Source organism: Ostrea edulis, chromosome 8, assembly GCF_947568905.1.
Source record: "Ostrea edulis chromosome 8, xbOstEdul1.1, whole genome shotgun sequence".
Classification (NCBI taxonomy): domain Eukaryota; kingdom Metazoa; phylum Mollusca; class Bivalvia; order Ostreida; family Ostreidae; genus Ostrea; species Ostrea edulis.
In genome coordinates, this window is record NC_079171.1 from 44,892,851 (window position 1) to 44,964,939 (window position 72,089).

At 35.6% G+C, this 72,089-nt stretch overlaps 2 protein-coding genes across 2 annotated transcripts; both read right to left on the reverse strand.

The window, feature by feature from the left end:
- Positions 1 to 28,150: 28,150 nt before the first annotated feature.
- Positions 28,151 to 37,601, reverse strand: LOC125661334 (toll-like receptor 4). Its single transcript, XM_048893307.2, has 2 exons — positions 37,475 to 37,601; positions 28,151 to 30,482 (listed from the first exon to the last, which is right to left on the reverse strand). The coding sequence occupies exon 2, from the start codon at positions 30,478 to 30,480 to the stop codon at positions 28,195 to 28,197; it is 2,286 nt and encodes a 761-aa protein (XP_048749264.2). The 5' UTR covers positions 30,481 to 30,482; positions 37,475 to 37,601; the 3' UTR covers positions 28,151 to 28,194.
- Positions 37,602 to 44,213: 6,612 nt separating this feature from the next.
- Positions 44,214 to 56,694, reverse strand: LOC125661335 (toll-like receptor 4). The gene is made up of 2 exons (XM_056146231.1): positions 56,624 to 56,694; positions 44,214 to 46,640 (listed from the first exon to the last, which is right to left on the reverse strand). The coding sequence occupies exon 2, from the start codon at positions 46,636 to 46,638 to the stop codon at positions 44,362 to 44,364; it is 2,277 nt and encodes a 758-aa protein (XP_056002206.1). The 5' UTR covers positions 46,639 to 46,640; positions 56,624 to 56,694; the 3' UTR covers positions 44,214 to 44,361.
- Between the last annotated feature and the right edge of the window lie 15,395 nt (positions 56,695 to 72,089).

A 72,089-nucleotide genomic window follows, 5' to 3' on the forward strand; every position in this document is an offset into this window, starting at 1 on the left:
TATTATGCCTTGTTCACACTTGTCCTTTATATCTACTGAATGTAAACAATATTCACACGCAACTAGTATTCACCACTGAAAATACACAGAATTTGGTTGAATGCGTGTTTTCTGTGTGGTTGGTGTTTGTTTCAGTAGAGGCAGGCCGGTTTTTCATGAATTGAATGTAACTATTCATAAAGGAACATAATGAAGTTTTAGGTCAAACAAGGATTATTATGCCTTGTTCACTGATGTCCTTCACATACACTGACTGTACACGCACTGAAAAATAAAGACCTTCAACACCGAGGGCATACAAGGATTGTTATGCCCTTTTCACTCATGCCCTTTCTATGAATTGAATACAACTAGCATTCTCACACTTGAAAATGTATCTAACTAGTATTAACACATGGAAATCAAACAAATAAAGAGGCCCAACACCAAGGACATACACAAGGATTATTATGCCTTGTTCACACTTGTCCTTTATATCTACTGAATGTAAACAATATTCACACGCAACTAGTATTCACCACTGAAAATACACAGAATTTGGTTGAATGCGTGTTTTCTGTGTGCTCGTTGTTTGTTTCAGTAGAGGCAGGCTGTTGGCCGCTTTATCGTGAATTGAATGTAACTATTCACACAGGAAAATGATGAACTCTTAGGACAAACAAGGATTATTCTGCCTTGTTCACGATGTCCTTCACATACACTGACTGTACACGCACTGAAAAATAAAGACCTTCAACACCGAGGGCATACAAGGATTGTTATGCCCTTTTCACTCATGCCCTTTCTATGAATTGAATACAACTAGCATTCTCACACTTGAAAATGTATCTAACTAGTATTAACACATGGAAATCAAACAAATAAAGAGGCCCAACACCAAGGACATACACAAGGATTATTATGCCTTGTTCACACTTGTCCTTTATATCTACTGAATGTAAACAATATTCACACGCAACTAGTATTCACCACTGAAAATACACAGAATTTGGTTGAATGCGTGTTTTCTGTGTGCTCGTTGTTTGTTTCAGTAGAGGCAGGCTGTTGGCCGCTTTATCGTGAATTGAATGTAACTATTCACACAGGAAAATGATGAACTCTTAGGACAAACAAGGATTATTCTGCCTTGTTCACGATGTCCTTCACATACACTGACTGTACACGCACTGAAAAATAAAGACCTTCAACACCGAGGGCATACAAGGATTGTTATGCCTTTTTCACTCATGCCCTTTCTATGAATTGAATACAACTAGCATTCTCACACTTGAAAATGTATCTAACTAGTATTAACACATGGAAATCAAACAAATAAAGAGGCCCAACACCAAGGACATACACAAGGATTATTATGCCTTGTTCACACTTGTCCTTTATATCTACTGAATGTAAACAATATTCACACGCAACTAGTATTCACCACTGAAAATACACAGAATTTGGTTGAATGCGTGTTTTCTGTGTGGTTGGTGTTTGTTTCAGTAGAGGCAGGCCGGTTTTTCATGAATTGAATGTAACTATTCATAAAGGAACATAATGAAGTTTTAGGTCAAACAAGGATTATTATGCCTTGTTCACTGATGTCCTTCACATACACTGACTGTACACGCACTGAAAAATAAAGACCTTCAACACCGAGGGCATACAAGGATTGTTATGCCCTTTTCACTCATGCCCTTTCTATGAATTGAATACAACTAGCATTCTCACACTTGAAAATGTATCTAACTAGTATTAACACATGGAAATCAAACAAATAAAGAGGCCCAACACCAAGGACATACACAAGGATTATTATGCCTTGTTCACACTTGTCCTTTATATCTACTGAATGTAAACAATATTCACACGCAACTAGTATTCACCACTGAAAATACACAGAATTTGGTTGAATGCGTGTTTTCTGTGTGCTCGTTGTTTGTTTCAGTAGAGGCAGGCTGTTGGCCGCTTTTTCATGAATTGAATGCAATTATTCACACAGGAAGATGATGAAGTCTAATGACAAACAAGGATTATTATGCCTTGTTCACTGATGTCCTTCACATACACTGACTGTACACGCACTGAAAAATAAAGACCTTCAACACCGAGGGCATACAAGGATTGTTATGCCCTTTTCACTCATGCCCTTTCTATGAATTGAATACAACTAGCATTCTCACACTTGAAAATGTATCTAACTAGTATTAACACATGGAAATCAAACAAATAAAGAGGCCCAACACCAAGGACATACACAAGGATTATTATGCCTTGTTCACACTTGTCCTTTATATCTACTGAATGTAAACAATATTCACACGCAACTAGTATTCACCACTGAAAATACACATAATTTGGTTGAATGCGTGTTTTCTGTGTGCTCGTTGTTTGTTTCAGTAGAGGCAGGCTGTTGGCCGCTTTATCGTGAATTGAATGTAACTATTCACACAGGAAAATGATGAACTCTTAGGACAAACAAGGATTATTCTGCCTTGTTCACGATGTCCTTCACATACACTGACTGTACACGCACTGAAAAATAAAGACCTTCAACACCGAGGGCATACAAGGATTGTTATGCCCTTTTCACTCATGCCCTTTCTATGAATTGAATACAACTAGCATTCTCACACTTGAAAATGTATCTAACTAGTATTAACACATGGAAATCAAACAAATAAAGAGGCCCAACACCAAGGACATACACAAGGATTATTATGCCTTGTTCACACTTGTCCTTTATATCTACTGAATGTAAACAATATTCACACGCAACTAGTATTCACCACTGAAAATACACAGAATTTGGTTGAATGCGTGTTTTCTGTGTGGTTGGTGTTTGTTTCAGTAGAGGCAGGCCGGTTTTTCATGAATTGAATGTAACTATTCATAAAGGAACATAATGAAGTTTTAGGTCAAACAAGGATTATTATGCCTTGTTCACTGATGTCCTTCACATACACTGACTGTACACGCACTGAAAAATAAAGACCTTCAACACCGAGGGCATACAAGGATTGTTATGCCCTTTTCACTCATGCCCTTTCTATGAATTGAATACAACTAGCATTCTCACACTTGAAAATGTATCTAACTAGTATTAACACATGGAAATCAAACAAATAAAGAGGCCCAACACCAAGGACATACACAAGGATTATTATGCCTTGTTCACACTTGTCCTTTATATCTACTGAATGTAAACAATATTCACACGCAACTAGTATTCACCACTGAAAATACACAGAATTTGGTTGAATGCGTGTTTTCTGTGTGCTCGTTGTTTGTTTCAGTAGAGGCAGGCTGTTGGCCGCTTTATCGTGAATTGAATGTAACTATTCACACAGGAAAATGATGAACTCTTAGGACAAACAAGGATTATTCTGCCTTGTTCACGATGTCCTTCACATACACTGACTGTACACGCACTGAAAAATAAAGACCTTCAACACCGAGGGCATACAAGGATTGTTATGCCCTTTTCACTCATGCCCTTTCTATGAATTGAATACAACTAGCATTCTCACACTTGAAAATGTATCTAACTAGTATTAACACATGGAAATCAAACAAATAAAGAGGCCCAACACCAAGGACATACACAAGGATTATTATGCCTTGTTCACACTTGTCCTTTATATCTACTGAATGTAAACAATATTCACACGCAACTAGTATTCACCACTGAAAATACACAGAATTTGGTTGAATGCGTGTTTTCTGTGTGCTCGTTGTTTGTTTCAGTAGAGGCAGGCTGTTGGCCGCTTTTTCATGAATTGAATGCAATTATTCACACAGGAAGATGATGAAGTCTAATGACAAACAAGGATTATTATGCCTTGTTCACTGATGTCCTTCACATACACTGACTGTACACGCACTGAAAAATAAAGACCTTCAACACCGAGGGCATACAAGGATTGTTATGCCCTTTTCACTCATGCCCTTTCTATGAATTGAATACAACTAGCATTCTCACACTTGAAAATGTATCTAACTAGTATTAACACATGGAAATCAAACAAATAAAGAGGCCCAACACCAAGGACATACACAAGGATTATTATGCCTTGTTCACACTTGTCCTTTATATCTACTGAATGTAAACAATATTCACACGCAACTAGTATTCACCACTGAAAATACACAGAATTTGGTTGAATGCGTGTTTTCTGTGTGCTCGTTGTTTGTTTCAGTAGAGGCAGGCTGTTGGCCGCTTTATCGTGAATTGAATGTAACTATTCACACAGGAAAATGATGAACTCTTAGGACAAACAAGGATTATTCTGCCTTGTTCACGATGTCCTTCACATACACTGACTGTACACGCACTGAAAAATAAAGACCTTCAACACCGAGGGCATACAAGGATTGTTATGCCTTTTTCACTCATGCCCTTTCTATGAATTGAATACAACTAGCATTCTCACACTTGAAAATGTATCTAACTAGTATTAACACATGGAAATCAAACAAATAAAGAGGCCCAACACCAAGGACATACACAAGGATTATTATGCCTTGTTCACACTTGTCCTTTATATCTACTGAATGTAAACAATATTCACACGCAACTAGTATTCACCACTGAAAATACACAGAATTTGGTTGAATGCGTGTTTTCTGTGTGGTTGGTGTTTGTTTCAGTAGAGGCAGGCCGGTTTTTCATGAATTGAATGTAACTATTCATAAAGGAACATAATGAAGTTTTAGGTCAAACAAGGATTATTATGCCTTGTTCACTGATGTCCTTCACATACACTGACTGTACACGCACTGAAAAATAAAGACCTTCAACACCGAGGGCATACAAGGATTGTTATGCCCTTTTCACTCATGCCCTTTCTATGAATTGAATACAACTAGCATTCTCACACTTGAAAATGTATCTAACTAGTATTAACACATGGAAATCAAACAAATAAAGAGGCCCAACACCAAGGACATACACAAGGATTATTATGCCTTGTTCACACTTGTCCTTTATATCTACTGAATGTAAACAATATTCACACGCAACTAGTATTCACCACTGAAAATACACATAATTTGGTTGAATGCGTGTTTTCTGTGTGCTCGTTGTTTGTTTCAGTAGAGGCAGGCTGTTGGCCGCTTTATCGTGAATTGAATGTAACTATTCACACAGGAAAATGATGAACTCTTAGGACAAACAAGGATTATTCTGCCTTGTTCACGATGTCCTTCACATACACTGACTGTACACGCACTGAAAAATAAAGACCTTCAACACCGAGGGCATACAAGGATTGTTATGCCCTTTTCACTCATGCCCTTTCTATGAATTGAATACAACTAGCATTCTCACACTTGAAAATGTATCTAACTAGTATTAACACATGGAAATCAAACAAATAAAGAGGCCCAACACCAAGGACATACACAAGGATTATTATGCCTTGTTCACACTTGTCCTTTATATCTACTGAATGTAAACAATATTCACACGCAACTAGTATTCACCACTGAAAATACACAGAATTTGGTTGAATGCGTGTTTTCTGTGTGCTCGTTGTTTGTTTCAGTAGAGGCAGGCTGTTGGCCGCTTTTTCATGAATTGAATGCAATTATTCACACAGGAAGATGATGAAGTCTAATGACAAACAAGGATTATTATGCCTTGTTCACTGATGTCCTTCACATACACTGACTGTACACGCACTGAAAAATAAAGACCTTCAACACCGAGGGCATACAAGGATTGTTATGCCCTTTTCACTCATGCCCTTTCTATGAATTGAATACAACTAGCATTCTCACACTTGAAAATGTATCTAACTAGTATTAACACATGGAAATCAAACAAATAAAGAGGCCCAACACCAAGGACATACACAAGGATTATTATGCCTTGTTCACACTTGTCCTTTATATCTACTGAATGTAAACAATATTCACACGCAACTAGTATTCACCACTGAAAATACACAGAATTTGGTTGAATGCGTGTTTTCTGTGTGCTCGTTGTTTGTTTCAGTAGAGGCAGGCTGTTGGCCGCTTTATCGTGAATTGAATGTAACCATTCACACAGGAAAATGATGAACTCTTAGGACAAACAAGGATTATTCTGCCTTGTTCACGATGTCCTTCACATACACTGACTGTACACGCACTGAAAAATAAAGACCTTCAACACCGAGGGCATACAAGGATTGTTATGCCCTTTTCACTCATGCCCTTTCTATGAATTGAATACAACTAGCATTCTCACACTTGAAAATGTATCTAACTAGTATTAACACATGGAAATCAAACAAATAAAGAGGCCCAACACCAAGGACATACACAAGGATTATTATGCCTTGTTCACACTTGTCCTTTATATCTACTGAATGTAAACAATATTCACACGCAACTAGTATTCACCACTGAAAATACACAGAATTTGGTTGAATGCGTGTTTTCTGTGTGGTTGGTGTTTGTTTCAGTAGAGGCAGGCTGTTGGCCGCTTTATCGTGAATTGAATGTAACTATTCACACAGGAAAATGATGAACTCTTAGGACAAACAAGGATTATTCTGCATTGTTCACGATGTCCTTCACATACACTGACTGTACACGCACTGAAAAATAAAGACCTTCAACACCGAGGTCATACAAGGATTATTATGCCTTGTTGACACTTGACCTTTTTATCAACTGAATGTAAACAATATTCACACGCAACTAGTATTCACCACTGAAAATCCATAGAATTTGGTTGACTGCGTGTTTTCTGTGTGGTCGGTGTTTGTTTCAGTAGAGGCAGGCTGTTGGCCGCTTTATCGTGAATTGAATGTAACTATTCACAAAGGAAGATAATGAAGTCTTAGGACAAACAAGGATTATTATGCATTGTTCACGATGTCCTTCACATACACTGACTGTACACGCACTGAAAAATAAAGACCTTCAACTCGGAGGGCATACAAGGATTATTATGCCTTGTTCACACTTGCCCTTTATATTAACTGAATGTAAACAATATTCACACGCAACTAGTATTGACCCATCAAAATACACAGCTTTTGGTGGGATGCGTGTTTTCTGTGTGGTCGGTGTTTGAATATAGGTAGGCTTATTACCTGTGTAGTGATGTTGTTGGGGTTTTGTGGTTAACGCTCTCGGGAGTCTGTGGTCGTTGTGATGTGAGGATTCAAGCTGTCATGCGCTTCGGTGTCGTTTGGTCTGTTTATTGCCTGTTGTTTGTGTGGTCATCTTAACTACAGATTGCTCCGCTTGCTTGGTATGGATATGGGATTCGGGGCAAGCAACAACGGTGGCCGCTTTTTCATGAATTGAATGCAATTATTCACACAGGAAGATGATGAAGTCTAATGACAAACAAGGATTATTATGCCTTGTTCACGATATCCTTCACATACACTGACTGTACACGCACTGAAAAATAAAAACCTTCAACACCGAGGGCATACAAGGATTATTATGCCTTGTTCACACTTGCCCTTTATATCAACTGAATGTAAACAATATTCACACGCAACTAGTATTCACCCCTGAAAATACACAGCTTTTGGTTGGATGTGTGCTTTCTGTGTGGTCGGTGTTTGTTTCAGTAGACGCAGGCTGTTGGCCGCTTTATCGTGAATTGAATGTAACTATTCACAAAGGAAGATAATGAAGTCTTAGGACAAACAAGGACTATTATGCCTTTTTCACGATGTCCTTCACATACACTGACTGTACACGCACTGAAAAATAAAGATCTTCAACTCGGAGGGCATACAAGGATTATTATGCCTTGTTCACACATGCCCTTTATATCAACTGAATGTAAACAATATTTACACGCAACTAGTATTCACCCCTGAAAATACACAGAATTTGGCTGAATGCGTGTTTTCTGTGTGGTTGGTGTTTGTTTCAGTAGAGGCAGGCCGGTTTTTCATGAATTGAATGTAACTATTCATAAAGGAACATAATGAAGTTTTAGGTCAAACAAGGATTATTATGCCTTGTTCACTGATGTCCTTCACATACACTGACTGTACACGCACTGAAAAATAAAGACCTTCAACACCGAGGGCATACAAGGATTGTTATGCCTTTTTCACTCATGCCCTTTCTATGAATTGAATACAACTAGCATTCTCACACTTGAAAATGTATTTAACTAGTATTAACACATGGAAATCAAACAAATAAAGAGGCCCAACACCAAGGACATACACAAGGATTATTATGCCTTGTTCACACTTGTCCTTTATATCTACTGAATGTAAACAATATTCACACGCAACTAGTATTCACCACTGAAAATACACAGAATTTGGTTGAATGCGTGTTTTCTTTGTGGTCGGTGTTTGTTTCAGTAGAGGCAGACTGTTGGCCGCTTTATCGTGAATTGAATGTAACTATTCACACAGGAAAATGATGAAGTCTTAGGACAAACAAGGATTATTATGCCTTGTTCACGATGTCCTTCACATACACTGACTGTACACGCACTGAAAAATAAAGACCTTCAACACCGAGGGCATACAAGGATTATTATGCCCTTTTCACTCATGCCCTTTCCATGAAACTGAATACAACTAGTATTCTCACACTTGAAAATGTTTTTAACTAGTATTAACACATGGAAATAAAAAAAAATAAAGAGACCCATCACCAAGGACATACAAGGATTATTATGCCTTGTTCACAATTGCCCTTTATATCAACTGAATGTAAACAATATTTACACGCAACTAGTATTCAACCATGAAAATACACAGATTTTGGTTGGATGCAGTTTTTTGTGTGGTCGGTGTTTGAATAGAGGTAGGCTTTTACCTGTGTAGTGATGTTGTTGGGGTTTTGTGGTCAGTGCTCTCGGGAGTTCGTGGTCTTTGTGATGTGAGGATTCAGGCTGTCATTCGCTTCGTTGTTGTTTGGTCTGTTTATTGCCTGTTGTTTGTGTGGTCATCTTAACTACAGATTGCTCCGCTTGCTTGGTAAGGATATTGGATTCGAGACAAGCAGGGAAGGTGGCTGCTTTTTCATGAATTGAATGTAATTATTCACAAAGGAAGATAATGAAGTCTTAGGACAAACAAGGATTATTATGCCTTCTTCACTGGTGTCCTTCACATACACTGACTGTACACGCACTGAAAAATAAAGACCTTTAACACCGAGGGCATACAAGGATTATTATGCCTTTTTCACTCATGCCTTTTCTATGAACTGAATAGAACTAGTATTCTCACACTTGAAAATGTATTTAACTAGTATTAACACATGGAAAAATAAAAATAAAGACGCCCATCACCAAGGACATACAAGGATTATTATGCCTTGTTCACAATTGCCCTTTATATCAACTGAATGTAAACAATATTCACACGCAACTAGTATTCACCCATGAAAATACACAGAATTTGGTTGGATGCGTGCTTTCTGAAAACTAAAAACCTTCAACACCGAGGGCATTCAAGGATTATTATGCCTTCTTCACTCATGCCCTTTCTATGAACTGAATACAACTAGCATTCTCACACTTGAAAATGTATCTAACTAGTATTAACACATGGAAATAAACAGGTTTGGCGTTTTGGGGATCAGTGTTGTCGCATGGGGTCAGGGTTTCAGTCCTTTATATTAACTGAATGTAACTACATGTAGTATGAACACAGAGTAATAAAAGAGACATATACAATATACATATACACCATAATTGAGGATTGTGTTAAAGCTGTATGGTCCGAATTACAATATTTTCCTCTATCTCGTAAAAACACTATTAAATCATCGCACGTATGTAGTTATGAGGCTGTGCGACATATCATAAATTATTTCATCTGTTTTAACCCAAATTATTTGCTTTTAAATCGATGTTTACAAATAACCGCGTCACTCTGCCATTTCAAGTGACAGTCACATGACCAGTTCAAACTTTCAGATCATCGATGGTCGTATCTGTGTAAAGCTGTGTATTTTGTTATAACAGTACCGTACCATAAGTTTAATAGAAAGAAAAATATCAAATACCTCTTAGTAATTCGTTGTTTTACGCTCTTGCAGTCTTAAAACTAGACAATTTATGTATGAGTTAATACATCATGTTGGGATTTTCCTGACGCGCGTGGGTCTATTTATGAGATGGTTTATATATGTACCACACTTATTTACTTTCTAAATAATATTCGCACTGTTTTCTTTTATATGCAGATGTTTTCAAGCATGTAATTAAGGGAAAGTTAATAACTTTATAAAGTAATTAATCTGCTTTATCATGTACAAAAATAATACATGAGCATCGGGTCATACAGCTTTAAATGTACTTTGGAAAATTCGAAATTATTAGAAGCCGGTTTCGATATTTACTATTGTTTGGAAATAGAGTAAACAACAACAACAAAATTCTCTAATTACTTCGAACCTAGTACATTCACTCTCTCTGTTTACAAAGATGACAGGCAAGGTATTCTTTCTTAATCGTATCCTGCTTCAATGTTTTAAACTATTGAAACGTGTAGTAAAACGAGTCAATTGACATTTTGTTGGACAATACGATGTTTTATCTATACAATAGTCACGAAGCCCGGAATATCAATAACTTTATGTTAGATAAATAAAACATACAACGTTCTATATATATATATATATATATATATATATATATATATTAAATAAAATTTAATATATTAAATATATATATATATATATATATATATATATATTAAATAATCAGTTTAAGAAATAGTACTGAAAATTTACGCATTCTAATGTATATAAAACATAATGATCATTAATATTTGATTGTATTCGAGTTTGCATTATGAAGTAAAATTAATTAATGTAAAATGGGAACAAGCTACCGTGTCTCACATTATCTGTTAACTTTAGGTTGTATTTTGAAATTTAAGTCTCGGTGTTAAATTCATAAATTGATAGCTATTCTAACACATTCAATTATTTCTTATATAATGAATGAAGAATTATTCAAATCCAATTGAGGGTTTCGGTCAGATACAATGTACTTACAAGACTGCAGGGAAGTTCTCCTGGTGGACAGTAACCGTCAACTGAGGAAACTTCAAAGCCGTAACAGTTGTATGTAGTCACGGCCAATTAGAAAACGCTCACCCAAGGACTCAAACCCGATAATTATCACGACTCATAATGCCGATGTCTTACCTGTAGTACTCGTTAATTACTTGACGGGCGTCCCACCTTGAGTAGTACTGGATATATACCGGACAGGTGGCAGATTGAGTGATCCTTGTAATCAAATGTCAGCAATTAGGTGGATTAAAAAACATCTTGAGAATCACTGCCACTAACTGAAATAATTAATAAACCCTAATGCCTACACCGTATGCCCTCCGGGAAAACATATCTATATGAGTGGTGTATTTGTTGTATATTTAAAATGAAATTAATTCGTATTCGTCTAAAATTATATTTTAAAACCTCAACATATATCCCCCCTAAAAGAGCTAAAAGAAAATATGAAGAAGAAAAATAAGCTTAAACACCAAAGACGTTGATTTAAAAAAAAATCTTTATTGAACAATATTTATTTGCAACGGTAAAATTGTTTATTTATACCGTCTATACTCGCCTATAACTCGGTTGTATTTCTTAAGGTTATTTTGTAGGAATTTGCCATTGACCGGCTTATAAGTCGGTACAAATTTTTGTCAGAATCGGTTGACAATTTCAAGTCAATCCTCAAGTGTTTTACCTATGTTTCAAAAAATATTTTGAGAAATTAATAATTATGAGGCGCTCAATATCCAAGCCATGTCTGTTTGGGGTTTAAACGCACCCCTTGACCTATTATGAAAATCGATCCCTTGTTTACCTAAGCAATTATGGTCTCCTAATCACCGGTACCTGACACCGTGTTTACTTAATGGCACGCGCCTCGTGAAAACTGTTATTGTGAGATTCTGGTATAATTCACTGTATCAACGATATAGTTTTTAAGAGTCAAGCATGCTGATCTACATTATCTGTTAACAATATTCAATCTTTTATGAAATATATTGAATAGTTCAATATTAAATCGGGTTCGTAATTCAATTTTACCGATAAACGATAGATTAGTTGAATGGAAGGTATAGTTACCGGTATGTAAATCATTTTGAACTAGATAAAAATATGTAAATACTTGTACTTTATACATATAAATTTTAAAATACAAAAACAATACAATATGTCTAGTATTTGTGAACAATAATCATTTGTGTGGTAGTCCATGCTAATCGTCGGAGTTGTTTAAAAAACACTTCATTACGCTGCCCAGAAAAATACCAATCTTCTTAGGACGCGCCTATAAGTCGGACATAGAGTTTTGGACTAAAAATTGACTCCCAAAAATCCGACTTATAGGCGAGTATATACGGTACTGAGTATCACAATTTTCCACTGGGTTGCTGTGTTTTTCGAGTATTGTCCCCTTTTAATGTTGTTTATATAATATTTACCGGTTGCACGAGAGCGTGATCTGTTTTGATATTGATTTTCAAAGCAAGTGCGTTTCTGCGGAATCAATTTGTTAATTTCTGTGGTAATCCCGGTGTGATGTAAATATATTTGTTTGAAAATTATTTCCAAGATTAATGTAAAACATACTTAATTTGGGATTGAAGATAACCTTCGAGGTTTATAATGTAAAACTTATGCGGTACCAATTTTGATGCACCAGATGCGCATTTCGACAAATAATGTCTCTTCAGTAATGATCAACCGAAATGTTTGAAATCCGAAATAACAATAAACTTGCTAGAGCTATTATAGGGGAAAACAAAGTGGCAAAAAGTTGAGTCAAATTCGTCTAAGGATAAGAGCTATGCATGAGGGAGATAATCCTTAATATCTCTAAAAACAAATCAAGCGTGTTAACATTTAACAATAATTCCTCTTTTGCTACTCATGCTAGCCCTGTTTTGACACCTGTAAACACACGACGGCATTCCGTGTCTCCCGTCTCCATGGACACAGTATACCTGAGTAGCTTCCCCCTTTTAGATCGAAGTTGCCGACTCCATACCCCATCTCCCCTCAAGAATCATCTATAAACTCGTCAATGTAATAAATGGTTCGATGGATATCATTTTTCAAATGTAACCAAAGCGGGTGTTGATATATATATATATATATATATATATATATATATGGTCATTTTATATATACAAATGTATAAACGGTTCTCCGATAAATGTATATAAATGTATAAATATATATATATATGGTTAATTTTAATTTTACATGAAAATATCACTGAAGTACACATACTTGTAACATGATTTAGTGGGGAAAGAACAAGGATTAAATTGTTCACATTCATGTAAAATCTGCTTCTTTAAAAAAAAAAACACCTGCATTACAGTAATCATGAATCAAGTTGTTCTGGTTAAAACACTAAGACTTAGTTACAAAGTAGATAGAAAAAGTATAAAGGTACAAAGTAGAAAAAGTATAAAGGTACAATGTACTTGTGGACTTATCAATCCACCGTTTCCCATGACTTCAAAGACAGAACATTGTGCTTTTACCAAAATATTTAAAGTGTGTTTACAACGTAGGTGCATTTGTTTGTGTTTTGTTAGGTTTTTTTTTTATGTTAAAACGCCTCTGTACAAATTTTTTATATTCATAATTATGTATAATTATCCACCGCCAAATGTAGGGAGATATTCTTGTTATTCTATTTCCATCCATTATTTTCTCAAGTTGTCTAGTGAAAGTACGTCAGTAAGCGGTGGAAAACTACTGAAGTGATTTTTTTATATTCTGAATACACGGTGGACGGGGCTTTCTTGTCAATCATAACATCCCGTGATTCATTCACACTTGGCTGAACAAAGCAGTCCCGGGGACTGCTAGGACCGCTTTCTAGAGCAGTCTTAGGGCAGTCCCACTTTTTGAGAGAGCAGTCCCCGGGACTACTTGGGTGTCTGGTTGGCACTGTACAGTGAAACGTTTCGAAATCGGCCACTCACAAAATCGGTTCTCCCTGAATATCCGCCGATTTTCAAAGTCCCGGCAGAAATCTTAACAGTTCCTTACGAAGCAATTCTAACGAAACCAGCTATCCCTGAAAATCGGACACCGGCGATTTGTTAACAGTCATGTGTAAATTACCCCTTTTTCAAGACGAGAAAATGTTGGCCCGACGAGTGATCAAAATCGGCCAGGTGTGAAAAATGACGGTCAGAGCGGCCAAGTGGTACATTATCGACCAGAGGTGTGAAAAACACAAGCTGCCTCTTAGCTGTGCTATCAAGGGCATTAAATGACATTTGGCTAATCTAAGTGACCCTTCCCAATTCCAATTCTGTAGAAAATGTAAAAAACAAACAAACAAACAAACAAAACCACACATATATGACCATATTGAATGAGTACAGTATCTAACGCCATACTGTTACACTGTACTATCGTATAGATATAAGCGGTAATTAATATAGAACAAACCCATAACTCTTAATAATAATTAACAAAAGATAAAGTATTTTTTGGGTTTCCATAGACCTAGAATTCTGAAGAAATATTCAAATTACAACATTTCATATTGTAATATTATAATATTATCAAAGAGATGGGCGGTCCTTCTCTCACTCGTGCGCTCCGCTCACTCGTGACAGAAGGACCGCCCATCTATTTGATAATGTAAATATTACTCGGATGCTAGAAGATAACTATTAATTGTATTGCTTTTAGGTTGCAAATACATGTAACATATATTACAATAATAACATAAGTGAAGAAGACATCAATAAGTTACAATAAACAAGAGGCCCATGGGCCACATCAGAAGATTTTCCATATCTATTTGCATGTAAAACCGTAGTCCCTATTATGGCCCCAAATCTACCCCTGGAGGCCATGTTTTTGCAAACTTGAATCTACACTATGTCATAAAGCTTTCATGTAAATGTGAACCTCTTTGGCCCAATGGTTCTTGAGAAGAAGATTTTCCCTATATATTTGTATGTAAAACTTTGATCCCCTATTGTGGCCCCATCCTACCCCAGGGGGGGGGGGCATGATTTTAACAAACCTGAATCTGCACTATATCAGAAAGCTTTCATATAAATCTCAGCTTTTCTGCCTTAGTGGTTCTGGGAAGAAGATTTTTCCTATATATTTGTATGTAAAACTTTGACCCCCCTATTGTGGCCCCATCCGACCCCCGGGGGCCATGATCTTAACAATTTATAATCTGCACTATATCAGGAAGCTTTCATATAAACCTCAGCTTTTCTGGCTCAGTGGTTCTTGAGAAGAAGATTTTAAAAGATTTTTCCTATAAATTTGCATGTAAAACTTTGATGCCCCCCTTGAGGCCCCATCCAATCCCCGGGGTCCATGATTTTAACAAACTTGAATCTGCACTATATATAAAAAAAAAAAAAAAACAAACAACAAAATAAAAAAACTTTGACCCCTATTGTGGCCCCATCCGACCCCCGGGGGCCAGGATTTTAACAATTTAGAATTTGCACTATATCAGGAAGCTTTCATATAAATCTCAGCTTTTCTGGCTCAGTGGTTCTTGAGAAGAAGATTTTTAACGATTTTCCCTATATATTTTTTTGTAAAACTTTGATCCCCTATTGTGGCCCCATCCTACCCCAGGGGGCCATGATTTTAACAATTTAGAATCTGCACTACCTAATAAAGCTTATCTATAAATTTCATCTTTTCTGGCCCAGTGGTTCTTGAGAAGAAGATTTTTTAATGACCCTACCCTATTTTTACCTTTTCTTGATTATCTCCTCTTGGAAGGTGGCCTGGCCCTTTATTTTAACAATTTAGAATTCCCCTTACCTAAGGATGCTTTGTGCCAACTTTGGTTGAAATTGGCCCAGTGGTTGTTAAGAAGAAGTTGAAAATGTGAAAAGTTTACAGACGGACGGACAGACGGACGGACGGACGCCGGAATACGGGTGATCAGAAAAGCTCACTTGAGCTTTCAGCTCAGGTGAGCTAAAAAGTTAAGCGCAAAATAGAGTATATGTCTCAAATATAAAGGACATGTTTATTGATATGTTGAGAATAAACCTCTTTATGTTGTAACCCCCATGTAACACTTAAGTTCGTGGCCGCAAGAGTAGCGTTCACTTCCGCACTCTCTAAAGACTGTTCGCTACATGTACTGCTATTGTCCTTTTTAGATCCAAATTTCCCATTTATTTTCCTTGTGCAAGCCACTAAAAGTTATACTTTGGCTATAACCCGATAAAATCTTTATAAAATTTCAACAGCAATGATGATGTCTCCATATGAGTGAGAAATTCTCGATATACAACCAACTAGAAAAAGTCCAATTATGTGCAGCGCGAATTATAACTGGCCTTCTAGAGATTCTTTGTATTTAGAAACTGGTTTAGAACCCCTGTCTTTTAGAAGAGCAACCGCTAAACTAGTCACTATGTACAAAATTCATAATAATGAGGTTCCGCAGTATCTAAAAGAAACAATACCTAATAAAACAAACAAAAAGTCCACGTACAATCTCCGTAATGGAGACAACTATACAGTACCAAAATGTAGACTTGAACTTTATAAAAAACCATTCGTTCCAGATGCTATCAATGTGGAATTCTCTTAGTATTGAATCAAAATAGGCTTCTTCAATTAAACAATTCCGTAAAAGTATTAGCTCTAATAATATCAATAATTCTAAACCACCTATATACTTTTCATATGGTTCTCGTTTCCTGAATATAATTCATACCAAACTAAGACATGCATGTGTTCTGAATTATGATCTGTATAGACGCAATATTGTTGATTCCCCGTTGTGTCCATGTGTCATGCGTGAAGATGCATACCACTTTTTCTTTACTTGGAATAAGTATTCAAATGATAGATATAAATTAATGGATAGATTGCTAACGTTAAATGATTTGGTAATAATTGATACACATGTACTACTTTGGGGTGATAATGTTTTATCTATTGAATTAAATAAATTTATTTCTTTCAAATGTTCAGACGTACATTCAAGAAACCAAAATATTCAATTAATGCTATATTGTACTACTACTTATAGAATATACCTATATGTACCATTATTGTATTAGCTATTTAGTGTATATTAATGACAAATGTGTGCTATTCTTTTTTTTATAAGGAGAAGAACTCGAACTCGTATGTTGCAAGAACTTGTTTCTAATCCTTTTGTATATAGTATATACAATAAAATATGTTCAAAACAAACAAAACAACCAACCAACCACTGGAAAATAAAAAAGGTGCATCACCAAAGGAAAACAAGATAATTAAGCCTTGTTCACTTGTATTCCTTTTATAAACTGAATGTAACTAGCATTCATATATGTTAATAATATTGACACGTGAAAAAACCCACAGGCTTTGCGTGGGAGGTGGGGGTGTTGTGCACGTTGCCGGTTTTTTAAAAAATACAGATAGGCAGGCGTAAGGTTGATTGAACTGTCGCTACCTGTTTGTCGCAGCCGGGATTCGAACCCCAACCTTCCGCAGGCGGGACGAACGCTCTAAACTCTAAATCACCGCGGCGGTCAAACAATATTGGGAGATAAATGAATACAAACTAAATAAAAATTTAACCCCCCCCCCAAAAAAAAAGCAAACGATGGTAGTATCTGTATAGATTTATACACTCGTCAAGTATATATTGATGATATATTGAGTAGATTTATAACTCTTGATTCTAGCGCTAATTTCCAGTAATAAATGTAAATACAGATGCTATTGTTATTACTTTTTTTTTATACACATAGTTGCCTAAACGTTGCTAAAACAATATTGCATTAACCCGAGACTTAAACATTTTATACATTCATTTCTTTAAAAAAAAATATCCATTAATTTATTGAATTTATCACAGATATTAATTTTTATTATTTGAAACATTGACTTGTTTATTTATGCAACATATTTTAAAAAATGGTCTAGAACATGCAGACATCAAATGTTGATCCGTACTGCACGTTGTCAATGTAAACAATGTTCATTAATCCCGTGAGGACCCGGGTTAGAATAGGTCCTCAATATCCCCTTGCTTATCGTAAGAAGCGACTAAATGGGGTAGTCTTTCGGATGAGACCGCAAAAACCGAGGTCCCGTGTCACAGCAGTTGTGGCACGATAGAGATCCCTCCCTGCTCAATGGCCATAAGCGCCGAGCATAAGCCTAAATTTTGCATCCCTTCACCGACAGTGGTGTCGTCTCCAAGTGAGTGAAATATTCTCGAGAGGGACGTTAAACAATATACAATCAATCAATCATTTGATGTGAATGAAAATGCTGGGTTAAGTTGTATATACCTTTAAATTGACCTTAATTCTCTCGATTATGTTCATCGTTTATTTTTTGTTAAAAGCTTTTATATGATTAAAACCCATTCAATGATAATATTTTAAAAATAATGTGACATTTACTAATCAGCATGCTATGTAACTATGTTTAAATCGTCTAAAATTTGAAAAGATTAAATCATAATTCAAGTCCTTTTCAGCATGTTTATTTTAAATATGTTTTTCTTTATTTGTGACACAACATACTGTCACAACCGGGGGGTGGGGGTGGGGTGTGACAAAGCCGGGGGAAACGATAGTACTCACAGTAAGTATCTGATCTACTTTTACCAGATATATTATCATTAAACTTTAAAAAAACAATATATAAGTAAATAAAATGTTTATTGCACTTACTTGTGTGTAGATGTTAACAGAATGAACAAATGGCGGTGATTTCGTACAATGTGTCAAATGAACAGTGTTGTAAAAACATAATTTAAAGAAATCCTACAGCTCAAATCCTGCTATAAGCATGGCATAGACATTTTACTACAAATTTCCCAAATTTTTGTTGCATTGTTGAAGATATGAAAAGAGGTGAACATTGTAGCATGGCGTTAGCCTGTAAGACTTACACACTTACTTACAGATTTACACTAGTTCTGGGAAGGGGTAAAAACAGAGCGAGATAAAGCTTAAACGTAATTTACCTGGGAGATCAGCACGTCCATTAGATAAACAAGAGCTAGGCGACACGTGCGGGACTTGCGAAGAAACTGGTTGATAAGCTAGCCCTACCAAGTGCCAAGTCTCAGCACGTGTAAATTTCTTTATGAGATAGCACTGTTTAGTTACATGAATGGCACAAGAGGGTTACCGTTCAAGTGATGATTGATCAATTACCGGAAACGGGGGATAATATCATAATTGGAATGGTGGATATTCAAACGGAACACTTTTTTGAAAATAAAAATCAATATATGCACGCAGGGGTGCATGAGCCGAGTTGCATGGGATACATTGTAAAGTCAGGAATGATGTCGCATATTTATAATTGTGAAGAACTAATTTCAGTTTTAAACTTTTCGAGTTGCAATGTACTGTCCAGAAACCATATTTGTCTGAAGTGTTCAATCTATTTTCGGTCACTGTGACCGTGACCTTTGACCTATTTTCTCCAAAATCAATAGGGATCTTTCTTATCTGGTATATAACAATATCGTTATGTATCATTTGATTCGGATTTAAACTTTCTGAGTTATCCGGAAACCAAATATTTCTGAAATTTTCATTCTATATTCGGTCGCTGTGACCTTGACCTTTGTTCTCCAAAATCAATAGGGGTGTTCCTTGCCTGGTACCCAACAACATAGCAAAGTTTCATTTGATTCGGATTTAAACTTTCTAAGTTATCATCCGGAAATCAAATTTTTCTGAAATTTTCATTCTATTTTCAATCACTGTGACCTTGACCTTTGACCACTTTACTGCAAAATCAATAGGGGTCTTCCTTACCTGGTACCCAACAATATACCAAAGTTTCATTTGATTAGATTGTAAACTTTTCGAGTTTTCATCCGGAAACCAATAGTTGACGCCCAACCGCCCGCCCGCCCGCATCACCAAACCAATAGCCGAGTTCAACTTCGTTGCAACTCGGCTAAAAACCCTATTATCTTTTGTCATTCAAAATCACGCTATGTAAATATACATTTAAACTCCGAGTCCGCATGAAGAAACCTTTGAATTCCGGATGATCTTCAGTGTGCAGCTGAGGTGTATTTAAATAATGTATTAACCTCCATGAAATTTTGTATAACAATCTAGTTTCTATGCCAGTGATTTTTTAAAAGGTTCGTTATACATCCACCTTTTGCAAGTTGCAGTCACTATGGTCCCTATTTTCTGGGTACCTGTAAAGTGAAAAACGAAACAAAACACGAATCATTATTTATTGTGAAAAAAAATATATTAAGCAAGCACCGGTGAGTGCCACTCTCTTTTCCGGGGAGGGGGGGGGGGGGGGGGGAGGGGGATAGAGCATCGCGCTCAACATCACCCGGCCTCTCACCTCTGGACGGCGCGGGTTCAAATCCTGCTCGCGCCGGTAAGTGAGAATTAAAGGTTCCCAGTTTACTTTCAGAAGGCCGGTGGTCTCTTCCCAGATACATTGTTCTCTTTTCCACCAACAAAAACTGGGTTCCACCAGATAAATGAAAAATTGTTGAGTGTGTCGGAAAACTTCAAAACAAACAATCTTTTCCCGGATTTCTCATTTTCCGGCCCACTCACCCATTGTGACATAATTTTGTTTAAAATAAAAATAAAAATGATGAAATCGAATCATAAATATACTTGATTGAATATTTTTTAACGTCTTTCTCGACAATATTTCACTGGTACCAAGCTATTTGTCCTTGTGACTTTGGCCATCTTTGGAATTGACCATTATCGGGGGCATTTGTGTTTCACAAACACATCTGGTTCATTTCAGTGTTGATTCCGGGAAGGTCGTTTCTTCTCTCGTTCTTTGGCTAGGTTCATGAAATCGTTTTTTTTGTGGTGGCAGCCAGTAATAAAGTGCACCGCCACGGCACATGATACGCCCGTCACATATTGTTAACAGTATAGATTGTACCCATTACAACATTTTTTTAATATCACCTTAATTAAATGTCACAGTGACCTTAAAGTAGGATGCGACAAACCTTCTACCTAAGATGCATTAGTTGACCAATTTTGGTGATTCTAGGTCTAATAGTTTTCAAGTTATGAGACGGACAAGTTTTTGCCATATATGGCCATATCTTCTTAATGAAAAGTCACAGTGACCTGGTTTTAATGTGCGACACACCTTCTACCCAAGATGTATCTACAGACAAAGTTTGATGATTCTAGGCCTTGTAGTATTTAAGTTACGGGTCGGACACGAAAAAGCTAACAGACGGACGGACAGACGGATATCTTCTTAATGAAAAGTCACAGTGACCTGGTTTTAATGTGCGACACACCTTCTACCCAAGATGTATCTACAGACGTTTGATGATTCTAGGCCTTGTAGTATTTAAGTTACGGGCCGGACACGAAAAAGCTAATAGACGGACGGACAGACGGATATCTTCTTAATGAAAAGTCACAGTGACCTGGTTTTAATGTGCGACACACCTTCTACCCAAGATGTATCTACAGACAAAGTTTGATGATTCTAGGCCTTGTAGTATTTAAGTTACGGGTCGGACACGAAAAAGCTAACAGACGGACGGACATGAACGCCATACCATAATACGCCCCGTCTTAAGACGGGCGTATAAAAAGTGCTACAATTTGAATTATAATTCAAGTCTGTTACATTTTATTCATTTTTTAAAACATGCTGTCACAATCGGTAGGAGAAGGAAGGGAGGATAGAAAATGGCAAAAGCCTGGAAAGGGGGAGGATACCTACAGGTGTTAGCTTAATATTTCTCATCATAAATTATGATGATTTTAAGATGCATATACATTGGTATGCAGTATATGAAACGGTGGATTGTGTGTATGACTTCCCGTTATCTTTGCAGTTTCCGCCTCCCTTGCTTCTGATTTTTACATAATGATGATCAATATCATTACACAAGACATGTCCGTGTTCCGTTCCGTTGTCTGCTCCCCGTTATAGCAACACCCCAAATTCATAGATTTGTCTCTAGACTTACTGCATATCAACATTAATTTCTAAATTCAAGTAATATCTTACCGAATTGTATTCATATAATATGTCGAATTTAACGGGGGTGCACCGGCGCACCCTAAAATTTAACCAGATGTGTTTGTGAAACACAAATGCCCCCGATAATGGCAAATTCCAAAGATGACCAAGGTCACAAGGGCAAATATCTATCTACCAGTAGAAAGATCTTGTCAAAAGAAATGCTCATGTATAATATGAAAGCTCTAATATTTACCATTTAGAAGTTATGACCAATGTAAAAAAAAATAAAAGTAAGGTAAATGTCAAGGTCAAAAGGTTTAATACCAACGGAAAGATTTTGTCACAAGGAACACTCATGTGAAATACCAAAGCTCTATCACTTATTGTTCAAAAGTTATTAGCAAGGTTAAAGTTTTCAAAAAGTATACCAGACTCCAAGGCCAAGGTCACAGGGTAAAAAATGTTGGTACCCATGGAAAGGTCTTGTCACAAGGAATACTCATGTGAAATATCAAAGTTGTATCACTTATTGTTCGAAGTTATTAGCAAGGTGAAAGTTTTCAAAAAGTAGGTCAAACTCCAAGATCAAGAGGTCAAAAATGTTGGTACCCACGGAAAGGTCTTGTCACAAGGAATACTCATGTGAAATATCAAAGCTCTATCACTTACTGTTCAAAAGTTATTAGCAAGGTTAAAGTTTTCAAAAAGTAGGTTATACTCCAAGGTCAAGGTCACATGGTCAAAAACATAGGTACCCATGGAAAGGTCTTGTCACATGGAACACTCATGTGAAATATCAAAGCTCTATCACTTACTGTTCAAAAGTTATTAGCAAGGTTAAAGTTTCAGACAGAATGACAGACAGGACAAAAACAATATGTCCCCCCCCCCCCCCCCCCCCCCCCCCCCGATCTTCGATTTCGGGGGCATAAAAATAAATGTTGGAGAAATAAATGACAAGATATTTTACTCTATTGGGAGAACTTCTACTTAAAAGAAAATCATCAAAATTTATGTCATGTTATTAATTTCAACGTATTAAAATTGACAGAAAGTAGTAAAAATGACTACATAACAGAGATATTTTATGCCATATACAATCTGTAAAATCCATGAGCTTCCGGATTCCCTGCCTTATGAAGTTGCCCCTCCCCCTCTAACCTCAGTGCCTTGCTTCACCACACATAATATGGCACTATATAATTTTTCCATAATTGAAAGTACTTACACCAAATCAGTTAAAGATAAAAATAAAATGTTACACGTCTCCCAGCTTTTCAACTTTCTCAGACACCAGCTTCTTCAAACAGTGTTTGATGCTAACTGATGGACCGCTTAAAGATGTATCAGTTAATTCAAAAGACTACACGTGTGTGATAACTTTCACATTGGCCCCGGGATGCTCGTCCATATTACAATATTTATTACAGTTAATGAGTTCGGTTATACAGTTTCGTTTTATCGAGTACCGCCGCGGTGACCAAGAGGTTAGAGCGTTCGCCCCGCATGCGGAAGGCCGGGGTTCTAATCCCGGCCGCGACAGACCTAAGTCGTTAAAACGGGTAGTGACAGTTCCATCGCCAAAAGCTCGGCATCAGGTGGGAATGTTACGGGTCCTCGGAGATGACCTTAAAAACGGATGCCCCGTGTCACAGTAGGTGTGGCACGCTAAAGAACCCTCACTGCTCAATGACCGTAAGTGCCGAACATAGGCTTAAATTGGAACCCCTTCACCGGTCTTGGTGACGTCTCGATATGAGTGAAAAATTCTCGAACGAGACGTTAAGCAAGATACAATCAATAGATAAATTTTGTTTCAAATCGTTTCGCACTTCACAGATGCCCATGTTTTCGTCTATGTTTACAATCCCTGTTCAATGTAAGAATTGAAAAAAATGTAATATATTCTCAAAGAATTTACATTATCACAAATCTCAGTTAACGTACATAAGTAAAGGATAGTATGGTACATTTAATTTGGTGTATCTTGAATTATTTGAACGAAGTGTGGTGATGAGTGTGAAGCACGAGTCTTCGCCCTTCGTCCAAATAAATCGGAATACACCGAAATAAATATTCCATGCTTAACTTGTATCATTACCAAATAGTATCTGTCGTGTGACCAGTGGTTATTGGGTGATTATGACCAGTGGTTATTGCGTGATTTTTAATTATACCAATGAGATCGCAGAGTATTTTTAATATGTTCATCGCGCACTATTTTTATTCAACGATGACCATGAGGATTTGATTTTATCACCAGCATGTTATGAATCACATGTTTCGTGAAATAATGATACATACAAGATGGATATATATTGACACGACCGCGGACCTAGATCTCGTGAATTTTAAATTGAACCTTACCAATTTAAAAAAGGAATTGCCAGATGGTGTTCTATAATTTATTTACACAGCACAGGTTAAAAGATATGCAAATAATGGTTACGCCCACTGTTTTATCTTCAGTTATTATGCAGGTTTTATAAAAGGAAAAACACTACACATTAATACATGCATAAAGCTATTTAAAAATACAAGAAGCCCAGGGGCCTTATAGGTCACCTGAGTATCATGTAACAACCTTCCAATGTTTGAATTAGGTTTGTGTTTAAATATAAGAATTTTACTTTTGGATGGAAGAAACATTGAATAGCTATGTGGTCATGAAGTACATGTGTCATTTTTATGTTCAATCAATAATCCTTTTTAAAAAAAATAGGTCTGAGACATCATAAAGAAAAGGGTTATTTACTCCTTAGATAAAACCAATATACATAATAATTTCATGTCTGTCAAGCAAAGGGTTCTTAAAGTATTGAGTAGTTGTATATATTCCTATTATTCAGTTTACCCTGGTCTTTGTGATTTTATTAGCTACAATGGTCATCTTCTCCGAAAGGAACCAGTGCATCAAGTCTGACCTATGTCGAGCAAAGGGTACTCAAGTTATTTTTAAGGGTGTAGATCTTTGCATTTTTAGTTCGATTTTTAACCTTTGATCTGATGACCGCAAAATCAACAGGGCCATTTACTCTACAAGGGAACCAGTGTATCAATTTTGATGTCTTTCAAGGAAATGGTTCTCAGGATATTGAATGGACAAGATTTGCCATTTTTTTTTCCAGCACATGCCCTTTGGGCAGGCATGTATACTAATTAGATTAGCTCAAACAAATACTTACATGCCCAGTAATTTATTAATTAATTTTATTAGTTGCCTTTTCCCACCAAAGGAAATCTATTTTTCCACATCTTTAGCTACAATACATCTTCTGTTCTCAATTTCATTACTAATCGTAAATGACAGAAAATAAAGTTCAAAACTACATTGCGTATGTCCTTCATCGAACTTTTCAGTGCATTTTAATTGTTACCAGTGTTATTTAATTGGCTATTTCATTATGGTACATCTGATGAATAAATTGATCGTTTGAATCAAAAGGAAAAGTACATCGCTAAAGGTTTAAGCCTCTAAATTTACATGCCGTTTGGGCTTGTACTTCAATATTTAAGTTACTTTAATATATCTTAATTTCATAAATACAATGAATTTTATCATACATAAATCATATGTCTCTGGTTTTAATTTTTGTAAGTACAGAAAGATTACAAACCCTTTGTCAATTGTGTACAAGTTCACTTTCACTACCCTATACAATATTTTATGTACTCAAAAGAAATAAGAAAAAGCCTTTTGTATCTGTTGACTTTGCATACGAGTTGAATTTTTTGTATATGAGTCGGGTTGTGTACGAATCCGTTTCTGTACAAAGTGATCGTAAATATCTTAGAGGTAATTCGAACTGAATATTAAAGTTCTTTCGACATATATAAAAACAGCATATCAAACACACAGTAAATATATTTTATTAGTACATATATTGCAGCTCGCAGGAGACAACGTTCGGAGATCTCAAACCAACATTCCTCCATCACATGATTTCGTCATTTTTATGCAAGTATGCTCAAAACGAATCTAATGATTACCCACAAAAATACGATGTAATCATGGAAACACGTGATATTCCATGCAATTTGAACTTAAAAATCGTAACACTCATACCCACCGTTCGTAATGAAAACCCTTAGACCTAAGAGAAAACGTAAATTGTACGTGAAAGCTCCTTGTTGAGTCTTTCTTCTCCAATAATGCGATCGATTGTGCGCATGCGCGACTGTTATGGTAGGCAACTAATGCACGAAGTGTATAGAAGGCAACTATATTCCCGGATTGATTAAAGTAAAAACCTTCCGCAATTAACTTAAAATATATATGTTTATATATATGCTCATCAGAACCATGCTATTAGTTTGTCTACTTAATACCCAGGGGCAGAGAAGAAGATTTTCAAAGAAATAAAATGCATTTTCACTACATAAGATCAATAGGGCCCCGCCCAAACACCAGAACCCCTAACCCTGGGGCCATGAATTTCAGAATTTCAGGAGAGTCATCCATGCTCATCATAACTATGCTATTAGTTTGGCTACCTAATATCCAGTAACATAGAAGAAGATTTTCAAAGAAATATTGCATTTTCACTATATAATCAATCAGCCCCGCCTTTGCACCAGAAGCCCTGACCCAGGGGCCATAAATTTCAGTTTTGAAAGAAGCATCCTTGATCATCATTATCATACTATTAGTTTGTCTACTTAATACCCAGCAGCAGAGGAGAAGATTTTCAAAGAAATAAAATGCATTTTCACTATATGATCAATAGGGCCCCACCCTAATACCAGAACCCCTGACCCAGGGGCCATGAATTTCACAATTTTGAAAGAGGCATCCTTGCTCATCATAACCATGCTATTGGTTTGTCTACTTAATACCCAACCACAGAGAAGAAGATTTTCAAATAAATAATGCATTTTCACTATATGACTTATAGAGCCCCACCCTAGCACCAGAACCCCTGATCCAGGGGCCATGAATTTCACAATTTTTAAAGAGGCATCCTTGCTCATCATTACCATGCCATTTGTTTGTCTACTTAATACCCAGAGACAGAGAAGAAGATTTTCAAAGAATTTCTACATTTTCACTATATGACCAATAGAGCCCCACCCTAACACACCAGAACCCCTGATCCAGGGGCCATGAATTTCACAATTTTTAAAGAAGCATCCTTGCTCATCATTACCATGCTATTAGTTTGTCTACTTAATACCCAGAGACAGAGAAGAAGATTTTCAAAGAATTTCTATATTTTCACTATATGACCAATAGAGCCCCACCCTAACACACCAGAACCCCTGATCCAGGGGCCATGAATTTCACAATTTTTAAAGAGGCATCCTTGCTCATCATTACCATGCTATTAGTTTGTCTACTTAATACCCAGAGACAGAGAAGGAGATTTTCAAAGAATTTCTACATTTTCACTATATGACCAATAGAGCCCCACCCTAACACAAGAACCCCTGCCCCAGGGGCTATGAATTTCACAATTTTGGTAGAGGGCTCAACGCTCATTATAATTATGCCCACAGTTTGGCTTCTTGATGTCCAGAAGTAAAGAATATTTTTTAAAATTACACTCATTTTGATGGTTTTTGCCCCACCCCTCAGGCCTCAGGGGGCAGGGACCACGAATTTCACAATTTTTGTTCCCCTCCACCCACAGATGCTATATGCCAAAATTGGTTGAAATTGGTTCAGGGGTTTCAGAGAAGAAACTGAAAATGTTCAAATGTTAACGCACGACGACGGACAAAAACAGATAGCAATAGGTCACCTGAATGATTCAGGTGACCTAAAATGCTAATGTATGTTACATGAATCTACACTTGGCCATATAACTCAAATGAAGGTACTAGTCTATAGCAACAAGAAATTGTGCTAAAATATCTACACCCGTAAATTGTGGTGGTGGGGGACTCGTTCACTATGAGCCTTGCTCTCAGTCCTCTGACAATAAGGGGTGATCAATCCTTGACACTTCAGACTTTTACTCAAGACATGATACTACACTGTCAGCTGTTTACGTTAAACTATACATACATTCACGATTTCAACACACTACAATGTAACCGGTCAACAGGGAATGTTTCCTCCTCCAAGACACCTCGCGTGTGTCCAGGTGTCCGTGTTTGTACTCTGTCGATTCGCACGTTTAATAGGAGGTATGAGACTTGATTATCGTTACTTTTTCACAACATGTACACTGTATACACTAGAATGAAAATGTCTGGTGAGTTTGAAAAAATGTTTTTCAAAGATTATCAACCCTATTGTTTTGACGTATATCTGTAAGATGTTAAAAGGCTTTACGATTACACATCATCTTTGGATTTTAATGTCTCTCCAAGTTTGGCTCTAAACGCTACAGCTTCTTCTTCCTTCTCTCCTTCCGGGTACTCTAAATATGATTTACTTTCAACAAGGTCCATCAAATGAAGAGGAAGATCTCTCATAACTCTGCTTTGTAATGCTATTAGAAACAGAACATTTTCACCGTTACGAGAATAAATCGCTTCCATTCGCGCCATGTTAAGTTCAAACATGCACCAGTATGATGTTAGGAAATGTGACGTCATAATACACACTGTTTGTCTGCTGTTGTGAATGGCGTTTGTAATGTTTTCAGCGATTCCTGTCCCGGGAATAAAATCTCTATGATGAATACACAATCGTAGATTATACTCCTTCTCAAGGATTTTAGCAAGCCTGATCACAAAGGTTCTATCAAGATCCGCGTATGAAATAAACGCGTGGTATCGGTATGAACCTTGACAATTGACGTCATCGATGTTGACACGACCTTGATATTTTTCTCTGGCGACATAGTACATGTAACGGAGCTTCCATCGATATCTATATATAATGCGACTTAGTAATAAAGTCGTTGAAATAATGATTAGTGACGTCATAACCACTATAACAAGTGTATATGAGGAACATTTCTTCTCCAAGCTCTGTAAAAGGATATCGATATCACTCATAGGGAAATTTGATGAATTTCCAAATGCGCAGGTATAATTCCTAAAGAACACAAATTTTAGTGTTTCTGAGTCTTGCATCCATTTCAGAAAATCTAAATTTTCACATGAACATTTCAAGTTGTTTCCAATTAAATTGACGTTCACTACTCTGCCACGAGATACCGTATCTAAAGCGTCTCTGGTAGATGATTTGAGACTGGACAGCTGATTGTAAGATAAATCAACCAAGGATAAATTTTTCATGTGATTAATTTGTACGTGAAACTCAGTCATGGAATTATAACTCAAATTCATGTATATGATGTTGTAATTATTTTGAAATATTTTCGCAGGAAGTCTAACGATTCTGTTAGAAGACAGATCGAGGGACGTCAGCTGATATTGTTCGGAAAAAAGTTCGCCATTGGTGTCTTTTTCAAACACCTGCCCAAGTGCATTGTTTGACAGATTTAACTTTCTAAGAGTCTTGAAAGATTTCAGGAAACACTTTCCAATGTAGCGGCAGAAGTTTCCAGAGAAATCAATGTATTGAACATTATCCATGCCTGTCATTGGGCCAATCAACTCGTATAGGATGTTTCTTTGTCCAAAAATGTGCGTTAAATTGCTTTGATGTCCGAAAGGAATGTAAGGTAGAGACATTTTATATAGATTATCATGAGCGTAAAACATTCGCAAATTTGGAGGCATGTAAACCGTGTAATTTTCTATCAACCTTCCAACATCGTCATTCCCAAGACGTAATCCGCTTAATGGAATGGTTTGATTGTGATGCTTAGTTCCTGAGACATGCGCAGCCAGTCTAAACATTGGAGGTTTCCGTGAATCGTCGCATTTTTGGAAAAAATCGCCATTCATGCTGACTTGGTGGAAAGATGATTGGAAGCTGACATTCAATATCTCCAGATTGTGCAAAACTGCGAACTGCATGATGTACAGTCCGAAGCTCAACACATTATCCGACAAATTAAGGATACGCAAAGATCTCGGTAGAGACGGGAGCACATTCAAATCCAAACTATTTATTCTGTTTGATGCTAAATTAAGTTCCACTAAATTAGTTTGGTTTAAATTAACGACATGGTCAGCAGTGAGTATGTGACTCACTCCATAAGTGCAATGAAGTTTTTCGAAATTCAGCATTTTGATCTTCTTGGAATTTTTCATGTCTATCGATATGTTGTATATCACGTCAATGGTGAGAACATCGTTCTTCGAAACGTCAAGATGTTCAAGTTTTGAATTCTTCTTGAACGTGCCTATGTGAACCTCGGATAGTTTGTTCTGTGAAACGCTTAAGTTTTTGAGTTGTCCATACCTGGACAGTGAAGTATGGTTTAAGTGCTGTAAATTGTTATGGGACATGTCCAAGTACATCAACGTGCTAGGAAGATTCTGGGGTATCTCCGAAAATTTATTCCTGGCAAAATTTATGGCGATGACATCATCAGGAAAAGTAGGTGACGTTTGGAGACCACGGTTGGAGCAGTCGGCGTAAACACTCTTTTTGTGTGAGGTACACGTGCAATTGCAGGGTTTGATTGATGGGCATCTATATTCTGTTCCCATAACAACGGCAATAAATATCGAGATTGGGATCCAACGCCCTGTTTCCATTTCTGAAATATAATTTCGTTATATGAATACATGTGTTTCAATAATGATGATGAGGAGGATAATGATGCATATGATGATGACGATCAGAAGAATGAAACATATATTATGAAGTTAAGAATATACTAATAAATTGCAAAAACATCTGATTTTGTTGATAGTCCCCATTTTCAAAGTAGTTCATTCGTTAAACATGGCATCGTAAACCTACATAGATAATATGGCTGACATGTGTTTAACAGATTGTCATAAAAACACAGAGAACTACATGACGTATATCTCACCGGTTGAGATATTGGACCACATCTGAACGGTGTTTTGTAAATTGCAGGAAAAGCAGTTCCAATTCCCTATAACGGTATAAGTGTATGGAAACTCGATTATTTATATAGATTGGTGCATAATTGTGTTTTATTCCTCTTCTTACCCCTGTAAGGCGCTTTAGAGTAATTCGTTTTATATTTAGCGCTATACAAAGGATGCGGTGAAACAGCTATTGGTCCGTGGTCAATAAAAGTAGTTCTATTGTACAAAAGTTAACCACCTATACATGGACGCCACAGACGGTGGTTAGTGAATAGTTTTAAGGTAACGTACTTTATACTCGCGGTTTTATCTGATAAAAGTCTTTTAAAAAGTTGATTTATTACAGTTAAAACTAATACATTATCAAAAAAATATATAGATCATCACACTTTTTAAGATGCGAAACATACATAAACAGAATCATATATCAATGTCAGAAAAGTACAATTTTCATTAAACAGCGTTTTCAAAATTTCATAAAACTGGTTATGACAATATAATAGTATTCATAACAATTTCATGATACTGTATCTTCACAAAAATAAACAAAATATGTGTGGAAAATAAAGGAAATTTATTGCATGATAGACTTGATAAAGAAATCAATAAGAATAGAGTTATTGCCCTTGGATTTAATATTTTGAAACATATAATTGATTATGTATGTATAACTTAGACTTTTGAAATAGTTTATGTATAACAATTTTTTTTACAATAACTATCGAAAAAACTCCATTAAAATGTATGTTTCTATCGCGCATAAATCTAAACAAATGATCGATTTGGCAAAATCTTATGACATTACTTGAGGGTGGAATATTACTTTAATAGTTCCCTTTGTTTTCTGCTATGAGGATTGTTGAAATATCACTTAATTTTTACAACCCATAACAAGCAGTTTTCGTCATGGTACTTCTTCATGAATAATGATAAACAACGTGGGCGGGTCTTTACACAAAAGACAACATTCACTTTAGAAATATGAATATATTTCGTGCTTTCCCCGTTTACAAATCACGTGACATTATTTAATTGTGTTAGAATCTTGATACTTTTTTTATTAAATGAAAGCTATGCATGAACTATATGCTGCATATGTGATTGATATTTTTTAATGCGTGTTATTTATTCGTTGGGATGAAAGGTGATGATACTGCTAATGCATGTACCTAAACATGTTATCAAAAGCACATTCGGTCATACATTTTTAAATACGTTATCAAAAGCACATTCGGTCATAGATACATGTACCGCCGCTGAAAGAATGAAATTAGAAATCAGTACAAATCGTATTGTTATTCAAATAGTTATATTCAACTAAATACGGAAATTATATGTAGACTTGTTAACCGTCAACATACGTTTTGTTCAAACCCTATATTATTTAAGAAATAAGGTATCATTTAAAAATATTTATCGGGATATAAATACGGGTTGGTCACGTGATCAAATTCCATAAAGCCCGAAGGGCTTTATGGAAAATTTGATCATGTACCAACCCGTATTTATATCCCGATAAATATTTTTAAATGATACCTTATTACTTATATTTACATTTTTGGTTGGTAACATTGCTGAATTGTGTTAACAACACGTTTCCATACATTTCAAATTGTTCACGTCCACAACGAAGCGTCATAGATGTTCAAAATGACGACAACACAAAACAAAGTTCTATAAAATGAAGAACTGTTTTAATTATTAAGACGCTAGAAAGCAAGTATATCAACATATACTTATACATTAACTCGGGAGTATATAATGGAAAACTCTTCCATATGTCTAATTTTAGGGAGTGGGGGGATTATGATTTAAACGAGGATGCGCAGTGTTACACTTAGAGTTGTGATGCGCTTTGACTTTTGAAAAGTGAAGACGTTGAAGACCGACTTTGAAAGATATTCTGTGGATATTGCGGAGTTAACAGAAGACTGAGATGGAGGAACATGAAGAACAGGGCGGCAGTCGTCAGGTGTAGGCAAATCTATTATAGACAGGACAGAGGACGCAGCTCAGATGAATCTCCGGAAAGAACTGAACATCGCAGAGAATGTGGAACTGCACGAAGGTAAGGGACGGTTTGGATTTGGATATGTAATTGTTGATGAGCTCACTGAACGCTTCTTTTGACTCGATAATTTTTTGTAATAGGTTTTTAACGACGCCTCGCTTCGATGTCCCGACATAAACTTGGAAACCGACATCAAGCACTATGGCTGCTGTGGCACGGAAGCAGTGTGGTGTGTAGGTTTTAATGCACTTTGACGACTTATCGGCCATACATCCTGTGAATGACCTTTTTGCTAAAGCCTAATGTCATCGTCTAGCAGTAGGTACAATTCCGCATCACCGATGACCAGGGTGAAGTTGTAGCAGACGAAATTTTAGACATACATTAGGCCTAGTAGGCTAGTAACTAAAGACATTGTTTACAGAAATGTTTTTATCAATTATTGATGAAAGTTCACTGCTTGGAATACAAATAAAACCGTAAATACATATTGTGATGTTGATTTCATCTATTGAAAGATTTCTGTAGTAAGTGAGAGCGATTGCTAGATGTGTATTGCCTTAGTAAAAGTAGTACCTGTTACCTACTTTTAACAAATGTTCATACGCACAGCCGTGACCTCTGTTGACCCCGTAGTAGATTTATCCAGAAATAAATACGTATTGCTCGTAATAGTGTTATGTAGGAGAAAACAGTTGCAAATGTAAATATATAGCGATGTTATTTCGGATTTCCAAAATTTCGGCTTGAGCATCACTGAAGACATGATTCGTCGAAATGCGCATCTGGTGCATCAAAGTTGGTACCGTACACGTTTTACATTATGACCCCTGGGTCGAGGCCTCTGCTGGTGGACTGTTAGTCCCCGAGGGTCTTTACAGCCCTGTAGTTAAGTACTTCGTTACTAGCTTGAAAATACGGATGCATACTTAATTGCTGTGTGATAAGATTCAGAAATTAATTTTAGATTTAAGGATTATCGTCCTCATGCATAGCTCTGATCCTTAGACAAATTTGGCTTCAGTTTTTCGCACTCTGGTTTTCCGGATTTCCAAAATTTCTGCTTGAGCATCACTCAAAAGACATGATTTGTCGAAATGCGCCTCTGGTGCATCAAAATTTGCACCGTATAAGTTTTAGATTAAAGGGGTCCGGCAGGCATTTGGTACATCGACTTCATGTGGTATAAGTAATGTAAAACCATCCTAGTCTGGTTGCTATGCAACTCCGTTATCATGGTAACACGTGGATGCCATTCAGGTAAGAAAACAGTCAATTTTTACATGAAAAATTACATTTGTATTTAACTATGCTTGATCTAGTTGTTTGACTTCTTATAAAATCATCACAAAATGATAATATATAGCATTTTTATTATTTAGTTTGATATCTAGTTTAAAGTTTGAATATTTCTATCATGTTCTCTTTCTGCCTGTAGAAGAGGGTTGTTTGATACATTTTGAAAAAGACTAATTTAGAGGCAAATTTGAATGATGAAAAAAAACTTAGATATAATAATGCTTGTTCCTCTTGTGTGTCCAGGTGTCCGTGTTTGTACTCTGTCGATTCGCACGTTTAATAGGAGGTATGAGACTTGATTATCGTTACTTTTTCACAACATGTACACTGTATACCCTAGGGAAATTTGATGAAAATGATGAAAAAAAACTTAGATATAATAATGCTTGTTCAACATACCATCATATAACAGTGAGACGTGCTTGGGAATCTACCTTCTAAGCTGTGTTTCCATAGAAACAAAATTATGCATTTCCTCATGATATGACAATAGAGGTCCATTTTTCAATGCAATTTAAAATACAATGCTTTTTGTAATCAAAGATTATAACCTTGATAACTGACTGCTACTGATGTTTGACTTTACATTTTAATACATAATATTGTTTGTCAGTGAAAGGAAAACAGTTTTTTCTTTTGATATTAGGAATCCATGAAAATTTAATTTTTATACAAAAGAAAGCACGTGATGTGTAAATACATGTACAGTATACCCGAAAGTATTTATGCTTTGGTTTATTATATTACAGGTAGAATAATTAACCAAAATGTCTACCTGTAATGTGTAAGGTGAAGATAACGAACAGTGATCAATCTCATAACTCCTACAAGCAATACAAAATAGATAGTTGGGCAAACACGGACCCCTGGACACACCAGAGGTGGGATCAGGTGCCTAGGAGGAGTAAGCATCCCCTGTTGACCGGTCACACCCGCCGTGAGCCCCATATCTAATACAGAAAGTAAATCATACTAGTACATTCCACTTTGCATATAATGTAAACAGTGAAAATATATGATTATTTGTTTAGAAAAATAGATTCCGAAACGTCAACTTATTTCTGACAATGATATCTACACGTGAATATAGCTAAATACAATTTATCAAACTTTAGTGTATTGGTACATAAATTACATATTCATGTATCGAATACACTCTGTTTAAAGTAGACGGCGTTGAAGGCGTGTTTATGTTCCTAAAACAGCGGGCAATACATCCCAATCACGTGATGTCGTCTTTTGTGTAGAGCGAGCTACTCCGGATAAGTCATCGAGTTCAAACAGGTTTCCACAATGGAGAGGCTTCTAGTGAAAAACTTTTCTTAAATATCGACGATATAGGATACATTTATCACCATACAAAATTTGAATTGATATAATACCATAGCCTAAATGATTTAACTGTGCCTACAATCGTCCATATATTTCCAGAACTTTAAAAGTATGGGCGGAGCCATATTCCTATGGAAATTGCAGTTGATAAGGAAATTCCAAGCTTAAACTCAGAGTTATACACAGTTTGTGTTGAATTTATGCGCTGTGTAAAATTTAAATCATATAAGGTCAAATGTTAATGTGTTGAATCATGTAAATTTTAACATGAAACAAGATTGATTGTATATTGTTTTCCGTCCCTCTCGAGAATATTTCACTCATATGGATACGTCACCATTGCCAGGGAAGGGCTGCAAAATTTAGGACAATGCTCGGCGTTTACGGCCTTTGAGCAGGGAGGGATCCTTATCGTGCCACACCTGCTGTGACACAGGACCTCGGTTTTTGCGGTCTCATCCGAAGGACCGCCCCATTTAGTCGCCTCTTACGACAAGCAAGGGCTACTGAGGACCTATTCTAATCCGGATCCCCACGGGATTCCCATAAAACAAGAAAATCTATTTTTATAAATATATTTGAGGCCATTTCATATTATCCTTTTATCATCATCATGATAGAAACACAAATTTTGTTGGAGTCTTATCAGTTAGTTATTGTAAAAAATATATTTTAAACAAAAACAATCTTAAGTTTTATATGAATTATGAATGACATGTTTCAAAATATTAATTCTAAGGGCAAATTCCCTTCCTTCTTCAAACACTTTCTATATTTTCATAAAGACAGTTTTACATTTATATATTATTCTGTTTATGAGTGTCTCGCGTATTAAATTGAAATGAATAAGCTGTCTATACTGTTATAAAAAAAGCACTATAACCTTTATATTTTATCTCATAATTTATTAGTTTTATTTGTATTAAATTGAAATGAATAAGCTATCTATACCTTTATCAGATAAAAATGCGAGTGCGAAGTTATCTTAACACATATTCCTGTACACAGAGGAATTTAGTGCTAGTATGAACAGACACTGTGTACACGAAATACAACAAATCCAACCTTTTCACGCGAATTAATCTTACGATGTCAATATTTAACCTCGTTTTTAAATTCCCATTCTTTAAAGTTTTTATAGATCCCCCCCCCCCCCCAATATTCGTTAGAAGTCGTCTCTGAAAATGAATTAGACTATGGTGATATTTACATGGACATGTAAATGTGCATCAATCAGATAACTATTTCTTCGAATTTAATTTGACACAAGAAATGTACGGTTTTCTCGTCTCCCCCCCCCCCCCCCCCCCCCCCCCCCATTTGTTTGATCGCCAATATAAAGCTGAGGGTTTTTTATGATTATCAAACCTCGAAAGTCTTTACGAGGATGACATCTACACGTAATTATATCAATTGCATACCCCCCAAATACCTGTGGACAAATACAGATACTGCAGTAGTAATGACCAGAAAGGGATACGGTACTAAAACCAATAAATTTGTACACGAATAAGAATAACAAAAAGAAAAATTAATCCGGGAAATTCGTCCTAGAATCATTAGCTTATCAGATAGTGAAATATTGCACAGGCGGATCCAGAAAAAGTTCTTATGAGATAGTGAAACATACACATAGGCGGATCCAAAAAAAGTTCTTATGAGATAGTGAAACATACACATAGGCGGATCCAGAAAAAGTTCTTATGAGATAGTGAAACACACACATAGGCAGATCCAGAAAATGTTCAAAGGGGTATTGCGACCAAAGTTTGTACATTTTCCTTCCATGTTAGGAGAATTAAGGACCTCCTAATACCATGAAAATAAATGATCGATTTGGTTTAATTTTTTTTAGACAGATAAAATGTTAAGAATATACATGTACTTTCATGTTGTTATATGCTAATAAAATAATATACTTTCAAAAAAATATCCATGTTTCACAAAATCATACAGAAAATTTTAAATGTGTTTGAAAATTACAGCAAGAAAGAACCTTACTCAACATTTATACGTTAGTAACCAATGAACAAAAATCAGAGCACTTACTTTCATCGATTATATGCTTTACTCAAAGCCTGAAATAAATTGTACCCGGACTACGCTCTAGTATTGGCACATGTCAAAATCTTTCTTCACCTACATGCTGGGAGTGCCTACCAGGATGTCCTTGGGGAATTGCCTTGTGTTATCGGGGGTTGGTTTTGGCAAGTACACCTGTAGCTGTTCGGGGGAAAACCATTTTTGCAACACGCAAGATTACAATCTAATCGAAAATCTTTACATTACAAAAATTCCCGTTCAGATAACAAATTATACTGTCCACGAATTGGCGGAAAAAGCATTCAATATTTCACTTGAACAATCTCATTTGTGGACTGCGTTTTGATAGGGCATTGACCCATATTTGCATTGATAAAACTACCCGAGTAATCCGTTTGCGAATCATCATATTTTCAGAGTGCTTTTTTTTCAGACGAGAATACGTTATTTGCAATATTCCCTCTATCCTCCCTCCAATATTTTGCGTAAATTCTATTCATTTCATAAATATGAACAAATTATCATGTCCTGGAGTGCAATATCTTTAGTTATAACTATTGATTTAAGCTCTGTCAAAGAAATGAGAATAAAAAAATCCGACAAAGTGGGTATTTATCTGTATGCTTAGTTACAATCTATCTATCTGTCTATCTATCTATCTATCTATCTATCTATCTATCTATCTATCTATCTATCTATCTATCTATCTAATAATAATATCCTTTATTTATACAGGATTGCACAATTAGTTGTATAAACTAGTTTACATTGTGGTCCTGTCTATAACATATATACATATCGAGAACAAAATATATATGTACGCTTAGTTACATATACCATGTACATATATTCATCTGTACGCTTAGTTACATATACCATGTACATATATTCATCTATACGCTTAGCTACACATAACATGTACATATATATATATATATATATATATATATATATATATATATATATATATATATATGTACGCTTAGTTACATATAACAGTACAATGTCATATATTCATTGGTACGCTTAGTTACATATCCCATGTGTATATATATAACTGTGACACTCTTGACAGCACTGATACAACTCGTCCGTTCATTTACCGTCAATGTATCTAATTAAGTGATTAATGTCGGAGTCACCTGTTTGTGATTAATGTCGGAGTCCCCTATTTGTGGTTAATGTCGGAGTCCCCTGTTTGTGATTAATGTCAGAGTCACCTGTTTTGACTTGACCTCGATGGCGCTTTGGAATGTCCATATCGTAAAACGGAAGGTGGAACCCCCGTGTAAACTCTTTTAACCCATGTTGAATTATCACCAGTCCCACACTTGGCACTAGTTATAAAATGAAAAGAATTAAGATATATTCGGTAACACTTTCTCTTGCATCACTTGTACATCGATACCCAATCTTATAAAGCGCCACGATAGGCATGTGTTATAGTACAGATAATCTCTGTACCTTAGAAACTGTTTAGTGTAATTCTAAATAAATACATTACATGTATATATGTTATATTGAATATGTATAATTGCGAATATTTGTCAGTTGGTTCCCCTATTTCAAACCTAGGTGGCGCAAGACTCGTTTACGTCCTTGTTGACTTCCGGTGTACATAAGATTTATATGAGAGTGTAAGGTTTTTGTTGTGCAAATAGGGAGAGGGGGTAGAATTCCCAAATTATGAAGCTTTTAAAAAATTCATTTGGTTCATTGTCATCAAATGTGACAGCGACAACGATCGTTTTAAGTTCCACTCAGCGTCGTGCGCTATAAACTTCAGTCTTCAGTTCAGTCCGACTTCACAGATATCAGATGACGACTTTGTTGCAGAAAATATTTACGGGGGTGGGGGGGGTAAACATTTGCTCTGTAGATCGTAATATTCTGCATGAATGTTTTATGCTGAAAGTTTATCTATATCCTTAGTGATACAGTAATTAATGATCTTATAATTATATGACTCTCACCCCCCCCCCCTTCTAGACTAGATCTATATAATCGAACAGGGGAAATTTGAGTCATCAATATATACAGTAAACGAAGTATGGTACAAAAATATATTTCAGATGTCATTTAAAAATTAATTTTAGAGTTAACCAAGGTCGTCAAAATATGAATGAACGCGATTGCTAACAGCACCCCCCCCCCCCTCCGCTGTCACTCGGTACGACGACGCGACTGTAATGGAGGGGTGGCTATAATCATACTGTAACTGTAAGGCAGTGAATATTCCTAGGTCTTGTTTTCGTTTTTGATGACTGGATTGTAAATTAATTTCAACAGTTTACTTTCATTGTTAATTTTGTTAGAATTCAAAAAGTGTTGTAAAATATTGTTTGAATTTCAGGGAAAACGAGTCTGGATTCTTCAATAGTCAATACGTATGAAATTAATCAAAATATGGATGAAATTGTCAAACTTTCATAACTTATCAAAGTTTGCATTATCATAGTTATGTTGTTATGTCATGTTGATCAACTGACCCACGGAAGTAGTCCAATACGTCAAAGAAATGAATACCAGTCCTAGCCTATTTTAACTGTTGACGCAAACCAGAAGAAAAGATTAAGATACTTCTGAATGTTTTAGAAATAAAATTTGAATCATATCTACTTTTATTAAAATTAAATGCAAATTCATAGCGCTAAAAATTTATCCAAGTGAAGTAAATACAAATTTCACTGTCATATATACAATGTTGTGTTTATATAAAAGGCCCAACATAGGCCTATTGTTCATTGTGGTTTTTTTTTTTTTTTTTAAATCATTGCATTACGTTTTTCAATATTCACTTGTAACTTCGATTTCAATCTGAAGTATGAACATTAAAATTGACCTTCAAATTGAAAAGTGTACTACATTTGTTAAGTGATGTATTTTAGTATTAAATCATTCATATCATGAACTGTCATGGTACATATAAACATGATAAATCCTTATACATGAAAGTAAACACAGGTCAAATTATATGTAGGCCTACATCAGTTTCCTGCAACACCATGGACAAACGTCATTTGGATACAACCATTCCTATACGCAGGATACAGTCGTGCTTTTCACGCAGAGTACAACCAACTCATAGTATATCAATCATAGTACATGTATATGGATGGAGACGTGAATTTAGAAGTTGAAAGAAAGCTTGAACTTCCGTCTTAAACTTGCAACCCAAATTGTAATATTCAATTAAATTGTAGAAACTCGAAATTTTGAATCATTATTGTACAGCTAGCAAATTTATTTTACCTGCCAATTTTTATGCTCTCGCTTGCCCTATGGACTAATAAAAAAGTTAATCGCAAGGACTGTTTACCTACCGTGACGTCATCACGTAAGTGATATACAAGTTAAAACACGCAAATAAACTGTTAAATGTTAAGTTAAGGGGTATGATATATGTACTCTGTATACATGTGCCTTCTCTATCGTGAATTGTATTTCATAAAGAGAAGTTGTACACATACATTCACTATTACTACACATTTTAACAGCTTAATAATAGAAATTTAGAGATATATGGATATATTTAATAATTTATATTCTTAATCCTCGATCGAGAGAGCATGTAAACTTAATCACGAAGTAGTTTATAATGGAAAACGTTCAATGTGTATTGAATTTCTTTATTTAATCGATGTGACAGAGAAAATTTGGTTGCAGCTGAAACTCTCAACAGTCAACGTGCTAAAATTCCTTCCCGCCGAGAGAGTCTTGCAATGCGTTTTCTAAGTTTGTCTCTATGCGCAGTGAGGTCCTACGAACCGTAATCCGCCATCGTTACTAAATATTCAACAACTTTCTAATCTAAACGTGTCCTTCCGACGCTCTGTTAAACTTGAGGTTAGAAACGCCTTGGACGTTAACAGATCGTGCGCCACCTGTAATCAAGGGCGAGTAATTTGAAGTTTTATTTGCCATTGCTAAGTTGACGAGATGATATATTTGTTAACTGTATTAGACACGTGCTATTTGAATAATTTTTTACAGACTTTTTCAATAAAACGGTGAGTTTGTTTCTTTTGCTTTTTCTTTGGAGTGGGTGGAGGGGGTGTAAGAAGTTTTCAAGAAATATGTTATATATATTAAGAGAAAGGTATTGTATCCCTCATTTCAGAATTCAGGATCGCCACACATATAATTTGAATATGAAAGAAATTAGAGACCATCAACACCTTCAATCTTACCTTGCTGTTTTTTGCCAATTTTTTCTGAAAGTCCACAAAATTTAAAATCTGTGTCCGACGTTTCGGCTAATCTTGTGCACTTAATAAAACATTATTAATTTGTCGCAAATATGTATTCATAAGAATATTTAACATGCCTTATTAATATACATGTTTTAAATATGAATATATGTGTAGTTTGTTCTAACGTGTGTGTCTACAAGCAACTGTGGTTGCCATTAAACTATTTCAAAGAAAGTCTCATGCTCATTTCAGACGTTACTGAGGTAAGGAATATCGTTGAGTATTAAAATGGAACACCCCTTTGGGATATTCAAATACCTCTTTTGAAAAAGAAGAAAACGTTATTTTTTGTCATTCAAAATCACGCTATGTAACATATACATTTAAAGTCCGAGTCAGCATGAAGAAACCCTAGAGTCCCGGATTGATCTTCAATGTGCAAGTGAGGGCGAATTGGTGTAGATATATTATTTAGAATTGCGAGGATTGATACATTATTAATAATTTTATCGATACCTGTTTTAAACCCTCGACACAATTAGCATGTGAAAAATGATTGGTAGTGTCTCCATAAATTCAATTTACTCAAATCCCAATCAATAAAATAAGTCAATGTCTTTCCTTCTGCATCCAAAGAATGCCCACCCCGCGCTTCCACGGCCTTGGAAACGTGTAATTTAATTATCTGCAAATACAGTCCATGTAATAGTATAGTATAGTTTTGCTTTATTTGCACCAAATGCTATTTGCATATCCCTGGTCTCAGGTATTTCAAACTTGAATGACAGAGGGGGCATTCATGTCACCTGACACATCTAGTTTAATATCAATTCAAATCTGGAAGGACTATATTTTGTGGCGAAAGGATTGTTTAATCAAAATCCAGTAGATATACATGACTTACCGTTCTTGTTTCATCTACATTGCAATGTATTGTCAATATCTATACACCTATACATGTATTGTTAATATTTATACACCTATACATGTATTGTCAATATCTATACACCTATACATGTATTGTCAATATTTATACACCTATACATGTATTTCAATTTTGTAATCAATACAACCTATCATTGGGTCAAATGCTGCCTGACGTGTTCCATGGTGATTGTTAGGCCGTTCTTGGCACACTGATTTTGACTGAATTCTGTCAAAGATTATGCCAGACGTTGGACTAAACATAAAAAAGAACTTGTTACATTGTCAGAATGGATTAAAAGTAAGATTAATATCAAAATCTCGCATTAGACACATCAAAACAAATGTACGTACCATTTATCATTCTGTGTGTAGTAAACCAGAAGTGATAAAAGAATGAGATAGGTTACATGAGGAATATGTTTTAGTTCAAGCTGACAAAGCTTGTAACAACATTGCCTTCGTAAGGCTCATTCTTACAACTGTATTTTAAACGAACTTGGCATTGATTCCACTTTTGGTAATCCTACTTATACCCCAAATGCCCTTTCAAAATATGAATTCGAACAGTCTATTGGAATTTTCATAGGCACGATTTGAGCTCCTTTGTTAGCTGACCTGTTTTTATATTCTTATCAAGCAGAATTTATTTAAAAACTTCAACGTGAGAAGAAAAATGTCTTGTTGTGGCCTCCATTTTAATATTTATATATATATCGACGACGTATTATATATTAAGAATAATAATTTTCATTCATATGTCAATTCGATTATCCCTGTGATGCCGAAAAAAAAGACATAACAGAGTCGTCCACTTCTGCTTCATACTTAGATATTTTATTGAAAGTAGATATTAACGACCAGCTAACAACTCAACTTTATGACAAACGGGATGATTTCACTTTCTCCATCATCAACTTCCCAAATTCAAATATCACCTGCATATGGTCTTTACATCTCTCAACTGATTCGATACCGAAGAGCTTGTTCTGCGTATGGTCAGTTTTTAAATAGAAGCAGGCTACCGACAAACAAGTTGATAGTGCAGGGTTTTCAAGAGTATCGTTTAAAGTCAGCATCTCGCAAATTCTATGGTCGTTATAACGATTTAGTTTGCCAATATAACCTACCATTAGGTCAAATGTTGTATTTCATACCGATTGCAAGGCCGTTCTTCGCACACTGATGTTGACTACAGATAACTGTTTACTTGATGAAGATATAGGGCTCACGGCGGGTGTGGACGGTTGATAGGTGATTCTTACTCCTTAGCACCTGATCCCACGTTTGGTATATCCAAGGGTCCATGTTTGCCCAACTCTCTATTTTGTATTGCTTATAGGAGTTATGAGATTGATCAATGTGCGTTATCGTCGTGATATTTGACACTCTTCAGACCGGAAGTATTAACTATACAGAGACAGCAGATACTGCTTTTACTAAAAATATGATACAACACTGTGTCAGCTGTTCTCCGCTTAACTATATAGACATTCAAGGTTTCAACACACTACAATATAACCGGTCGACAGTGAATCCTTCCTCCTTCAATGCACCTGATACCAAAATGTATCTCGGTGTTCGTGTTTGCTCTCTCTCTCTCTCTCTCTCTCTCTCTCTCTCTTAATTTTACTCTTAATAGGAGTTATGAGACATTTTCACAATATGTACACTATACACATGACTGAAAATGCCTGGGTATTTTGAAATGCTTTTCAAAGATTATCAACCCTATTGTTATAAAGTATATTTGTAAGATGTTAAAAAGCTTTACGATTACACATCATCTCCGCATTTTAATGTCTCTCCAAGTTTTGCTCTAAACGCTGCAGTTTCTTCTTCCGTCTCTCCTTCCGGGTACTCTAAATATGATTTACTTTCAACAAGGTCCATCAAATGAAGAGGAAGATCTCTCATAACTCTGCTTTGTAATGCTATTAGAAACAGAACATTTTCACCGTTACGAGAATAAATCGCTTCCATTCGCGCCATGTTAAGTTCAAACATGCACCAGTATGATGTTAGGAAATGTGACGTCATAATACACACTGTTTGTCTGCTGTTGTGAATGGCGTTTGTAATGTTTTCAGCGATTCCTGTCCCGGGAATAAAATCTCTATGATGAATACACAATCGTAGATTATACTCCTTCTCAAGGATTTTAGCAAGCCTGATCACAAAGGTTCTATCAAGATCCGCGTATGAAATAAACGCGTGGTATCGATATGAACCTGGACAATTGGCGTCATCGATGTTGACACGACCTTGATATTTTTCTCTGGCAACATAGTACATGTAACGGAGCTTCCATCGATATCTATATATAATGCGACTTAGTAATAAAGTCGTTGAAATAATGATTAGTGACGTCATAACCACTATAACAAGTGTATATGAGGAACATTTCTTCTCCAAGCTCTGTAAAAGGATATCGATATCACTCATAGGGAAATTTGATGAATTTCCAAATGCGCAGGTATAATTTCCAAAGAACACAAATTTTAGTGTCTCTGAGTCTTGCATCCATTTCAGAAAATCTAAATTTTCACATGAACATTTCAAGTTGTTTCCAATTAAATTGACGTTCACTACTCTGCCACGAGATACCGTATCTAAAGCGTCTCTGGTGGATGATTTGAGACTAGACAGCTGGTTGTAAGATAAATCAACTAAGGATAAGTTTTTCATGTGATTAATTTGTACGTGAAACTCAGTCATGGAATTATAACTCAAATTCATGTATATGATGTTGTAATTATTTTGAAATATTTTCGCAGGAAGGCGAACGATTCTGTTAGAAGACAGATCGAGGGACGTCAGCTGATATTGTTCGGAAAAAAGTTCGCCGTTGGTGTCTTTTTCAAACACCTGCCCAAGTGCATTGTTTGACAGATTTAAGTTTCTAAGAGTCTTGAAAGATTTCAGGAAAGACTTTTCAATGTAGCGGCAGAAATTACCAGAGAGATCAATGTATTGAACATGATCCACGCCGGTGATTGGGCCAATCAACTCATATAGAATGTTTCTTTGCCCAAAAATGTGCGTTAATTTGTTTTTCTTTCCAAGGGGAAATTTAGGTAAAGACATTTTATACAGATTATCATGATAGTAAAGATAACGCAGATTTTCAGGTAAATAAATCGTGTAATTTTTAATCCACCCTCCAACATTATCCTTTCCTAAACTTAATTCGCTTAATGGAATTGTTTGGTTATTATGCTTAGTTCCTGAGACATGCGCATCCAGTCTAAATATTGGAGGTTTTCGTGCATCGTTGCATTTTTTAAAGAAATCGCCATCCATGCCGACTTGGTGAAAAGATGATTGGTAGCTGATATTCAATATCTCCAGATTGTGCAAAACTGCGAACTCCATGATATACAGTCCAAAGCTCAACACATTATCTGACAAATTAAGGATACGCAAAGATCTCGGTAGAGACGTGAGCACACCCAATTCCAAACTATTTATTCTGTTTGATGCTAAATTAAGTTCAAGTAAATTAGTTTGTTTCAAATTAACGACATGGTCAACAGTGACTATGTGACTCACTCCATAAGTGCAATGAAGTTTTTCGAAATTCAGCGTTTCGATCTTTGAATTTTTCAGGTCTATCGATATGTTGTATATGACATCAATGGTGAGAACATCGTTCTTCGAAACGTCAAGATGTTCAATTTTTGAATTCCTCTTGAACGTGCCTATGTGAACTTCGGATAGTTTGTTCTGTGAAACGCTGAAGTGTTTAAGTTGTCCATACCTGGACAGTGAAGATTGGTTTAAGTGCTGTAAATTGTTATGGGACATGTCCAAGTACATCAATGTCCTAGGAAGATTCTGGGGCATCTCCGAAAATTTATTCCTGGCAAAATTTATGGCAATGACATCATCAGGAAAAGTAGGTGACGTTTGGAGACCACGGTTGGAGCAGTCGACGTAAACTTTCTTTCCCCGTGATGTACACGTGCATTGCTGGGTTGATGGGCAATTATATTCTGTTCCCATAACAACGGCAATCAACATTGAGATTGGGACCAAACGCCTTGTTTCCATTTCTGTAATAAAATGTTACATGGATACATGTATTTTAATAATGGTGATGAGATGATGATGATGATTACATGCATAAGAAAAATGCTAAGAATATATATGTAGACGTTTTTGAAGTATAAAGTATAATATGAAATATCTATTAAAAGATACTCTTTCTACTAGAAATGCAAAAACGAAAGAAGAAAAAACATGACCGATTTAGTGTTTAGTCGTTTAACCGTTAAATATATCATTTTTAACCTATATAGCATATTACGGCTAGCATGTGTTTAACGAAATTTCATAAAAACATTGAAAACAACATGGCGTAATCATGGTATGTAGGCATCACGGACACTTTCTATTGAAACGGGTCACTTTCAGAGAAAAGCGATGGACACTTTCAGATGAAACTGCCGTTTCTGCATCATACGTAAACATGTAACAAGCAAGTGAATAGTAACTTCCATGCAGAAATGTAGTTTATATTGATGATCAATCGAACAGTGATCAATCTCATAACTCCTACAAACAATACAAAATAGATATTTGGGCAAACACGGGCCCCTGGACACACCAGAGGTGGGATCAGGTGCCTGGGAGGAGTAAGCATCCCCTGTCGACCCGTCACACCCGCTGTGGACCCCATACCCTGATCGGAGTTTATCTCAATGTTAAAACTGGGATTTGTTTTCATTTCATAACGATACCCTTATGATAAATATAATTTCCATCTCGCACACGTGGAACACTGACATTGTTTCACATTTTGGATGGAATTTACCTATAAACTGGAATTTCCTTAGCTTCGACAGGCGTATCATATCGAATTACAGATACTTCGCCGAATATTATGTTTTAAATCTAGTAGTGTATACGTTATTTTTTGACAATTATAAAGAAACGGACACTTAATGATGTGGACATCGGATACGTACAGATCTTCATTTACCGTATATTTCTATAGCTTTGAATCCCATAGCTTTATTCAGTAAAGCACTACAATATGTGGACCATAGACACGTGTTCTAATATTCTGGGTTGAAATAAAAATGTGTTTTGAAGCTAATTTGTTTTCCTGGTTTAAATAAAAAAGTAAGTTTAGGCTTCATCCATGTACATAATCCCGTGGTATAAATCTGGCAACAATAGGGTCACATTTAGAGGGGGCGTTATGGACTTTACAACCCACCCACCCCTTGGTTTGATTATTAAAAATATAAAAACAATAGGTCATTTTTGCTATTTTGCGTTCTTCAATAACTCTCCCTTTTCTGGGAAGAAATATTTCCTGCATTGAAGGATATAGATATTGATGTTCACAAGCTGGAATTTTGTTTCTCATTTTAAAAGTTAAGCATATCTTCAAAACTGATACCCATTTCAAAACATAGATACATTAAATTATTCTTTTATTGAGCGTTGCTGATGTGAATACCATATAGCGGGTGTTTTCCTCGGGTCTAAAATTTGACGATTTGATTGCTCAAAGGTATGCTAATAATTTTCGCGGAATAAATTTTGGAGGACATGGAAGAGTTAATATTGCAATCGCATTTGTGTGCATATTTGGTGGGTGTAATTTTAGCGGAAAGCTATCTAACCACTAAAATAAGCCAAATTTGAATATGTTGCGATGTAAAGTTCTCTATGCAAATGAATAGATAACTTTAACCGCTGTTTTTCACAAACCAAACAAGACTTTTTTATCTTTTGTTCTTAAAATACATATATTACCGAGTCCAGTAAACAAACCAGGTCTTCGGGATCGTAGTAGCTACATAGTGCTAGGTAGTACTGTGAAATGAAACGAATATCTAGGCGAGTCCTGCGTAGGGATAACTAGCGTTATTTCATACAGTGCGTTCAGTAGACCTAGATATTTAGCCTAGCAGCTAAGTTAGCCGCTATGATCTTGAACCCAGCGACTTATACGGCCACGTGTAACCCTGAATGATAGCACGCTGCAATTGGAACATCGCTAAACCTTAAGGATTTTTTTCCTACGGAAACCTATCGCCTTTGATTAACGTTAGAAGACGTACAAATTCCTCTTTTTCACACGGTTAACTACACCAGGTATCAACAGGGGATGCTTACTCCTCCTGGGCACCTGATCCCACCTCTGGTGTGTCCAGGGGTCCGTGTTTGCCCAACTATCTATTTTGTATTGCTTGTAGGAGTTATGAGATTGATCACTGTTCGTTATCTTCACCTTGCATTCATAATATTCCTGATTGGTCAGATTGAGTTTGGTCAAATAGACTCCCCTATTTTCTTTCTGTGGGTTTTCTTTTCCTAGATGCGTTACAATTTGCTCCGCAAGATTCATACACATGTTATAATTTTAGGATTTCGTACATTGCATGTATTTGTGTCGTTATTATATTTTCCTCTTATAGACTTATCCAACCACAAAGAAGACTTCCTTTCTGTAATATTGTGTGTGTGTCCCAAAGGTCAACAGAGATTGATTGATTAAATATTGTTTAACGCACCTGTCGAGAATATTTCACCCATATGGAGACGTTACCACTGCCGGTGAAGGACTGCAAAATTTAGGCCTATGCTCGGCGCTTACGGTTTTTGAGCAGGGAGGGATCTTTATCGTGCCACACCTGCTCAGTGCTGTGACACGGAACCTCGGTTTTTGCGGTCTCATCCGAAGGACCGCTCCATTTAGTCGCCTCTTACGAAAAGCAAGGGGGTACTGAGGACCTATTCTAACCCGGATCCCCACGGGAAAAGGTCAATAGAGAAAGCGTGTATAGCAACAAAGTCTGAAAATGCCAGGTGACACATAGTTTGTGACAGAAAGAGACCGTTGCCTCTAAAAGGAAATAGTCTGTTTTTGTAGGAATTACAGTAGTTTTGAAAATCATTAGCATTGCTAAATTTCTTGTATTTGCAAGTCAATATCTATGGCTATCTTCTATCGTGATATTACCAATTCAAAGTAGATATCTTCATTTTATGTTCGTATTCGACCCAGTCTCAAACGAGCATAAAATATTTACTTCCTGATTCAAAATCATGACAGTTTTTACGGGTAATTGCTCCAAGACTTGCACATTTATCCATGATAAGTGCATATATATCACCATCTGCCTTTCTGCATTGCAAAACAATATCAATGTGAGAGAGTGGGTGGACGGTGTACACCATGCGAAAAGCACAGTCTTGAGCTCGAGTGACTGAAAAACAGAACCTGCTAATCATGCTCATAAGCGGTCTTACTGGTATGACACGCCTGAATCCCTTCACAAACTATAAATAGCAACCACGTGTTCGATGTAACATGTTAGATTTATCAACCTGCAATAAATATGTTCATGTTCTTATTCGACCCAGTCTCAAACGAACATAAGATATCTACTACCCGATTCAAAATCATAACAACACTTCTTACGGCTAATTCCTCCGAGACTTGCACATTTCGAAACACAAAGAAAGAGGGAAAGGAATAGAAAAAATATATAATACACACTATTTTATTCAAATATTTACGAAAGCACCAAATACCCTTTTATGACTTAAAAACTGATGATAAAGAATGAATATGTTTATGAACATAGCCATCTTTGGCATTATCTGACCTCCACCTGCCGTGTTACGTAAACGCGCGGTCACCAGCATTGACAGTTGCGGCAGCGAATCTGTCCACTGTAGAAGGACCCCACAAATCATTGATAAACTCACAAAATCCCTGAGAGAAAAAATAGTCATCATTGTCAACCAATTTACTTAAATAATCTGCTTGAACATTCGATGTTCTAGGGATCCAAGCAATTTCTAATGAAATTCTTTTTCGCAAACACAAAGGAAAAATAAAAAAGCTAAATCCCGTAACGTACTTTCTTTACTGCCGCTTTGCACGATATAAACACAGTTATTACTATCGGTGAATATTTTTCACATATTTACCGCTCATTGCTCTTGTAAAAAAAAAAACCAAAGCAAGATGATTAACCCGAGGTCCTGCCAATTAGAACTTTGTGCACTTTCTATCTTTGAAAAATTACTTTGGAAGAACTATTGTGTACCTGAAAATGACAAACTGCTCCGGCCGCTACGGAAGTAGAATTTGTACACAAAATAGCGAATGTTTAGAGCAGCGACAGTTGTAATTTTCTAAATTATTTGACCAAAACACAAGTTCATTTATAACCCCATATTAAACTGTCCCATGAAGACCTAGACTCTATCAATTCTTAGCACTTCCGAGTCATACGTCTACTGACGTTGCCAATGACCGGGCCCATAGAAATAATCCTTCTCGTAAACTGGGCATATTGTCTAGCGGTAATATGCGGCAGTCTGTGAAACAAATCTGCTGAAGAACTGCAAACGATATACATGTAATTGTTTAGCCGCCTACCTTCTGGTCAATTTTTACAAGTTATCGTACAATAATGAGGGTTTTTTTTTTTTTAGGTTTTTTTTCTCAATATAGATATTTATATGAATTTTCATAGTTCATTTATTTGACAAAATAAAGAGAGATAACTCTATAATTTGGATTAAAGTCACGTATTTCACCATAGGAATCAATGGAAAACGGAAAATATTTTAACCCCCCCCCCATGAAATACAAATTCCTTTTTGCAGGTATTATAAATTGCCATTAAGCAGGTTAAAGTGTAAGAAATGCAGATTAACCGGTTTTTTTACTCAATAATATAAAGTAGTTTAACAAATGAAATGGTTATTGATATCAATAAGAATTAAAAAATATATGACGTTTTATAATCCGGTTTTAAGGAACATAATTTTCTACCCCCCTAATCAAAAGGAGTTGAAATTTAGAGCAATTAATTAACTAACACTGGTATCAAAGTCAATTAGTAATAGATTCTACTTTGCATTTTAAAAAGTTATTAGCAAAATTGTAAAGCTCTTTAAAACATACGAATTGAAAATGTAGGCGGGGATTCAGAGTCAGCGTGCGTAGTTCTTTTGTTTAATCTTGAATACGTTTGTCTGCAATAGACAAACAAAAGATTTCCATAACAACTCGAGCGATTCTAAGTTTTGATATGGCCGAAAAACTGATTTTTTAGAATTTACTAAAAACCCCGGAACATTCCAAAGAATCTTTAACAAATACGCTTTCTGAAACACCTTTCTCGTAGGATTGTACCATTCCTAATCCATCGTCTAAATATAAAACTATATTGATACCCGATTGCCTCAAATATTTAACTCCTCATCTCAAACACTTAGTAAATATGTAAGGCGCTCAACTAAGGCCGAATGGTAAGACAGTAAAAACGTAAAAAGAACTTTCCCACGAGAATACTCAGAATTTTTTTTTAGGATGAACATATATCAGTATGATGTTAGCCAGACTTTGGAGTTGAACATATAACACCCTTATTGAAGATACTGTCTGGCAACCTTCCAATCCTCAAATTTTACTTGGTCTCTTCTCGTGAACTTGTACAAAACGCTCAAATACAAAATCAACCGAACTGATCATTGGTATACTAAGCGGATTTACAACAACAGGCTTGAATGGGACTTGCAAAATACACCCAGTCTCTAACATATCCAAAACAGCATCCGAAAGAAATTCGGTATTAAGCAAATCAGACTTGTTAGTTTTCATACATATTTGTTTCGGTAGTATAATGCAAGGAATTACACAACCTTATAGTACTAATAATGAAATTAGATGCGATGATAAATGTCCAAATTTTTCAAGCGATGTTTGACTTCTTAACAATTGTGGGAACTTTGAAAATTGTTCAGATATATCTGATGTTCAAATACGATATCAAAATCGGTATTCTTGCTAGACATGTAGCATTCATCTATCATGAGATCAGCATTGGCATACTTATCATTTGCTAGAGGATCCTGCATTGTTTTGTTGGTTGCCAGCACTGAAAAGGGGGCAATATTTCCTCCAATGCCCAGCGGATTTACAGTGGAAGCAGATATCGTAGGCTGAGGGTTGTCGTCTTTTCTAGAAGCCACGGAAAAGCTGCTGCTGGCATCTGGCCGCTGCAGGAGTATTACCAGAAATGGACTGAGGAGCACTGTAACCAGAGGGGCGTGTTTTGTTATGCGGCTGGAAGTGCTTCTTTTCCTTAATGGCTCGTAAAGCTCTGATTTCGGCCTGACGCAATTTTCTGTCATCGTCAGAATCCGACGCGATATCATTATGATCATACTGGTTAACGGTAGCCCAACCTGCTGGTGAGTTGTCGGTGATTGGAATCAGCTTGTTGCGCCTTGACAAAGTTTTCACATACACTTTACGGCATTTGTTGACCTTCACCTTTTTCTGTAATTTTTGTACGTCTTAAATTATTTCTTCGTTAAAGTCAAAATGAATTTGACATTTTTAAAGGAAGCTATGTCTATACGTTTCCTCTGTAGGTCAATTTCCTGACCTTCCTACTGTCCGAGAGTTCTTTCTTTAAGGAACTGAGTGACAAATCCAAATAGGATTTCAAATAACACTTAAATTGAAAGTATCTGTTATATCTGTACAAGGATTAACAGGGTTATTAGAGTCCGTGTCCATGCCCAACAAATCGATTTCGGAATTGGAAATTGTACAGCGTACGAACAGTGTAAAGTCGAGCTCGAATGACTGAAAAACAGAACCTGTTAATCATGCTTGAATCTATAAATAGTAACCACGTGTTCGATGTAACAAGTAAGATTTATCAATCTGTAATAAATATGTTTATGCGGAACCTTATCTATGTGACAGCATGTTTGGTCCAATTATAATGTGTAATACGTGTAGGCAAAAATAACAAATGCATCCCGATGAACAATACCTCCTTAATATAGGGTAATACCGCTGATATTACGTGGAAGTCGAGTTAAAAAAAACCTAGCGCTTCCCTTTTCGGCAAGAGTCCTCAGTTTTTGAAGACTCTATTATTCAATGGAAAGTGTCCATTGATTTTTCTAGCAGTGCCCGTTTCAACGGAAAGTGACCGTTATGCCTTTACACCGTGGTGTGTTTCGCCAGTTGCGATATGGGTCCACAATTTGAACGTTTTATATGTAGGAGTCTTATTAACACGGATTTCTGTACGCGTATTTTAAATAATTAAATATCTGAAATGGTGTTTCAACGCGTCTTTATAATTGGAAATATATTGTTTAGATACCACAAATCGCGACTGGTGGTGCCAAAAAATCAGAAAAAATAAATATGGACAACGCCAACTCGCAGCACATCTCTACAACGACCTTCCAGATGACATCAAAAAGTAAACATCTCTTGCAATTTTTTTTATGATCCTTAGCTCAAAAGCACTAGCCAAGTGGATTGCACTCGTATTTTGCTCACAGCAGGCAAATCAGAACAAATTTGAAAATAGAAAATGTCATTTATTTAGTAAATGACGAAAAGTATATACAGTACAGGGGGTCGTTAAGATCATATGCTGCAAATGACTAGACCCCTGTTACATACATCTATAAAATTAACATTGAGAAAGAGAATATACATGTATATACACAAAATAAAAACATCCGATAGGGGGTCTAACAAGATGACCCCCTATTGCATACACATGCAAAAAGACTAGCATAAAAATATTGCCTGCCCACAAAAAAGGCCCAATTTTTTTTAAAGTCTTAAAACTCATTTACAAATTAGCTTTTTAGATTCTAACATATATAAACTGTCACAGCTTATGTATGTTTTAATTATCAAACATAAAAAAAAAAATAAAAGTAATTTGTTTGATATAATGCGCTATATAAAATTTATCTGATATTGAAAGAACAAACATTTTGCAAGAAAAAGAAAGAACTGAACCTTTTCACTTAGATTAATCTTTGAAATGTTACTATTTAACCTCGTTTTGAGGTTCTCATTCTCTAGAGCCCCCCCCCCCCCCCCCCCCCCCCCCCCCCCCGTACACACACAATCCAAATCATAGCAGTCTGATTAAAACCAGACCTTCAATCCCACTCCCCTTTTTTATGTCGGGAGACGAAAAGGGGACCAAGATTGAAGACCTAGTCTTAATCACACTGATAACCTATGGGAGTAGTTAGTATCTTAACTGTACCTAGTTTTACTTTTTTAAGACTTCCATGTTGAAAATAGATGCTACATTGAACTACATAAATTCAGTATATCCTCTCTTTTCATCTTAGCGGATTTATGCATTTTGACTTTGAGATGAAAAATCATTGTATAAAGTTTCAATTCTTCAAGGATTCTAATTTGGATCCCCCACAACCCCCTCCCCCAAAAACCGTCAATACTAAAGTCGGCTCTAAGAATGGATAAGACTATAGTGATATTTACATAAACATTCAGGCAGCAAACAAGTAGCTATTTCTCGAAATTTGACACAAGAAATATATACGCTCCCCTTTTTTACCGGCAATATTAAGCTGAGTGTTTCTTATGATTTTCAAGTGACTTCAGGGAGACAATATCTACACGTATTTTTAGCAGACAATATCTACACGTATTTCTAACAGACAATATCTACACGTATTTCTAACAGACAATACACGTATTTCTAGCAGACAATATCTACACGTATTTTTAGCAGACAATATCTACACGTATTTCTAACAGACAATACACGTATTTCTAACAGACAATACACGTATTTCTAGCAGACAATATCTACACGTATTTCTAACAGACAATATATACACGTATTTCTAACAGACAATATATACACGTATTTCTAACAGACAATACACGTATTTCTAACAGACAATACACGTATTTCTAGCAGACAATATCTACACGAATTTCTAGCAGACAATATCTACACGTATTTCTAACAGACAATATCTACACGTATTTCTAACAGACAATATCTACACGTATTTCTAACAGACAATACACGTAATTTTAGCAGACAATATCTACACGTATTTCTAACAGACAATACACGTATTTCTAACAGACAATACACGTATTTCTAACAGACAATATCTACACGTATTTTTAACAGACAATACAGGTATTTCTAACAGACAATATACATTTATTTACCAGACAATATCTACACGTATTTCTAACAGACAATATCTACACGTATTTCTAACAGACAATACACGTATTTCTAACAGACAATATCTACACGTATTTCTAACAGACAATACACGTAATTTTAGCAGACAATATTTACACGTATTTCTAACAGACAATACACATATTTCTAACAGACAATACACGCATATCTAGCAGACAATATCTACACGTATTTTTAACAGACAATACACGTATTTCTAACAGACAATATACGTTTATCTACCAGACAATATCTACACGTATTTTTAACAGACAATACACGTATTTCTAACAGACAATACACGTATTTCTAACAGACAATACACGTATTTCTAGCAGACAGTATCTACACGTATTTTTATCAGTGGCATGCCCCGGATAACAACATGTATATAGAAATATACAGAGACTGCAATAGCAATTAATTATCAATGTGCTTCCAGAGGGTTATATGGTACTAAACGTATCCATTTAAACATGAATAAAAATAACAACAACAAAAAACAAATCCGTGAAAGTCATCTTAGGGTCATTAGCTTATGAGAGTCAAACGTACATGTAATGGGGGTGTTGCGACCCCAGTTTATACATTTTCCATGAAAGGGCCGGAGAATTAGGAACCCTCAAATGCCAAAAAATGACCATTTTGGTTTAAAACGTTCAATTAAGGGGAGTGTAATCCCTTGCCTCTGGATCCACCACTTATAATCTCACTTTAAAACTTCTCTGATAAGGTCCTGACCTCACTTATGTAAAGATTGCTAATGCGTTAACTTTCCTTTGCGATAGCGCTTGATAAATAAATTTTACATTTTCTAATGATTGATTACCGTTCTAATGATATATCCATGTTTTACAAAATCAAACTGATAATTGTAAATGCGATTGAAACTTACAGCAAGAGCCTTATTCAGCATTGTTAGGTTAGTAATAAAATCCTTTAGATGTATTTTTAAAAAATCAAAGCACTTATTTTCATCGATTATGTTTTACCTTCTAAATGTACTCCAGCTCCGAAATAAGATTGGTTCAATGTCAAATACCCGGATTACGGTGTAGTCTCGTCACAAGTGAGGATCTTTCTTCACTTAAATGCCGAAATTAAGTGCGTATCAAAGTGTCCATGGAGATCGCATGTTGATTTTGGCAGGTAGCTGTTTTGGGGAAAACCGATTTCGAAACTCAAAGGATGACGATCTACTCGAAAATATTTACATTCCCGTTGTAATTTAAAAAAAAAAAAATCCTCAATTCAGGTTACAAATTCAAGGACTCCACACTGTTTATTGAGAAGAAGTGCATTCAATATTTTACTTTAAAAATCTTACTTGTGGACTGCGTTTTGATAGGGCATTGACTCATAATGCATGAATAAAAGTACCCGAGTAACTTGTATGCGATTTATCATATTTTCAGAGTGCTTTTTTTCCATACGAGGAAACGTTGCAGTATCTCGTCCTTCTATCGTCCCTTCAATATTTTAATCAAATTCTATTCATTTCATAAATATGAACAAATTACCATTTCCCAAAGAACAATATATTTAGCTATACGTGTTGATTTAAGTAAAAACAAACATATAATGAAAAAAAAGATCGTATTTCTCTATACAATGTACACATACTTCTATGCACGCTTAGTTACCTATACAATGTACATATACATATATTTATCTGCTCGTCTCCATATGAGTGAAAGATTTTTGAGAGAGACGTTGAACAATATTTAATTAACCAATATATTTATTAGTACGCTTAGTTACATACACCATGATACTACGACACTCTGAGAGCACTGAAACAACTCGTCCGTTCATTCTCCGTCAGTGTATCTAATTAATTCCTGGGTATCTAGACGTTTTCTTTGTCAGTGATTAATATCAGAGTCACCTGTTTTGACCTGACCTTCGGGCGCCTTGGAATGTCCATATCGTGAAAACGAAAGGGGGGATCCCCGTTGTAAACTCTGTTAACCCCTGTTTCATTATTAGTCCCACACTTGGCAGTAGTTATGAAATGAAAACAATTAAGACAAGAAACCTTATTGAAGCAAGCGTCAAATTCACCCGCACTACTTGGTAACTATAAAAACTATTTAATGTTAAAAACTGAAAATAACGAACAGAGATTAATTCCAAACACCATAAAGAATACGACATGGAGGGTAGATCTAACACTGCAAACAACAGAGGGGGGATCATGTGTCTAAAAGTAAGCAACCCCTGTCAACTATCAGAAGTATGTAAAGCAGACCACTTAAAAGCCGTCATGTTTATCTATCTATGTTTATTCATTCCTGCATTAGATCTTTACTATAGCTCATTCCGGCAGACTGAATTATTAGTCACAATTTAGATAACATCCCACTGTATTAGATAATATCCCGTTTTATTCAGTAGCTTTCATCCCTTTAAAAATACTCATGTAGACTGTATTTCGCTTTTTAAAAAAATATCTCAATTTTTAATCAACATTTCTTTTAAAACATGTAACGTGTGATTATTGATTTTATTTTTAATGAAATAAAGCGTAAAACAAAGAGAAAATAAATACTACACATTCTGGTTACTTGAGGGGAAATCCTATTTTTGAGTGCGAAAATAAATGGTATGAGTTAACTTATTCCGTATACCCAAAAGTATGGTGATTTATCAAAATCGTGAATAAATATATGTAAATACCGTAGTTCAAATTAACACAATCATCAAGTGATAAAGATGGCTTTGCAGGCCCGCAGTAAATAATGGTCATCTTTCTAAAACCATAACATATACATCTAATAGCCCGCCCCCTGGCGGCCGATAATAAATTCGGTAACGTTTTCACTTGCATAACTTGTAGATCGATACCAAATCTTACAAAGCGTCACGATAGGCATGTGTTACAGTTCAGTGTCAGGATAATTCCTGTACTTTTGTAGCTGTTAAATGTAAATATAAATAAATATACACTGTATCATATGGTTTAATGAATATGTACCATATAAAAACAGAATATTTTAAGTTAGCGGGAGAATATAAGTGTTAAATGTAATAGACACATGTCATTTGTGTAAATAGATTTTGTATAGAATCTTTAAATAAAAGGATTTTGGTTGTTTTTTTTTTTAGGGAGGGGGGTTCTTGTAAACAGTTTTCAAGGAATCGAGGCCTCTGCTGGTGGACCGTTAGTTCCCGAGAGTCTCTACAGCCCAGTAGCTAAGTACTTCGTTAGTAGCTTGAAAATACGGATGTATATGTGTGTATTTAATTGTTGTGATAACATTTCAAAATTCATTTCAAAATTAAGGATTATCTCAGGCATGCATAGCTCTGATCCTTAGACGAATTTAACGCCAGTCTTTGGCACTGTTTTTCCTATTAGTTCTTACAAGTTTATTGTTATTTCTGATTTCCAAACTTTCGGCTTGAGCATCACTGAAGAGACATTATTTGTTGAAATGCGCATCTGCTGCATCAAAATTGGTACCGTATAAGTTTTACACGGTACATGTGAGAAGGGGGTTGTTCCCCACATTTCAGGATTCAGGACATCCTCATGTATGCTTTAGATATGACAAAAAATGATGACCATGAACATCTTCAGTCTTGCGTTGTACATTGCTATTTTCGCGAAATTTTCAGAAAGTCCACAAAAATCAAAAGCTATATCCTAGGCTTCGTCAAATCGTGTACAACATTGTTCATTTGTCGGATATATGTATTTATAAGGATATTCAACATGCCTTATTGATATACGAACTGCTTTAAATAAAAATATAGTTGATTTTAAAATGTGTTTCCACAAACAACTGTGACTGCCATTAAACTATTTAAAAGAAAGTCGCATGCCCATTTCAGACGTTACTGAGGTAACGAATATCGGTGTGCAGCAGGGGCTTGTGTAAACATAAAATTAAGACACCCTTAGGAAAAATACAAAAGGGAAGGCGCCATTTTGCATACCCTCTTACTTCAATTGCTATTTCCTCACTTACAATTTTAATTTGAACTCGCACGTCTCTTATTATTCCAAAAATAAATGGTATTCCTATAAGTTCTAACTTTCAGTTCCGGTCTTTTTCCGTCAACATTTACTGGCTAGATCAATTTCTAATTAAAGCATACCATACGGTAAATTGTACTAATTTTTGAGAAAAAAGTTTGTTGCAAGTTTTGTTAATTCACCTTTCCCCTAATAAGCAATACCCATGTTCTGGATGTGTCCTGTTGAACTTCAAATAAAATCATTTCAAAACCAGCAGGTGCGCCTAAAAATATCTTATAAACTTACATATACAAGTGCTTTAACGTGTGTAAGAAAACAAATTAAACAATACGGACGTCACCTTATGAAAAAGAAAAAGATGCGGGATATACGGAGACAACAGCGTTATTAAACATTAGTGGATGACGTTTAAAAACTGTAATATTATTTATATATTCCCAAATTAGATTGCAGCAGGTGTACTTGCAAAATCTAGTTTTACACCTGGCCTCAAGACCATAAACTGAGAATGCATCCCATACAGTGAAAAACCGGAACCGGCATGTATTTGGCGCTTGGAAAAACACCTTTTTCTTAAATTTTCACTGTGGCCGCACGGAAATATATTTTGATGAAACATTTCTATTTTTACTACCATTTCTCTTTTTAATTTCCATCCTGATGTTTTGATGCGGCCACTTGTAAATTTCATTATGTGACGATATAGCACGGAAATCGCAATTTCCGGAAAATAAGTCAGAATTAAAGAGGAATAACTCTTTAAAACAATCAGAATGGGGTGTATGGACACTCTGCATGATTCAACGATTTTTTAATGAAACATAACGGAATGAACTTAAAAATATGTTTTAGAATTTGAAAAATGGTTGGGTATATAAAGCTGCTTGTCACGGGATGTGATTTATTCATTATTATAATTAATGTTTAATTTGTTTTATTGACAAATTGACTTGCGTTCATTCATTCATTCATTGTGTGAGAGTTAATTCCCTTTGATAGTGGTTACTATTATGGAGTAAGGATGTATTAGACTTCTTTTTCTAGTTCTGTGAGTGAGTGCGCATGTCTAGCGCTCACTTTAACATCACGCACCTGTTTTTATCATTAAAATCCCGACAACTCAAGAGACGGACCTGAACTTAAGTAGCTTCATAGCATTTGTTCATTGACTATAATTACTTTAAAAATCTTCTGGATTTCTAAAGCTGTCTTGCATGGTAAGACTTTACTTTGATTCAAAACTATTTTATATATCAATTCAAATAAAATTATTTTATTTAGTAAAATTACTTTCACGTTAAAACTCTGTGCGTGGTTGGATGTATGAGGTGAATTCATTATATTTGTATATTAGCACGGTTACCATTTACATCACGTTTACTGACGTTCATGATTCCATGGTTTAAATAAACAGCTTTATCATCTTTATTTGCGTTTGAAGTCAATCTGAACTCGGGAAAACCTTTATACAACATTATACAAACTCCTGACCCTGCTTAATGTCCCTGGCAGTTATCAAAATTATAGTTTGATTTAATTATTAACCAAAGAAAATGTATATGTTGCCACCGTTTTAAAGATGTCAGACATATAAAAACAGAAGTATACATCAACATCAGAAAATCACACATTTTCGGTAAAGAGAATAATAAAAATAGATAAAAACTTGTTGAAATGACAAAATTTGAATATTAAAAAAAACACCTGCTAATTCATACATATGTATAGATTAATTGTGGATATTAGGGAAACCAATGTATAATACACATCCGGTAGAGGACATTTTTTTAAAATCATAAATAATTGATTATCTATGGAAAATATAACGTTTTCAGTAATAATAGTTTACCAGATTATTTTTTATTATATCCAGTGAATAAAATTCCTCAAAAAGATATATTTCTATCATAGGCAAAGTTTAATTTATTGAAATTTGGGGAAATGAGAACTTCTGGAAAGAAATTATATGAAACCGGTACCAGCATCACTCGCTCAAGGTGCAGCAGTTCACCAATGAGATGGTCGTAACACAAACGAGGACTTGCGAAAATGAAGTTTAACTTTCAGGTCTCAAAATGTCAGAAGACGTTTACATTCTGCGGATCTCGATGTTATCCTGGAAAATGTTCCACTGAGCAGATAGAATATATTTGTAGGGGCTGACCGACCACGCGGGAGACTTACAAGTCTGGAGATTTTTATCAACTGAAACCAGTGGCCAATTCCAAGTATGAAGATCCCGGAGACTTGATAATTTCAAATTCGAAATTTAAAGCACTATTTTTCCAACATGTAGTTTTAAGGAAAATTTATCGACAATCTAAAGGTACAAATAAAAGCATCTCCCAGATAAGCAGTCCGTAAATCTATAATGTCGATGCATGATATATTATGAACCAATGAGCTAAATGAAGGCATACAAAAGGGGGGGGGGGACAGGGTCCGACATCCACCCCGAAGATTTATCAAGAGGTAGGTCCTCGTACCCCGTCTCCGACTAATCTCAAGAGGTGTCCGGACTCCATATGGGGCTTTGCTCGCCAACTTCATAGAAACTCCTACATAAGAAAATCAAGGACCCTCTATAATATCGATATTTTATCACATTTTAATACAGTTCATCAAATGATAATATTACTTAATGAGATTGAAGTGATTGAATTGTGTTCCATAAGCATATTCATATTTATTTCATAACTACTGAATAAGAAAAGTAGCCCAATTTAATTTAATGTTTATGAAATATTTCATAATGATTTATACTTTGAATGGGAGTTTCAAGCGACACGTTTGTTAATCATATTTACTGTTTTACAAAACCTAACTCAATCTGTGTACGCGATGGGACCGTAGAAACCTTTGCCTTGTGTCACGGTAAGAGTCGGCAAGTTAGACGTAAAAGAATCCTCATTGCTCAATGGCCTTGAGTGCCGAGTAAATGTCAAATTTTGAAGCTCTGCGGTATCAGTGCTGTCTCCATAGGAGTGAAAAATCCTCGAGTAAGTCAAACTCCAAGTACCTACGAATATGTCCCGTGTGACATCTATATTTCAACAGTGATGCCGCTGCCCGGCCACGTGAAGTCCATTCTGTAGTATAGGCAGATCTGAACAGGGGTGTAGCTTAGTTATACTTGAGAAGTTACGTAGCTACACATATTTTACATTTCCATAACATCTTTTTTCATAATTGTTGGTACAGAATGATTTGTTCATAAATATTTCGGATCAAGTATGGTATACGTATTTGTAGTCCCTGTGTATATTTACAATATGTTTAAGGAGTAATTCGGTTCATTAAAAATCCGATATTAAAGGTATGTGTATTTGTAATTCTAGTGTATTTTTTCCATATGTTCAAGAAGTAATTCGACTCATAAAAAGTGCCTTACTAATTCAGTTTTATAGTAAATGATGTCTACAGCATGACAAAAATTATACAGATCTCTTAGTCCCAATGGTACAGTTGGGTTAAAGGTTCAGTAATACAGGGTCGACACGTCCACATATCGACAGGTATACAGGTCGACTGGTCTACACGTCCACTAGTAAACATGTCTACTGTTGTATATATTGTATAGTATACAGGTTTTCAATGTGTTACATGTATTAAAATTAAATATTTATATAGAAATTCATATAATGACGAGTTCTGTTTCACTTTTTCATTGCGTCAATGTCACTAATCAGTTGATGGTACACAGATGGTACACAGTTTAAGAATCCATATCTACTTTCTTGTATATCTGTAGGAGAATTCATGCAAAATTGTACTGATCTTATCATGGAGTACTCCTTTCATTTTCATTTTCTTTATCTTGTTTTTTGTAAGACCCCATAAGCCCTCGATTTCGTTTCCATCGAAAGATTTAAATTCCTCGCTGTGGTTAATAGTCTTATGTATGAAACCCTCATCCGCTAAAGAGCGATTAGCTGCAGAACTGTAGCTCTCTGAAAAAATATTTTGACATAACAGAGAGCTACGGAGCCACCCCTTATAAAAACCTTCGATTTACGGCGCACAAAAAGCTGCGCACGGTTGAGGCCTTATATCGTTGTATTCATGAGTTACTTTCTCATAAATTTAATATAAAAAAAATTCTTAACATATTTTCCTACTATACTTGTGTCTAAACATACCTTCAAATATTCATTAAAGCCCCATACAACCTGAAAACTCCCAGCTTCAAATGATTTAGTTTGTTGACGTAGCCATGTTAGGTAACCTGTTGTTGTTGGTATATATTCATAAAATTTGTTATATGTTATGTATTCGCTCTTCATTTATTATCAATACGAATAATTTATAGAAATTAAAAAAATAAAGTTTTTCTAATGGTAAAATAAGCTCTTGATTCATGAAAATGCTATTAAAGTCCTTAACACTCGTGTGGCAGGGATGGAGACCGGACCAGACTAATGAAAGCCGCATTGACGTGAGTTTAGCTATTTGAATAATTATTATTTAAAGGCACTGGGATGATATATTATTTAAAATATTTAGCTAAAATATTTGTGGGGATATTAGTTCACATCTAGACGTTATTGTGCAAGTATGGAAATTAACAAGGATTCGAATTGACCGGCTACCTAACATGGTTATGTCAACAAACGAAATCATTTGAAGCTGGGAGTTTTAAGGTCGTGTGGGGCTTTAATGAATATTTGAAGGTATGTTTAGACACAAGTATAGTAGGAAAATATGTTAAGATTTTTTTTTATATTAAATTTATGAGATAGTAACTCAAGAATATAACGATATAAGGCCTCAACCGTGCGCAGCTTTTTGTGCGCCGTAAATCGAAGGTTTTTATAAGGGGTGGCTTTGTAGCTCTCTGTTATGTCAAAATATTTTTTCAGAGAGCTACAGTTCTGCAACTAAAGAGCGATATGCGGCCCAACGGTCGGATTGTATTGTGCTTCCTTCAACTGTATTCTCTTTAATAAGTGGAAGAAGCGTGTCCCTGTTCCGCTTTTCCACAACATGAAATATGATCTTTCTTGTGCCTTTTTCAACCATTCCGAATACTCATGTATCCTGTCGACCGGTCCCTCAATTGTATTTTCGCTTTTTGCCATAAAAACTTTCGTCAATTTCAATTATTCCCATGCTTTCACCTAATCTTATTGGGTCGCTTTTCAGAAATTCTATGCTCATCCCGCTTATGTTTTAAACCATTCAACAACCGTTCCGTGGTTCAAATCAACTAATTTTTCTATCTCAAAAATCTGGAAATCCATTCCAAAGTAATAAAGAATTTCCGTCAGCTTTTCTAGTGGTAATTTTGATTTCTGGAAAAGAAATTTAATTTAAAACTTTTAATTAATCTTATTAGATACAAAATAAAATAACAAATACACACTATTTTAGCATTTTAAAATTTGAAAAAAATCACGGCATCAATAGAATTAGCAAAATATAAATAACAGGCAAAATTTACAAAATTTTGGCTTATCCGTCTGAATTTCTGACTGATGTTAATTTTTGTCATCGAATTGAACTATGAACTAATTCGCAAATAAGTTTTTTTTTTTTTTACCATTTTACAATGTTAAATAAAAGAAATATAATCGTTTCTGCATTGTAAACACGGCAATGATTGTTATCAAATTTGTTTTTTTGCGTAAAGTTACTCTAAATCCTCGTTTTACTCATTCGTTAGAATTTTTGTTTTGGGTAAAGCGACATAACATTGTGCTCTGTTTAGTTTGCGATAGTAAAGCGTCATCGAAACTTGGTTTTGTATGCCTATCTAAGCATGATTAAAGGACAAATAAATACATAAACTCTGAAATGTTTTTATTAATGCAAAATAAGGTTTCATATTTAGATATCAAAGTACCTGACGAATATGAAGGAAAACATGTGAAAACGATATCATATGATCTTGTTGGTATACATTTCCGGTTACGGTAAAATCTTAACCATACCGGCGGACCTTCAATTTCCGAATTTCGATCTCTCGAACGCTCGATTTCTCGAAGTTTTATCAAGGTCCCTTGAACTTCGAGTTATCGAGAGTCACCTATACGTAAACATGGTATTGTCACGTGCGCGAAGCCCGCGATTGAAACCGTGCCCTGCCTTTTGATTGGTCAAATTTCCCACGGATTAGACACCTAATTTTTGTTAATCCCTTTATAACTAAATTTGCATTCATTTCCTTTCGCGACTACATAAGTTTTTGAACAAAGACCGATTATTCTATCCCCTTCGTATTCCGTTTTAGATAACCCCGGGACGCGCCTATCAAATTTCTTGTGTTTTTCGCAACATTCACGGGGTAAGAAAAACGGACATACATCATCGCGACAGAAACTTTGCAGGTGGTGGTCGTAGCTTTCGCGCATGTTTTGTTTGATGATGTCGCGCATGTTTTCCCCGCTAATACACAAATAATTGGAATCCGTGTCCATTTTCATTAGCATATAGTCCCTGCAATCAACATGGACGTCTAAAAAAATCGTAATTAAATTCCAACATTGCCATCTTGGCTTATTGTAAAATAAAATAGCCTAACTGCATCGGGAGATCCATCCTGATCTTAGACTTGGCCATTTTTAATTCATAAAAATCTTCCCCTAAACACGTCGCTTTTCTAATAAATTCATGTTGATTGACCGCGAGACAGGTTAGAATATAGAAATTAATGTTGATATACAGTACGTCTAGAGACAGGTCTACGAATTTGGGATGTTGCTATAACGGGCAACGGAACACGGACATATCTTGTGTAATGATATTGGTCATCATTTTGTAAAACCAAAAGCAAGGGGGGCGGAAATTGCAGAGAGAACGGGAAGTCATACACACAATCCACTGTTTCATATACTGCATACTAATGCATATGCATCTTAAAATCATCATAATTTATTATAAGAAATATTAAGCAAACACCTGTGGGTGTCCTCCCTCTTTCCCGGCTTTTGTCATTTCCAATCCTCCCTTCCTTCTCCTACCGATTGTGACAGTATGTTTTAAAAAATAAATATAATGCAACACACTTGAATTATAATTCAAGTTTTCAAATTTCAACACCTTTTACTGGCTGTCACCATAAATAACGATTTCATGAACCTAGCCAAAGAACGAGAGAAAAAACTACCTCCCGGAATCAACACTGAAAAATACAGGGGGAAAAAATCAACCTTTTTTTTTTTAAAACATGGCCTTTTGAAATCGGATTTACTGTTAATCGGACAATTAGTTTTTGAGTATGTTATATCTAAATGATTCGTTTTCATCATATTTTACTCTCTCTCTCTCTCTCTCTCTCTCTCTCTCTCTCTATATATATATATATTACAAAATTCTGTCACAATGGGTGGGAGAAGTTGGGAATTGACAATGCCGGGAAAAGAGAGTGGCACTCACAGGTACTTGCTTAATATTAAATCCGCCACTGAATGTTCACCTTTTTTCATATCTTCCGCAATGTAACAAAAATTTGGGAAATTTGTAGTAAAATTTCTATGCCATGCTTATAGCAGGATTTGAGCTGTAGGGTTTCTTTAAATGATGTTTTTACAACAGTGTTCATTTTACACACTGTACGAAATCACCGCCATTTGTTCATTCTGTTAACATCTACACACACGTAAGTGCAATAAACATTATTTACTTACATATTGTTTGAAGTTTCGTGATAATAAACCTGGTAAAAGTAGATCAGATACTTACTGTGGGTACCATCGTTTTTCCTGGCTTTGTCCCCCCTACCCCCCCCCCCCCCCGATTGTGACAGTATGATGTTGTTTCATAAATAAAGAAAACAATTAAAATAAACATGCTGAAAAGGACTTGAATTATAATTTAATCCTTTCAAATTTTACACGATTTTCACAAACATAGTTACATAGCATGCTGATTAGTAAATGTCACATTATTTTTAAACTATTATCTTTGAATAGGTTTTAATCATATAAAAGCTTTTAACAAAAAAATATACGATGAACATAATGGAGAGAATTAAAGTCAACATAAAGGTATATATAGCTTAACCCAGCATTTTAATACACATCAAATGATTGATTGATTGTATATTGTTTAACGTCCCTCTCGAAAATATTTCACTCACTTGGAGACGTCACCACTGCCGGTGAAGGTCTGCTAAATTTAGGCTTAAATGCTCGGCGCCTAGGGCCATTGAGCAAGGAGGGATCTTTATCGTGCCACACCTGTTGTGACACGCGACCTCGGTTTTTGCGGTCTCATCCGAAAGGCCGCCCCATTTAGTCGCTTCTTACGACCAGTAAGGGGGTACTGAGGACCTATTCTAACCCGGGTCCTCACGGGATTAACTTTGTTTACATTGACAATGTGCAGTACGGATCAACATTTGATGTCTGCATTTGCTAGACCATTTTTTAAAATATGTAGCATAAATAAAGTCAATATTTCAAATAACAAAAATTAATATCAGTGATAAATTGAATAAATTAATGGGTATCTTTTAAAAGAAATGAATGTATAGAATGCTAAAGTCTTGGGTTAATGAATTATTGTTTTAGCAACGTTTAGGCAACTATATATACCCCCCCCCCCCCCCCCCCGAGTAATAACAATAGCATCTGTATTTGCATTTATTACTGGAAATTAGCGCTAGAATCAAGAGTTATAAATCTACTCAAAATATCATCAACATATGTAAATCTATACACACACTAGCATCGTTTGTTTGTTTTAGTTTTTTTTTTAAGAAGGGGGGGTGGTGGTGGTGGTAAATTTATATTACGTTTGTATTCATTTATCTCTCAATATTGCTTGGTGGTCTAGAGGTTAGAATGTTCGCCCCGCATGCGGTTTTTTCACGTGTCAATATTATTAAAATGTATGAATGCTAGTTACATTCAGTTTATAAAAGGGATACAAGTGAACAAGGCATAATTATCTTGTTTTCCGTTGGTGGTGCACCTTTTTATTTTCCGGTGGTTGGTTGGTTGTATATTTGATGTCCCGCTCGAGAATTTCTCACTCATATGGAGACTTCATCATTTGCTGGTGAGATTTTATATAGATTTTATCGGGTTATAGTCCATGTAAAACATTAGAAAATAAATGGGAAATCTTCAAATTTGGATCTAAAAAGGACAATAGCAGTACATGTAGCGAACAGTCTTTAGACAGTGCGGAGGGGAGCGATACTCTTACGGTCACGAACTCAGTGTTACACGGGGGTTACAACATAAAGAGGTTTATCCTCAACATATCAATAAACATGTCCTTTATATTTGAGACACATGCTCTATTTTGCGTTTATTTTTTTCATTATTATAACGTATTAATGTATTCTTCACTTATGCTATTAATATAGGTTACATGTATTTGCAACCTAAAAGCAATACAATACACAATACGGAAATCTACGCAGAATTTACTTTTGAATAAATGAAGAATTTCCACCCGAAATTGTATCAGAAAGAAAAGTGCTGGTGCGTATCATGAAAGAAAAGCGTGAGGAAGGTCACCACGTTCGACTGGTTTACAACAAACTTTATATTCATATCGTGTTGTACCGTCCAAAGATACCCGCAGACCGGGGTTAGGATTCGCCTGGGATAAACTTTGTGTGTGTTCATGGATTAACATTAATCGTCACATTTATGATAAATAGAGATCTCTGAAAGTGAAAACTTCTATTCATCATTCATGTCATTATGTACAGCACTGATACAAACTGGTATTTACATAGAGAAATATACACATTGGGGGTCACACTGACAAGAAGTTAATAACACGAATATATGTAAGTATAAGCTGGCACATAATTTTAAGCTAACTAAAACATAGACAGTTTTCTTTTTCATTACAAAATTCGTTTACTGCTCTTTATTGTCAACTGCCGACTCCAATTATCTACTTATCAAATTGAGTAGTTTCATATCTAAAATATTTTACCACATCTGTCCTATATAATTCATTTCAATCACCTAAAATTACTCTGTTACTTTTACGTGTATGTTGTATAAGGTCTTTATTATGGGCCGGCCCGAGACGTTTAGGAAACGTACAGTAGTAAGTATGAAATTGTAATTTGAATATTTCTTCGAAATTCTTGGTCTATGGAAACCCAAAAAATTACTTTATCTTTTGTTAATTATTATTAAGAGTTATGAGTTAGTTCTATATTAATTACCGCTTATATATTCATACGACAGTACAGTGCAACAGTATGGCGTTAGATACTGTACTCATTCAATATGGTCATTTATTATATACTTTCAATTTCATCTCTTCTTTTTTCTTTAAAAGTTTGCGAGCATATATCACACGATATATGCCCGGAAACATTCCGGCCCGCAAACATTACGTCACAATCAAATTTCTACGCCGTTAATTTTTCGTGTTTTTCATCTTTTACTCAGTTAAAGCGATAAAGTTATTGTTAAAAATAAAATTATTGTTAGTTTCTAAATGAAATTGAAAGTATATAATAAAAAGGTTATAGACTTTGTATGGGAAATATGACGACCTCGTTTTTTGTCGTGAACGTCTCGCAAGCTCCAAAAAAACCCCCAAAAAACTCGGTCGTCATATTTTCCCATACAAAGTCTATAACCTATAAATATGTTTTTTACATTTTCTACAGAATTTGTAAGGGTCACTTGGATGAGCCAATTGTCATTTAATACACTTGACAACACAGGTAAAACAGAGAGTATGGAGGCAGCTTGTGTTTTTCACACCGCCGGTCGATAATTACCCACTTGGCCGATTTTGATCACTCATTTGGCCAAAATTTTCTCGTCTTCAAAATGTGGCCGATATTATAGGGGTAAATTACAAATGACTGTTAACAAATGTTCATTAAAAAGTGGCCGGCGTCAAATTTTCAGGGATAGCCGTTTTTGTTAGAATTTCAGAAATTCTATCATCGTAACGAAATGTTAAGATTTCTGCCGTGACTTTAAAGATCGGCCGATATTCAGGGAGAACCGGTTTTCTTAGGGGCCGATTTGGAGAAGTTTCACTGTATTGTTTGTTATAATTGTATAAATCCGTAAAAATAGTCCTGCATCCATTAAAAAAAAACCCACTGCACATCGTTTTTGTATTTCATGAATGAATGAATAGAATAAAAGTAATACCTGTAAATGAAATAATCAAACCCAAATCAGACGCAGTGAAAATTGACAGCTCTAATATTGATGAGAATATTAATGTTAATACGCTTGATTTGTTTTTAGAGATTATACAACTTGAAGGCTATAATAAGGACATGAAATGCAATCCCAATTGTATGTTTTACATTAATTTAGGAAATAATTTTCCAAAAAATACATTCACATCACACCGGGATTACCACAGAAGTGAATAAAATTTATTTCGCAGAAACACATTGGTTTGAAAATCGGTATCAAAACAGATCGCGCTCTTGTGCAGCCGATAAATATTAAATAAACAACATTAAAAGGGGACAATACTCTAAAAACACAGCAACCCAGTGGGGAATTCTGATATCCTGTATACATGTAGATAGACAATATTACCGTTGCAATGAAAGCTTGTTCATTAAAAAATCTTTAATCTACGTGTTTGGTGTGCTAAGCTTATTTTTCTTATTCATATTTTTCTGGCTCTCCGATGCGAAAAGGGGGGGGGGTATATATATTGATGTTTTGAAATAGAATTTTAGACGATTACAAATTAATTTTACTTTAGATATACAACCGATACATAACTCATTTAGATATGTTTTCCCGGAAGGCATACTTTGTCGGTATTAGGGTGGATTAATGATTTCAGTAAGTGGCAGTTTTCCCGGAGACTTTTTTAATCGACCTATATGCTGACGTTTAATTACAAGGAGCACTCAATCTGACACCTGGCCGATATTTATCCAGTACTACTCCAGGTGGGACGCCCGTCAAGTAATTAACGAATGCTACAGGTAAGACATTGGCAATATGAGTCGTGATAATTATCGGGTTTGAGTCCTTGGGTGAGCGTTTTCTAATTGGCCGTGACTACCTATAACTGATACGGCTTTGAATTTCCTCAGTTGACGGTTACTTTCCACCAGGAGAACTCCCCTGCATCCTTGTAAGTATCTGACCAAAACCCTCAATTGGATTTGTATAATTTTTCATTCATTATGTAAGAGATAATTCAATTTATCAGAATAACTATCAATTTATGAATTCAACACCGAGCATTAAATTTAAAAAAGAACCAACTTAATCGGTAATACTGTATTTGGTTCTTGCACTCTTGATTATTTTGAGTGTATCTATTTCTTTAAAATGGCATCGAATTGCCCCCGCCCTAAAAAGACGGGCAAAAAGACTAAGACCAGGAACGAGACAGCCAGCGTCCCCATGGAGGACATAACGACCGAAAACAACAGGGGGGGGGGGGGATGCCTGACGTGCACTTACTGTGGGTTTTTTCCCTTTATTTGTGTGCGTGTTTTAAATTTCTAATTCAAAGCCGGACCTAAGGAATGAAAGGGTGCAAAAGAGATGGATTCATGG

Coding starts and splice junctions, on each gene's coding strand:
- LOC125661334 (XM_048893307.2), bottom strand. CDS start 30,480: ATGGAAACAGGGCGTTGGATCCCAATCTCGATATTTATTGCCGTTGTT.
- LOC125661335 (XM_056146231.1), bottom strand. CDS start 46,638: ATGGAAACAAGGCGTTTGGTCCCAATCTCAATGTTGATTGCCGTTGTT.